Source organism: Sinohyriopsis cumingii, chromosome 15, assembly GCF_028554795.1.
Source record: "Sinohyriopsis cumingii isolate HCF-2022 chromosome 15, ASM2855479v2, whole genome shotgun sequence".
Taxonomy (NCBI): domain Eukaryota; kingdom Metazoa; phylum Mollusca; class Bivalvia; order Unionida; family Unionidae; genus Sinohyriopsis; species Sinohyriopsis cumingii.
Window position 1 is genome coordinate 66,933,701 of NC_142975.1, and position 72,089 is coordinate 67,005,789.

Genomic DNA, 72,089 nt, shown 5'->3' on the forward strand with positions numbered 1-72,089 from the left:
TCCACAAGTTGCTCTTATATTTACATAATATAATTCGTGTTAGAGAAAAATAATTGATAAGTAATCTTTCCCTGAAGTGGACGCTGCACTATTAATTTCTCATGTATCTTTTCTGTCTAAGTAAGAAAAGGAGCAGTTTTTGTTTCCATGTTTACCTGTTATAAAAACATGCAACAGAAAGTAATCGATTACTTCTAAGTTTATTTATAAAATATTTCCAAAAACAGTTTGATTGCCATTTGAATGCATTACATGGTGAAATAATTGATGATATATTTCAATCAGGTAGTTTTGTATCTTTTTGAACATTGATTAAAAACGTTTCTGCTTCATTTTTTCAGACTGTGAAAGGTCATTCTATGCAACATGTTGCCGCATAGGGTGCTGGGTTATCTCGTGACAATTAGTACAGACCGATATTGCTTCAAAGACTTTAATTTTATATGTGGATGTGACGAAATGATGGCTATAATGTAAGTGAATTAAAATTTTATATTAAATCACATTATAACTTAAGGAAATAAAGGACTCAATGAACATACATGTACTTCTTTTAATATTTAATTTACTTCTTCCTTTTAACGAGGACAATGTGCGTTTCTTAAAAACATTTTTGATGTTAGAGCACACTTACCCCGATGCTATCAAACATTTCTGGGGATATCAGTTACTGCATCACTTCCACTAACAGATTGTCTTAATTTTACAATTTTATGATTATTCATATTTAGAGGACGTAACATTTCCGATCTTTGGGGTTATAGGTCAACCCCACGGTGAACCTATTCATCCAATTCGTTACTAACAGTTCATTTCTTCTTGCATATTTAGAGGTATCCAATTTTATATCGCCTGCATCAGTCAATGTACAAGAAAGTGTGAAACTAATATATAATATAATTACTTATTATAGAGTAAAACAGAGGTTCAAAAAGAAAAGACAAAATATTTGTACAAAGAGTTATGACAATTTCCCAAAAGATCACAATTTGAAATTATGTGCCACATAAGGTGGTAATTATAATATGTAATTATCACGTTTAGAGATTACAAAATCAGAAAAAAATAGTGAAATCGATATTCAATATAATAATGATAAATTACACAAACATGATGCCTGTTTTTTTACGAGGAAAGGCAGTATTTTAAATTAATTAATATAAAATTATGGTTATATTTTATTCTATATTAACTTATATTCTTGTATGACATTTTTGTTGTAATAAATTTGATTTCAATAGCAATTTTAAAGAATGGTACTAACAGCTGCCTCGCTTGGCGCTCAGCATTAAGAGGTTAGTGTTAGGACTGGTTGGCCTGGTGTCAGGATAATGTGACTCGGTGGGATATGATGCTACATGTCTGCGGCATGATGCCCCAGTGCTAACATCACTATAAATTGCCACACTGCAGACATCGTAGCGATATGACTGGAAAATTGTTAAAGCTACGTTAAAAATCCAAATCACAAACACAAACACACACATTCTTATAATTATCAGGTCAATTAATTCTTTAGCATGAGTATGACCATGATAAGGTGCACAGTTTATGCATACGTTAAACACATAATTGTATATAAGGTTTGTGGCACAGTTTCCTTCTAAATCATCATCTTGAACGTGTTATAATAAATATTTTTTCTGGTAAAGGCTTTTTTTCAATGAAACATGTTCCAGGTCTAATGTGTGTGAATGTACAGGTTTGGATGATCAAGTTTTCAAAGATATCCATAAGTACATGAAATTTAGCTAATGAAATAAACGAAACAGTTAGATACACTAATCGATGTACTATGTCATAAATATCATAAGAAAGCGAGTGGGTAAAATTGAAAAACGAAATACAGCTTACTAGAGAAGTAGTGATTGTGTAAAACAAATGAGATTAACACGGTATTAAATGGAGAAAATTATTTTTTGTTAGCATAATTAGTTTTGTGAATGGCTAGAACACCTCACTTGCAGCATGATCTCACATTAAATGTTATAATAAAATATAAAATGGGGCTCTCAATTATTGATGATAGTTTTACATTTAACAAATGATTCGTTTTCAAGTTATTGTCTACTGAATTTTCCAATCATAACGGAGACTTTTGTAATTTGATAAATCTAGAGCATTGAAAAAATTTAAACATTTTTGCCAAGTACTTTTCTTTTTTATGTCTTCTTACGAATGAAGATGCAAATTTGGCCAGATCTTGATTCCAACATAATGGTACTTTTCAGTTTCATAATATGGAATAAATACGTCAAATTTCTTTTTCTCTTTCTGTCCCTCTAACTGCCCTAATATATTTATCTTCACTGATTTAATACACAGTTAAGGAGATGTCATACTCTAGTTCTAATATTTTTTTACTGATGAATAATGCTATGAGGCATTTGTCACCTAACCTATCTATATTTTGATGGTCTGTACATATTATGACTCCGTTAAGTTTTGCACTGATTCACCAAAATAGAAGAAGACAAAAACGCGCCACCTGTATTTTTTTAGATGCAAGCGTTTATATTTATCACCCACGTGGACGAATAATTATGGTAGTTTTGATTTATCAACTGATACCTATGTGCATCATTGAATATTCAATCCTGTCAAACATACACCTCATGCCTTCGCTTATTTCCCATCCAAATTTACCATTTAAAATGTTGTTGTTGCAGGGTTTAACGCCATTATTCAGCACACGATAGGCTATACATGACGGCCAGTATTAATGGTGGAGGAAGAACCCGGCAAAAACCCCGGAAAGAACCACCGACCCACGAGAAGCTACTGGCAAGCTTTCTCACGTACCCACATTAGCCGAATCCGAGACTCGAACCCACGGAGACAGAGGTGAGATGGCAGTGATCCGTAACGGAGAGCGCTTTAGACCACTCGGCCATTCGGGGCCCCCCATTTAAAATGTAGAATGAACATTCACTTACATCACACATTTCACCACTGCTCATTATGTTCAAAGATCTGGTAATATTGTGAAATTATTTGCATTCAACCTTCTCTCTTTTTTGTTGCTGTTGCAGGGTTTAACGCCATTTTTCAGCACAATATAGGCTATACATGGCAACCAGTATAAATAGTGAAGGAAGAACCGGCGAAAACCCCAGAAAGAACCACTGACTCACGAGAAGCTACTGGCAAGCTTTCTCACATACCCACATTGGCCAAACTCGAGACTCGAACCCACGCAGACAGGCGAGATGGCAGTGATCCATAATGGTGAGCACTTTAGACCACTAGCCCCCCCCCCCCACCTCTTTTTAGCATTGTTCTCTTCATAAGCCTGCTAGCTAAGTGTAGCTGAATCCTTGCAGAACAAAACGGGTGTATTTTCAGAATTATGACTTTCCTACCACCTCTGAATTGTATGAAAACTAGATGGATGAATGGACTGATAGATTACTATGTGGTTTCTTGAAAGCACTAAATGAAAGTGTGTACGTGTGTGTGAGATTTGTAATGATTTTTTTTAGTCATATCACTTTGATGTCGGCAGTGTGGCATCTTATAGTGATGTCTAGCACTGGGGCATTACGCCACAGACACATAGCATGATGTTCCACCCAGTCACATTATTCTGACACCAGGCCAACCAGTCCTAACACTAACCTCTAAAATGCTGAGTGCCTAGCGAGACAGCTGTCAGTACAATTTTTATAAGTCTTTGGTATGATTTGGCCTGGGTTCAAACCCGTGGATTCCCTCATCTGAGGCAGACGCTCTAACCGCTAGGCCACCGAAGCGGTCACTAAATGAAAGACGAAATGAATATACATACAAGCAGTGTAAATCTGGTGGTGTTTAGATTTACGACTTTGTACAAGATGTAAAAGAGGGAGAAGACAGAGAGAGTATGAGAGAACGGATTAAAAAACGAATGACAACACACAGCTCTGGGAAAAAATCTTTTTTTAAATAAAGGTTGATATCTCCTGCAAAACATTTGTATGTCAATTATCAGATTCTCAAATAACACGATCATATGCTACTAACGCGCTAGATTCCAATTTCCTGCGATTGTTCCATCTATGATCAGCACTCTTACATTGTATTGTTTTATCAGCCACTAATGGGCCATAAATACATGGCATTTATACAGTGAACTAAGTGGAATATCAAGCCCACCCCCCAGCATAATTTGGGGACTCCTTCCAATATAAAGTTGCTTGATGGGAATTTTGGGCAGGGGTTGCTTGGCAGTAGCTATGCTACTATTTTTGAAAAACTTCCTTTATAATGTAACAATCAACCAAAATACAGTCAATTTGACCTTCCTTTTGGATATCAAGGTTAAGTCAATTTGACCTTCCTTTTGGATATCAAGGTTCAGTCAATTTGACCTTCCTTTTGAATATCAAGGTTAAGTCCATTTTAGAAAAAGTCATTCATTTGTAGTCAATGTAAAAATCACAAAGCAATCCAAGACCAAGAAAACTGTATATCAAATATAACCAAATAAACAAAAATTCATCAAAGAGACTGACAGTGGTTGAAAAGAACTTGAAGGAATCCAAATCAATGTCTTACCTCCATTTTTTGTCATCTGCCAAGTATTTAAACCACACACTATATATTCTTGAGAATCTCCAAGTTTTTTTTACCTAGTTTTTTCTTCTTCTTTTACTATATATATTAGTCAATGTAACAGATGATCAGAAAAATATCCATGCTTTATTCATTTAAGCATTTTCACATCATCTTTATGGATGCTACTCATGTGAATACATCATTCCTTTAAAATATTTTTGTAAATAAACAACTTGAAGTCACTGTAGTATTAATTATGTCATTTTTTTTACGGCAAGATATTAACAAATTCCCTACATCTATATAAAAGAATTGTACACAAAATTAAATTTGTAGTGTTGAAATGTCATAAAGGTACATCAATGCATTGATACAGTTTAAAATGTGATCCATACAAATTAAAACAAAAAAAAAATTATTTAATCATTACGATATGAAAATGTATTAGTGTGTTGATACAATGTATTATTGTGTTTATACAATGTATTAGTGTGTTGATACAATGTATCAATAATCATGTTTTAATTTGTATAAAGTATTAGTTTGAGCTATTATGGTCTGGATGTACAGTACTTAGTTTCTTTTCTTCAATTAGAGATTCATTATTAGTTAATACATTATAATGAATACTGTTTCTACAGTCAATGAATAATGCATATTAAATCTACTACAGTCTTGGGTATTGGATTTTACTGTAACTCAATATTAAGTCAAACAACAACTGTCCAAATTCACCTGGTGAACTTGATTTCTGTCCATGTAATTGGTTACCCACATAACCGATAAATTTATCTTTAAAAGAAAAACGTAAAATGTGTGATTCCATTGGTCCATGTGATCTGAATATTTGTAGAGATGGCATCAATACATAGTATCGGTCAGGGCCCCCAAGTGGCCAAGTGGTCTAAAGTGCTCACCGTTACAGATAACTGCCATCTCACCTCTGTCTGTGTGGGTTCGAGTCTCGGGTTCAACCTATGTGGGTATGTGAGAAAGCTTGCCAGTAGCTTCTTGTGGTTCGGTGGTTCTTTCCAGGGTTTTTCCGGATTCTTCCTCCACCATTAATACTGGCCGCCATGTATAGCCTATTTTGTGCTGAAAAATGGTGTTAAACCCCACAACAACAACAACATAGTATCAAACAGGTCATGTAGGTATTCTGTACAGTCTTTCAGTAAGGAGTGTCGTTGTTTAGAATTTTGATTTCACACACCTTTAAATGGCAAGTTTACTTTTATCCTCATGCGACCAAATTCCTCAAAAAGTCAATATACACATGCCTCGCAAAATACATACCACAAATTCAATGATACAGTACAGGACACTTTTGATCAAGATCAGCCTACAGGTATGACCCAGTAAGAAACGGGTTGAATATCATGCATTATGATGCCACAATGAAAGCCACCTGTGTTTAAATTAATAAAAACCCATTTTATTTGTTATGACTAGAACTGCCATCCTCTTTTTCTTGACTAAGTTTACTTCCTGGCCACCATTATAAACTGTCCATAGCAATTAATCATTTTCACCTGGAAGTTTATTGATGACAGTTAAGGTATTGTGTGCTCAACAATGAGGCTTGAACACACTTTTGGTTAAACTATATTAGGATTCAATTTTAGAGCAATTAATATTTTAATTTAAGATGAGTAAATACACCTGCATGACAAAGCAACAGGCACCTTCATTAATGCTCTTGTCTCAAATTGTCAACATTCATTCTCAATACAACAGCAACAGTCCAATTAGACATAATTTTCATTTCAATTTCAAGCATCTTACTACAGGAACTGAAAAGGTTTACTACTGTTGTGTATCCTTGGGAAAAATACTTTGCCCCAACTGCCTTGATAATAATTAGCCTACTTGTGTTGCTGTGCTATAAAACACCAAAACAATGTAAGCCAATCATGTTCAGCAACAAGTACCAATTCAACACAATAATAGCCAATAATTCATGCACAATAATTCGTCACAAATTTCATCGTTATAATTACTGAAAGATATGTTAATAAAAGAACAAATAATGTAATTTATAATGTGTTCATAATTATGGTATGTTTTCAACAAATACCAATAATAATAAATGACATGTATATACAAAATATATCAAACGTAAATGCTTCTAAACATCACAAAAACATCTGCACAAATAACTTTACAAATCTTAAAAACAAAAGTTGGTACTCTTTTCTGGGAACAGTGGTGTATATTCACAAAATTATACATGTACTTTGTTCGGACTTGGCAGAGAGTGTGTGTGTGTGTGTGATCTGAATTTTTAATGTAGTTTTAAAATTTTTTTAGTCATATCGCTACGATGTCTACAGTGTGACAGTTTATAGTGATGTCTAGCACTGGGGCATCATGCTGCAGACATGTAGCATGATGTCCCACCCAGTCACATTATCCTGACACCAGGCCAAATAGTCCTAACATTAACCTCTTAATGCTGAGGAAGCTGTTAGTACCATTTTTATAAGTCTTTGGCATGACTCAGCCAGGGATCAAACACACAACATCTCACATCCGAGGCAGATGCTCTAACCATTAGGCCACCAGAGCAGTGAGTTGGCCGAGAGAACAAGTCTGATATGGCATAAGTATATATCTGAACAAGTCAGATATGGCATAGGGATTTGTCAAAACAAGTCTAATATGGCATAGAGATTTATCAGAACAAGTTTTGGTATGGCATAGGGATACACAGACCTGTTTACTATTACAGTTTCAACATACTATTGGTTCTGGAGAACAAAGAGAAAAACAATCTTAGAAAGAGTTCTATAAGCATGTAAGATATTGATTTTGTTAAAATTAGACTTTCTTTACTTTTTGAAGTTAGATAATTTTATCAGTGAATTAGTATTTAGTAAAAACAATCCCATCATGAATGTGATGCTTGTAAGCATTGTTTTGAAAATTGCATGCTTGGGTTGGTGTGTGTCATTATTGACAGAGGACTAAATTTACTGACCGATTAGTTTGAGTATTACTGACTTGCCTCAGATGCAGTAAACAGGTCTGGATACATCAGAACAAGTCTGATACAGCATAGGGATACATCAGAACAAGTCTAATATGGCATAGGGATACATCAGAACAAGCTTTGTAATGGCATATTGATACACCAGAACAGGTCTGATATGGAAAAGGGATTATATGTCAGAACAAGTCTGATATGGCACAGAGATATGTCAGGCTGAGGTGCATTAATGTACCATATCGAGCAAGTGCTTTCTGAGGAAAACGTATCCCACTTGAGCCAATGATGTTGTAGTCAGACTGGTTTTGGGTTCTCTCTGTTCAAATTTCTAGAATATTCCATCTCATGTGACCTATGACTTCAGATGAGGAGACTCTAATCCCATGAGAGATAAGCAGATTTTGTATTATGGCTATTAAAAAATCATTTTAAAAGCAAAAAAGAATCATATTGATTGTAAAATTTACAGTTAAACAGTATAATTTTTCTTCAACTGCATAAACCATTGGGTCTATCACTCATTTATCAACTGAAAACAATTCAGTGCAATACAGAGGTCCAGGATGACCTTCATTACATCCGAGTAAAAAAACTATCTGGAATTAAATGAAAACTCACTTCAACATGGGTCAAGTGATGTGTAAAAAACATGCTCTCTTGTTCAGTGACTCAAAATTTGTACAATCCAAGGAGTTCATATAATTTGTGTTCATATAATATAATTTGTGTGTACAGCAAACTTCACCTTGAATGGCAATACTGTATTTACTTGCTTGTAAGATGAGAACAACTGCAAACTGTACAGATTCGGATCTGCCTTATCATAATGTGATGGCAGATCTGGGTCCATGTAGATTGTCAGTAGTTATCAACAGAAAAAAACACACAGACCCTCATCTACATGAACATTATGCAACAGCAGATTAGGGTCTAAGTTGTTTGAAGTTGGACTTAACTTATAAGCAAGTACATAGAGCAACAGCATTTTCTAGTGGTTATGGTTATGTGATAAACTGAATCAAACCATTTGTGATCATTTTGTGAAACTCATTGAATAATACCAATCTTTTTCTCTGAAATCCTTACAAAAACAGAATTATTGAAGGGGTTTCAGATAATTCATTTGAAATAAGCACAAACAAAAGATTCTCTGTGTAAGAAACTTATAAACAAAATGTATCTGGTGATCTGGATGCTCTTTGAATGTCCTTACAAAATGTATCTAGTGATCTGGATACTCTCTGAATGTCCTTACAAAATGTATCTAGTGATCTGGATACTCTTTGAATGTCCTCACAAAATGTATCTAGTGATCTGGATACTCTTTGAATGTCCTTACAAAATGTATCTAGTGATCTGGATACTCTTTGAATGTCCTTACAAAATGTATCTAGTGATCTCGATGCTCTCTGAATGTCCTTAAGCACTGTTACTTCCTTTTATGTATCCATTAGAATCCGTCATGAGCAAGGTCTCCTTGGACTGGTTAGATTTTTCCTCTTGAATTTTCGTATACACATAGAACAGCACACCAATAATTACCAGTCCATTTCCAAGCCACCAGAGAAATGTTTTGCTTTCCTGGTAGATCAAAACAGCAATAAGTGTCTGTGTAACTGATTTGGCATTAATACTTATATGGTGTGTTACTGGAGATGTATATTTTATCTGCATTGCACTGACCCAACCAATGGAAAGACTAAGTATTCCTGTAAAGGTTAGCAGTAACCAAAATTTGGGCTGGAAAGCAATGTCGGAGCTAAAAACAGACTGTACTTGTCCTGAACTGACTACAAGAGGAAGGAATATTAACACACTATTTAAGTTATTGAAATATGCTAATTTCAATGATTCTCCTTCTAATAGAGTTTCCACCTTCTTGAAATAAATACCACAAACTGCAGCCATAAAACTAGCAAGCACACCATATATAATTCCGAACACGCTCAAAGTTCCTGAGACATCTTCTTGGTCTATGCCTAACACAAAACCAGCTATTATAATTAGGCAAGCTATCCCAGCCTGGCATGAAATTTTCTTCCGAAGCATACACGCAGACATTAGTATTGTAAATATAATTGTTATAGACCTTGCCACTTGGTAAAATGCTACATTTATATGTTTCAACATAAGATTGTTAAAAACCAGGCTTAAGACAAAGGAAAATGATAACATGAGCATATCACTTGATAGCAGGAGACTGAAGTCGATTGTTGGTACCCTAATTCCAAGAGTTGTTTGTTTTGATATTGCTCTAAGAAAGAGAATAAAAGCAACAGCACACATTGACTGGTACCAAGATGAGAATATTGTCAGGTCATTGTGCCCGAATGCTCCACTCAAAATGTGTTTGTTTAAGAAAACCAGTGATATTGATACCATCCAATAAAGGCCAATTACTCCCGCTATAATGCCATATGCGGTTCGCTGACTGGATGAATAATGAGTCATTTTCACTGAAAGTAAAAAAATAAAAGGATAAAATTCAGTTTTGATAAAAAGACTTCGATTTTATATTTTTTTTAATGTAAAGACATAGCAAAGAAAGCAGAAGTAATTCCAAATTGAAGGCATACCAGCTACAGGGGCCCAGAGCAGCCGAGTGGTCTAAAGTGCTCACCGTTCTGGATCAATGCCATCTCACCTCTGTTTGCATGGGTACGAATCTCAGGCCCGGCTAACATGGGTATGTGAGAAAGCCTGCCAGTAGCTTCTCGTGGGTTGATGGTTCTTCCCAGGGTTCTTCCTCCACCAGTTATACTGGCCACTATGTATAGCCTATCTTGTGCTGAAAAATGGCGTTAAACACTACAACAACAACAACATAACAGCTACATAAACATTGTTATCATCAACATGCATAGAGGAAGACATATTTACCAAAAATGGATGTACTAAATTTCTGTTCATAATAAATCAAGTACTGATACTATTATTTCATATTCTATTTTCCACCTATTTATAATAGACATGATTCTATAAGAAGCCAAATTTATTGCTCCCATATCATTTGTTACTGAATGATGCCCACGATTTTACACGTGAAAAATGACCTCTGCATTGTCTTTTATTACATTTTAAGGTTATTGGATGTTGTTGTTGTCCTGTGTTTAACATTTTTTAGCACATGATAGGTTATTTATAGCGGCTAGTATAACTGGTGGAGAAATAACCTGGGAAAACACCAGTAAGAACCATCGACCCATGGAAAGCTACTGGCAAGCTTTCTCACATACCACATTGGCCAAGTCTGAGACACAAATCCACATGGATAGAGTGAGATGAGAGTGATCAGTAAAGGTGAGCACTTTAGACCATTTGGTCACCCTAGGCCCCATGATTATTGGTATTATACTTGGTCACTTATGATGACCATGAAGTATATTACCGTTTCATCATTGGCAAGTAAATCTCTCAGTTACTCTCAGGTACGATACATTCACAATACATGTGCATGTACAGTTATTGGCCTTCGAGAAAAGCCTTCTTTGTACAGAGCACCCGTCAACAAAAGAAAAATAGTGTTCTATACCTAGATAGTTCTTTATATATCTAGGTTTCACAACAAATAATTTAGATCTTCTACTATTACACAACTGTCTATCAGTGTGAAACAAGAGTCCCTGTTGGGGACTGACATCAATAAAGAAAGAGAAATAGGAAATCTCTTTGGTTTTTTAACAATGTTGCCACAATATTAGACTATACACTAGCAATGCTATTAAAAATTTGTACCATCAAATCGTCAGGAGGTAAAGTTTCACATTCCACTCATTCAAAATTCAAATGTTCTCAAATTTGTTAAAATCCGTTGATTGTAAGAAGTCTACAGGTCTATAGGGAATCAGTGCAAAATTCTTAAACACGGGTGCTGACTATATCGATCTAAGCATTTACCTCCGTTATGAACTATTTGATCAAAACTGGTTCTTTTCCTGACCAAGAGACATCTGTTAAAGTCATGCCTCTCTTCAAGCCCCTGATGCTCTACTTTCTGACAAGAAGTGTTGAAACCATCTCTGACCAACAAGATTTCAAATTGGCCAAAAAGACATTCTTTAGAAGACTTTTGTTGTTTTCAGGAGAATTAGTGAGAAGATTTTTTAATATTTTCAGTGTGGCAATCATAACAGATGTAACAACTTGACATCATAAGAAAAGAAGTCTTCTGGTGAAAACTTGATGTAGATATGATTTTTCTAACAAGAGTGGCACTAATAGTTTCAATGTGGCCACTGTGGTGGTAATATTGAATGTCAAATGAAACATTTTTTAGTTAAGACCAACATAACACCATAAGAAATATGTTTTTTTGTTCAGATGGAACAGCAATATCAAGGATTTTCAAAATGACAGCTGCAGAGGCCATGTTGATATCAGATTGGTACCAATTTTACTCAGGACCAACAAGACATCATAACAAGTCTTTTAGTGAAAACCCTGTCCTGATATGACCACTCTGATGATGGTATTGGATGTATGGGTGGCACCATTTTCACTTAGGACCAACTAGACATCATACAAATTCCGGTGAAAATTCCTGACTGATAAAACATTCCATTCTGGATGCCAAGATTTTCAAGACAGCTGATGTGGTGGCCATATTGTATGTTGGAGCAGCACCTCTTTAATGCAGGACCAACTAAACCATGGGATGAATGTATGTGTAAAGTTCCTTCACATGGTTCAGTAGAAGCAGTGATAACTAACTTGCACAAACTGACTAATGGATGTTGAATGCGCCTCTGGCTTTTTACCAGACTACTGATCAACGCTGTTCTTTCCTAAAGTCAAAACAACTCAAACATGTCAATTAACCTGTATCTCTATTCATTTTCATCAATACACAATTTTAAATGTTTAAAACAATCCACTTGTGACAGATGACTTTAACAAAGATTACTAATTTTTCATATTGTGAAACAGAACTAGAGAAACTTATTGTTGTAGATTAATGTTAGATTTCAGAAATGTATATTACCTGGTCATTCACAATATTCTACCATAGAAATTAGGACTGTATGGGCATTCAAACTGAACAGAAACTTGTCTATATTTTACATTTATTTGAGTCTGCATCATTTATTGTTCTTGGTGTCATTACTCTACTACTGCTAATCATTACAACTATCCAGCTGTTAGCTTTACACATGGTGTCATTACTCTACCACTGCTAATCATCACAACTATCCAGCTGTTAGCTTTACACATGATGTCATTACTCTACCACTGCTAATCATCACAACTATCCAGCTGTTAGCTTTACACATGGTGTCATTACTCTACCACTGCTAATCATCACAACTATCCAGCTGTTAGCTTTACACATGGTGTCATTACTCTACCACTGCTAATCATCACAACTATCCAGCTGTTAGCTTTACACATGATGTCATTACTCCACCACTGCTAATCATCACAACTATCCAGCTGTTAGCTTTACACATGGTGTCATTCCTCTACCACTGCTAATCATCACAACTATCCAGAGGTTAGCTTTACACATGGTGTCATTACTCTACCACTGCTAATCATCACAACTATCCAGCTGTTAGCTTTACACATGGTGTCATTCCTCTACCACTGCTAATCATCACAACTATCCAGCTGTTAGCTTTACACGTGGTACTTTTCTTTAGCCTTTCTGCCACAAGTCAATGTAAATTACAAATAACTGTGACTGGTCCAATTATTTAAATGCCATATTTCTTGAGTTAAAGTTAGCCAAATGAAGCAGTTGACACATGCACCACAGCAAGTGCCCATTTCTTCCACAGTCGATTTTCCTTTTGACAAAAAAAAAAAATGATAGTTGCAATGTTTACTAAAATTTATACACACGTACCACATGTTGTTTAATTGAAATGATTAGAAACTCGACCTCCTCCGTCTACCTGATATGCTTACTGAACAGCTGACAGCTATTCTAATATGCATAGCACACCTCACTCAACATTTTATCTCTTACTACGACTGAATTCAGAAAGATACATGTTCGTTGATTACATCTGACAATTTCTGTAATACATCTCAAGGAATGTCATGATAATGTTTCCTCCTGTTGTATATATGATGAAAATTATCCATAATGAAATCGCAATCGTACTGCCTGAACATACACACAATTTATCTTTTCTGAGATTAACAATGGCTAAGAAACTATGTACTAGCTTACAAACTTAAAACGATGTTTCTTTAAAATAAAATAGTACTAATGAAAGGTGTTGTGTTGTTAATCTTGTTTGAAGGTAAATCTTGTAATGTAAAGAACATTTTATCAACATTATTAGCAAATTACCTATTAAGATGTAACCAATTTTCCTCAATGTATGATTTTTCCTAGTGATGTGGCATTCAATCAGAAATTCACAGATGCATACTTTGAGAAAAGAATGAACAGAAAAATCAAGGGGCCCTCAGTGGCTGAGTGGTCCAAAGCGCTCACTGTTCCAGATGACTGCTATCTCACATCTGTCTGCCTGGGTTCGAGTCTTAGGCTTGGCTAATGTGGACATGTGAGAAAGCTTGCCAGTAGCTTCTCGTGGGTCAGTGGTTCTTCCTGGGATTTTCCAGGATTCTTCCTCCACCAAGTTATACTGGATGCCATGTACAGTCTATCTTGTGCTGAAAAATGGCATTAAACCCTACAACAACAACAACAACAACAATAACAGAAAAATCAAATTAAAAAATCCAATTAAGATGTGGAAATGTATACTTTCATTGTAACGTTTAGTTCCTGCATATTTGATTTTGTACACATTTACAGGCAATAAACTAAACAAACAATCTGAATGTAAAAACAGTGCAGCCTTACAAAATAACAAATATTCATGAGCCTCGTTTCTTCATGGGGCTGGTAGTATGGGGCTGGGAGTATGGACATTGTGGGGCTGGTAGTATGGACACTGATTGAATCAGAATCATTGAAATGTTGAATCAGATAATGAATACCTGTAGCTGAAACATACGGAATAGAGGTCTTTCACCAAAAGCAATCACCCAACACATACTTAGCAATGGAAATCTATCAAGGTTTTTGGCACCCTGCTTTAGAAACCCATAGGGAAAACTCATGACCAAATGTTTGTCTAGAAAAACTGCCAACAAAATTCCATTATAATTTTGAATATGATCATTTTTTAATGAATATTTTTTGGTTGCCTAACTGGACTGGACACATTGAGAAAAATGGTTGCCCATCTTTAATTTTTAGTTGTCCCTGGCTCCGGGACAATGGACTCTTCTATCCGTATAGAGTTATGGATCCACATCATTATTAGCAAAGATTTCATGAAAATATGTTTGTCTACAGTAGGCCTTGTCAAACAAGTTTTGAGCAAAAATCTTTCTGCTAGTTGGGTGTGAGATTAAATTTAAGATCACAATTGTTATCGTGTTATCGAAGCCTCTCCAGCAAGAACTAAGTCTATAAGCACCTGCTTGGTAATTTTAAAATTTTTTGCATCAATTGTTTTTACATATTTGGATCTCACCAGTGATAAGCCTTTACCGCTGTAATTTCTATTTTTATTTTGTATTAATCTGTAATGAGCTTGTAGAGTTTTACTTATTTACACTCACTGTTAGACATTGGGTGGATGTAAAATCAGATGAGCAAAGAAAAAGACCCTGAAAAAATATTTGTCATGCAAATATTTTATTTACACAATTGCTCCATCCTTTAATGAAAATAACAATTTATATATGGATGAATGAATAATGTACCTCAGTGTATGGATTTTCATCTGACATGGTGCAGTCAGTGCAAGGATCTTGCCCAATACTGTGTAATGCTACCATAGCCAGAAGTTAAGTGCAAAAATGAAACGAAGTCAGCAAAATGTGAAAAGTAAAATGTGAAAAACAATGTCACGATGGCTTTGTTGAAGAAATGTGTATGCAGTGTATATAATCATCTACAAATAGATTTTAGCATGAACAATTTAAACACAAAACACAATGTGTGAAATATGGATCAAAGTGACCACTTCTGTGATGAGAGTGTAGCACCCATTAAGATGCATCCCTTCATCAAATTTCGTGATTCCATTTATGACGGTATGCTCACATGCTGCAAAAAACCCATGCTAAATACAAAAGCTTAATCAACCACGATGGCCACTATAACAGGTGGAGGAAGAACCCAAAGCCTGGGTAAGAACCAATGACCCACTGGTAGCTACTGGCAAGCTCTTGCACATACCCACATTGACTGAGTCCGAGACTCAGCCAATAAGGGTATATAAGAAAGCTTGCCAGTAGCATCCCATGGGTTGGTGGTTCTTACTGGGGCACCAACAGGTTCGTCCTCCACCAGTCATACTCGCTGACATGTACAGCCTATCTTGTACAAGAAATCGCATTAAATCCCACCACCCCAAAACCCAACAACAACAACTAATGTACGTTTATGGACAAGATTAGCCCCCTTTGACTCCTCCCCTGGGGGAAGGTGCTATGAAACCTATTCCAAACTGTTGCCTATTGCCTATGAAAAATGAATGGTTGAGATGCAGTGAGTGTGTATATATGTATAATATTGGTGTGGATGCCAACAAAAATGCCAGGTACTTCAATAGTTCTACTCTCACTTTATAGTGGCAAGGTAACAAGGCGTATCAATAAAGATGGTGGGACATTTGGAATGGGATGAATAAATTAATGTTCCAGCAAACAAGTCTAAATATGTTAAACATATTCATATAGTTAGTATTTTGTTCAATATATTGTGCTAGCTATGGCTGATATATTGGGTTATCACAGAATTATAGTGTGACAACCTCGAACCCCAAATTTCAAAAATGGATTTATCCATGTTTGAACTCCAATATGTAATAACATTTTGTTGCCTTTTTCATTATACACAACACACTGTAAGCCAAGTGACAGATTGCTGATATCCGCCTGTATCTACCAGTATGCTGTAAACCAAGTGACAGATTGCTGATATCCGCCTGTATCTACCAGTATGCTGTAAACCAAGTGACAGATTGCTGATATCTGCCTGTATCTACCAGTATGCTGTAAACCAAGTGACAGATTGCTGATATCCACCTGTATCTACCAATATGCTGTAAACCAAGTGACAGATTGCTGATATCTGCCTGTATCTACCAGTAACTGTTTGTCAATCATTGTTTATCTGAAACTGAAGTGGGCCAGTCACCAATCTCAATTTATGTAAACTACTAAGTACTGGTAACTATACTTATACCTCTTAGCCCTCTTCTACTCTTTCCCTACACTCAGAAAATACATGTAAGCTGTACCAACACCAACTTCCCTTACACACACAATATGATTGGCTAACCATTACCATTCAAGGTGTGGCCCAGGAAGTAATTGCTGACCCAGTTTTTCAGCAAAATATGATCCATTTCCCCATGAGTGACTCTGGCTGTCTGACTTCCCCTTCTTCATGCTTAAACTATCCATTATGTTTGATTGTTACATTTGATAAGTTTTATAACTTCAATCTTCATGCATGGTTTCTGATTATAAACCTGATATTGGTAGCCAGTTTATTTGATTCATCCCGCCGTATCTAATATTACACTACATTTTCAACTTTTTCTCAAGATAAAATCGCTTAATAATAAAACTTCAAACAGAAATTTCTATTTAATTATGTGACCTAGTCTGTTCTAACATTATTTTGAGGTGAAATGACTATTTTCAACAATAACAGGCATTCTTCGTGTCATACCTGTTTGTTCCCCCACAGTTAATTAAAGATGACTAAGGGTTATGCGCTTCAGTTCAACATCATTCTCAAATGTCCGTCTTGGCCTCTGTAATGTAAAATTGTAATTCATGAAGCATACAATTCAAATGAAATGCTCAAGCTTTTAACTTAATACAACACTGAATAATCACTTATGTACCCACTTATAAGTCAAGTTCGACAGAAAACTGCAAAGACCCAAATCTGCTTTCACATAATGCATTGACAGATCAAGGTCAATGCAGTTAATTAGGTGTAATCAGGCGAACAACACAGATCCTGATATGCCAGTGCACTATGCAACTGCACATCAAGGTCTATATTGTTTGGAGTTGGACTTCACCAGCAAGTGAATATATATGGTAGAAATGCACCCATGTACTTTTCTTGTGGTGCAAAAATTGATACGCTATTAAGATAAATTGCATTTGTTTGGTTTGTTTGAGTATAGAAATTTTAGACATTGTTAAATTTAGAGGTAAACAATACTGTCAAAATCTCCGGCACTACAATGAGTTATCCTTTAGTTCACTGCTACTAGAAAGATGAGAATTTACTTGCAGATAAAACAATATTTGGCTCTTGTGTAATTGTTGCATATTATATCCCTCTTGCAGTCACACTTGTACCATGTGGTTTCAAGTTCTTGATTTAAAACATGTGAAAATATGAGCCTTAACTGCACCTGAAGTTTCATTGGTAAAGGAATGAAATTTTTTTTGTCAGGATCCAGAAATATACCACAAAAATGGTCATTTTTTGGCATTATGCAGTTTCACCAGAAAATTCTCATTTTTCATCAATGTATTAGTCTATGATGAAAGCAGATCTTAAAAATTGTTTGCATCTGAAAGGAAAATTTATTTTAAAAAAGTTTGATACAAGAATAAAAAAAGTGAAAATTCAAAGGAAATATGAAATGAAGAATGAGAGGTGTACTTTCTTTTGATTGTTCAAACTCTAATATACACTTTTGTCATATATACAGATCTGTGGAAAAAATTATTTCATTTAATTGGCTTCCTTGGATACTTATTTTTGATTGTATGTATAAAGAAAACCATCATTTTTATCACAGAAAACATAAAAAAGGTCAGTGATTTTATCATTTCATTAAAAAGGGATTTAGAAAATTCTGTAGTGTCCATATCCAATTTTTTTGTTTACTTTTCGGATACTGACAACTCTGATATTACTTTTACATATAAGTGTCAGGACCAAGGATGGAATAACCTTTTTGAAAAAATGCTCAACATTTTCAATTCATTAGTTAAAACCTGGTTACAGACACTAAAAAATGTATTACCAGCACAAACCTCACAAGTTATTATTTTCTGATGTATTAGGATATTTGGAAACATTTGATGGCATCGTTATTAGATCATCTTAATCTTAACTCATTCGGCCCCAAAGGTTTTTGTCATTTTTGCCTGAAATGCGCACAGGAAAGACATTTGGGGGGCTATTTCTGAATACATTGTAAAACATTGGCTTTCAAGATTTTCAATGAGACTAAAGCCTAGTTGTATTAGAAACATCATTTTCCATTGGTTATTTTGCTTGTACATGAGCAGAAGGGTAAAAGATGGATTGTTTTGGGTTTTTTTTGTTTGTTTTTTTGCTTAATGGACCCATCATTTTCATATGGAGACACGCTCTTTATTCCAAATGCCCACCTTATCCTAGCTTTTGCAAAGGTTCACCCATCTGTGTGCAGTTCAGACCAGTCTGCCTTAGATCTGAGGCCAAAAGGTCTAAAATCCGGACACAAAATCACATTCCAACCACAAGCGAATTTTGGGTGAAAAAAAAAACGGGTCCAAAAAATGAGTTTTTTCTCTCTGTATTTTGTAGTGCAACTAGAACTTCCAGATTATTTGGTATCATTTTAGAGCTATATCTGTCTGCTTTTTTGTAATACCACCCACGTTGATGTATCTTAAATGACCTTGATGCTGCCGAGATCGGAAATAGGATATCATCCTCATCACGCCCAAAGGCGGGATTGGGGCTGAATGAGTTAAACACTTCCATGAGACGGGATGATGTAACATGTCATAATGCAATTCTGCATCATAAAATATATTCATAATAAAAATAAGAATAATCACTCCCTGCATTCATAAACAAATGGGTTTCAAGGACCCTAACTTTTGTTATGACATTCTAATTAGAAGGAAGAGATGCTAAATGATGGAACAAGAAGACAAAACAGTTTCTGACTGTAGTAATGGTACGTATGTACATATTCAACATGTAAACTAATTTCTGTAGAGTCCGTAACTGAAACTAGACTTATGTCATTATAGTATCTGTTATGGTCATTTCTGGGGAAAAAATAAAAATCACGTACCTGAAGTATATCCCTATATAAAATGTTTATGTAATTAGCCCATTTAGTATGTTTTGGCCATAAAATTTTACCCAAATTTGTAATAAAGACCAATTCTCTTGTTATCTACCATCTATGACTTGAAAAGATGGCTCTCAGACATCCATACAGTTATAAATGTACGTGTATTAAACAAACAGTAAGAAAATGATTTGATGACCTCTAAACTACACTGAAAATTGGTACTATTACAGTAAAACCTGTCTTGAGAGACCACCTTTTATACCACCTTTTTTTTTAGAGACCAGGATCTCCATGGACAGATTTATTGATTATATAGTGTTATGACCTGTTATGAATGACCACCTGTCTTGAGAGCCCATTTAATCTTTTAGCTTAATGGGGTAGTCTTTGAAGAAAAGTTCAACTCTATGATGATGAGAGAAGGTTATGAACACTACATAAAATCATTTCTTTATTCAACTCATAAACCTAATTTTACAGAAAATGAGATTAAAATACATTTAATGATCTCTTCTCTGCTTGCTTAAACAAAAATTCCAATTTAATGTGATTTTTAACATTTTTATAAGTTTATAAAAATGGAATATTAACAACCATCATTGTATTGTTCAGTTTTAATCAATGTATATTTTATAATACATACCTATTAAATTAATATGCATTATAAAAACAAGTTTAGTGATACTCAACATCGCCTGAAAATGATGATAAATCTAAACAGAAACCAGGAGTGTTTGTAATAGTATGTCTGAAGTCATCTAAGCAAAGTCCAGCCTATATTATTTTTGAGGCAGAAATGCTAAGTGTTGGTGACTGAATTTCAACTGTGCTACATGAAAAAAGCAGGAAACATTTTTGTCTGGCCAGAATTTGATCAAGAAGATATTTCAGGTGAAGCAATAAAGCAGCTTGTTTCAACATAAAAACAACCAGAACTTGTCAATGAAAGAGGGCATTTAAAGTTGAATGTCACAGAACTGAATAATGTTTAGGCAGAACAAGTGAAATTGCATGGACAGGTTTATTTCAAATGGTGTATTTCTAGTAAATTCATGCACTCTAGAAAATATTAAGAAAATAATTTCTTTGTTTCATCCAGGTAGTGAGTTTCCTTGCTGACCACAAGTCCACTGCACTGGACACTTATAACATATAAATTTTAGCATATATTGAGATATATGATTCAAATGTAGTGTCCATAACCTTCAGACAGTACCATTAATAGCCCTGTATAATTCTACAAAACTCCCATTAACCATGTTTAAAAACTATAAGTTGGAGTTCATTATTAATTTTTGCACAAGCATATAATGTTCAGCTGAAAATTTCATGCAAGTTTGTCAGAATATGGTTTGATTTATTTTTGAATTTAAGCAGAACTGGTCAAGAGAAATGCTTTTGGTAAAAGAGCTGTAGCTGTATTATTCACTTTTTCCAGTCAATATATGCCACTTAACAAAGAAGTGAAGCAGAAACTTCTGATACATTGCTCCAATGAAATAAATTTTTATTGTACTTAACAAATGAGTGTACATCAAGTTTCCACAACCCTTTTCTATGTACTTAGTTAATCAATTGATATTTATTTATTTAAGTTCTACATCTGTTATTTTACATAAATAATACAAGTTCTAACCTTTTCTTTTATTTATGTATATGTTATATGCACCCTGAAGTGTCTGTAAACTCTTCCACTTGATGTAAAACTAATGTAAACAATGTATTTATAGTCAACTGTTCAACAAAACATGAAAAATGTATAGGTCCAAGATGATGAACTTCACGAAAAAATTATTTGCACAGAAATTCAGACCAAGTCAAATCTGAACTGGGTGAGAAACTTTTGGGTGAAATGCCATGTCTTAGCTACTCGCTTTAACAGTAATTATACCTTCTATTTATAATGAAGACTTGATGTGGTAATTGTACCTTACTTTCACAATGAAGACTTGATTTAGTAATTGTACCTTACTTTCACAATGAAGACTTGATGTAGTAATTGTACGTTACTATCACAATGAAGATTTGATGTAGTAATTGTACCTTACTTTCACAATAGTGACTTGATGTAGTAATTGTACCTTACTTTCACAATGAAGACTTGATTTAGTAATTGTACCTTACTTTCACAATAGTGACTTGATGTAGTAATTGCACCTTACTTTCACAATTGTGACTTGATGTAGTAATTGTACCTTACTTTCACAATGAAGACTTGATGTAGTAATTGTACCTTACTTTGGCAATAGTGACTTGATGTAGTAATTGTACTTTACTTTCACAATGAAGACTTGATTTAGTTGTTGTTGTTGTTGTTCTAGGGTTTAACGCCATTTTTCAGCACAAGATAGGCTATACATGGCAGCCAGTATAACTGGTGGAGGAAGAACCCTGGAAAACCTAGGGAAGAACCACTGACCCACGAGAAGCTACTGGTAGGCTTTCCCACGTACCCACATTAGCCAAGCCTTGGACTCGAACCCACGCAGACAGCGGTGAGATGGCAGTGATCCGGAACGGTGAGTGCTTTAGACCACTCGGCCACTCGGGGCCCCACTTGATTTAGTAATTGTACCTTACTTTCACAATAGTGACTTGATGTAGTAATTGCACCTTACTTTCACAACGAAGACTTGATTTAGTAATTGTACCTTACTTTCACAATGAAGACTTGATGTAGTTAGTATCTGTACCTTAATTTCACAATGTTAACTTGATGTGGCACTTGTACATTTCAATATTTAGTTGACAATAAAAATAATTGTATATTGGTAGTAAATGTCAACAAAAGAAACCAAGCATTCAACTCTGATATTCATCAACTGATTTTTAAACAAAAAATTTCTTTTTTGGAGTATTTTATTTAACACCTTTACCATTTTCATTATTTGTACGAGATCAATGATAAACCATTTAAGACAAGTTGTCTTATTGGTTGATATCCACAGTATTTACCAATAATTATTTTATGGCCAGAGAACCAGTCTACTGGTGTGGTTTGTATGTCAATCTAATTTATAAACTATTTTTTATTTTTAATATATTAATGTTAAGTTCTATGGGAACTTCATCAGTAGTACAATCCCTCTCTGGTAACAGTCACATAAAGGTTCTGTAAGATACCTTGGGGAGAGTTAATTCTTGAATTTGGGGACACAGAGAAATGTTTCCAACTATGCGAAAATGACATTTTTCATAAAAATATCCTGGTAGAAAATATCTCCAAACAAGAGTCCCTCAAAAGGACTGATGTACTACTGGGAGAAAATAAATTCCAGGAATTCAAGAAAAGACCATATCTTCCTTTTAACTGCCAAGTGTAGAAACCATTGATTATAATCTTCAGCAAGAAGATTTTCAAATTAGCTGCTGTGGTGAACATACTGGATGTCAGATTGGCAGCATTTTCATTCAGGACCAAGTAGACATCATTAGAAGTCTTTTGGTGAAAAATGCATATCAATATATTGACCATCCATTCCGAGGGAGTAGCAACAGCTGCTGTGTTAGCCTTACTGAATGTATCATTCAAGATTATCAAGGCATCATAAGAAGTCTAATGGGGAATAAGGCCAACCAGACATAATAAGTCTTCTGATAAAGCTGGCCATCCATCTAGAAGAAGTAGCAATAAAAGTTTCCAGATGGCCATTTTGGCAGCCATATTGGAGGTCAGATTGGTACCATTTTCATCTAGGATAAACTAGACATTATAAAAAGTCTTTTACACAAAAAAGAACATGTTGAGATACTGTCCATTCAGGAAGAGTAGCAATAACAAAATTCTCAAGATGGCAGCAGTGACAATCAAAATGGATGTATAAAGCAGCACCATTCTGATTTAGAACCAACTAGATATCATAAGTCTTCTGGTGAAAACCAGATATCATCAAGACTATTTGTTCAGATGGAGTAGAGACATCAAGATTTTCAAGATGGCTGCTGAGGTGGCCAAATTAGACATCAGAACAGCACTATTTTCATTTAGCACCAACTAGACATCATAAGAAGTCCTTTAGTGAAAACCCGATGTTGACATGACCATCCATTCAGGAGGAGTAGTGATAACTTGGTTTTAAAGATGGTCACTGTTGGAGCCATACTGGATTTACCATTTTCATTTAGGACCAACCAGAAAATGGAAGGATAGCAGTCTGTGTACATAATGGTTTCAGAATAATGAGAACATCATGACTGAGATGAAAGAGGGATAAGTCTGTGTATGCAATGGTTTCTGACAAGCAAGAACACCATAACCGGGATGAAAACTGAAGGACAACCATCCCTGTACACAATGGTCTATGATTGGTGAGAGCATCCTACTTGGATGAAAATTGATGGATAAGTCTGTGTAGGATGAAAATTGATAGACAACAGTCTGTGTATATAATGGTCTCTGACTAGTGAGAGCATCCTGACCAGGATGAAAATGATGGATAAAATCATAACAGTCTGTGTATACAATGGTCTCTGACTAGTGAGAGCATCCTGACTAGGGTGAAAACTGATGGATAACAGCCTGTGTAGGATGAAAATTGATGGATAACAGTCTGTGTATACAATGGTCTCTGACTAGTGAGAGCATCCTGACTTGGATGAAAATTGATGGATAAGTCTGTGTATACAATGGTCTCTGACTAGTGAGAGCATCCTGACTAGGATGAAAATTGAACATTTTCTTTCATTCATTTTTTTTATATCTCACTTAGATTAAAGGGGCAGAAATTATGACTCAGCTGATTAAACTAGATTGATTATAAGTCTCCTCAAGATGTCTGTGAGTTCAGTCAGGAAAAAAAGAATTTAAAATCAAAAGCACATATCTTTATAATTTACATTTACTTTAAAGATGCAAATATCCTGTAGAACACTGTCACCAATATTTAAAGAAATGCATTATTATGTTACAGTGATATTTGAAGGAGCTCTTAAATTAACCATCTCTTTATGGACATGTACCTGCATTTTATTTCTCTGATAAAAGCAAACTATCAATGTCACAACTGCACTCATGCAACACACAGTATCATACAGTCTGTCTGCCATAATTCACTAAATGATGATGTAGAAAACTAATATCAAATTCCACTTTATATCAATATAAAGCTGCATACATATTTTCTTGAAATCAATAATTAGTGGATTAGTCTGTGGAAACAAAGTGAGTGGGTTGAGGAATCTTAGACCATAATTACACTAATTGATGATGTAAATCAAACACTGAAGAAATAAACTCCGCCAAGGTGTCATCAACACAAAGCTGTATAACAAATTGATTGAAATGTGACAGGAATTATGAAGTAAATGTGCTAGGAATTATGGGAGTAAATGTGCTAGGAATTACGGGAGTCAATGATACAGGAATTAGGGGAGTAAATGTACTAGAAATTAAGGGAGTAAATGTGATTAGAATTAGGGAAGTCAGTTTGAGTGGAATTAGTCAGGTAAATGTGCTAGGAATTAGGGGAGTCAGTTTGATAGGAATTAGGGGAGTAAATGTTATATAAATTAGGAGTAAATGTGATAGGAATTAAGAAAGTAGCTGTACAGAAATGAATGCATGTGAGTAAGAATCAAGACCATAACTCTGCTAAGAAAGTATTGGACTGGATGCTGAACATGCAACTCAACAAAGTGGACAATCAACCTGCAGAAGTCTCATCAATATAATGCAACCTATTAAATTAAGAAATCCGAAATTATTATCCAGAGACAAAAGTGGCTAAGTCTGACAATCTCAATCTGTAATTCTCATAAATAAGTAAGAATAATGACAATTCAACTCAACTAGGAATTCATCAATATCAACCTGCATAGCAGAATTTTTATTTACAATCCAACAATAATAAATAGAATCACTGTGCAAAAATTAAAGTGAATGGGTCCAAAAACAAGGAGCTATTATCTCTGATGAGGAACACTTAAGACCACTCATAATAAAATGCCAGGAGGTATCATCAAGAAATGAAAGTGGGTGGTTCTGATAATTAGCGGGTTTAACACATTAACTCCTAGAGGTTTTTGTTGTTTTCGCCTGAAATTCGAGTAGGAAACACATTTTGAAAGCTATTTCTGAATACATCCGAAAACACCAACTTCCAGGTGATCTTCCAATAACATACTGCCTAGTTGTGTTAGAAACAATGTTTTTCATTGGCTATTTGGCTCGTGCATGAGCAGAAGGGTAAAGTTGGAGTTCTTTTTTTCCTTCTTTTTTTTGTGATAAACGGACCCATTATTTTTGTATCAAGACCACCCTTTATTCCAAATGCCCATCTTATCCTACTTTTTGCAAAGTTTTATCTGTCTGTTTGCAGTTCATACCGGTTTGCCTTAGATCTGAGACCAAAAAGTCTAAGATCCGGACACAAAATCAGGTTCCAACCACGAGCGAATTTTGGGTAGAAAAAAATCGGGTCCAAAAATTGAGGGTTTTTCCTCTCTATGTTGGAGTGCAACTACAAATTCCAGATTATTTGGTATGATTGTAGAGCTACATCTGTCTACCTTTCTATAATACCATCCACTTGAATGTATCATGCATGACCATGACGCTACAGAGCTTGGCAGTAAGCTACTACCTCCTGCCATGTTAACTCATCGCCTGGGGTTAATGTGTTGAGACCTGTAATGGCAAACACAGAAATCATTTCATGTATTATAAAACAGCATACCAAATTTGATTGAAAGGCAGCAATAATTAGCAGTGGTTTTACGCAAAAACATGTCAGTATCAAGTTGAATCATACTTAGCTAAGGTCTTGTCAGTGTCAAGTTGAATCAGACTTGGCTAAGGTCTTGTCAAAATCAAGTTGAATCAGACTTGGCTAAGCTCTTGTCAATATCAAGTTGAATCAGACTTGGCTAAGGTCATGTCAATATCACATTAAATCAGACTTGGCTAAGCTCTTGTCAATATCAAGTTGAATCAGACTTGGCTAAGGTCATGTCAATATCAAGTTGAATCAGACTTTGCTGTCATGTCAGTATCAAGTTAAATCAGACTTGGCTAAGCTCTTGTCAATATCAAGTTGAATCAGACTTGGCTAAGCTCTTGTCAATATCACGTTAAATCAGACTTGGCTAAGCTCTTGTCAATATCACGTTAAATCAGACTTGGCTAAGCTCTTGTCAATATCACGTTAAATCAGACTTGGCTTAGCTCTTGTCAATATCACGTTAAATCAGACTTGGCTAAGCTCTTGTCAATATCAAGTTGAATCAGACTTGGCTAATGTCATGTCAATATCAAGTTGAATCAGACTTGGCTAAGGTCATGTCAGTATCAAGTTGAATCAGACTTAGCTAGAATGACCAATTCAGACAGGTTTAACTGTATACTATGATATACCATTTTTATGGGGTACCAATTTTGTGGATGTTCCTTCCCTGATGAATCAATTTACATATAAATGAAAATGCCATTTTAACCATAAACACAAAAAATGACATCCATTAAAAGAACTTGATAAATGGTGAACAATTTGCAGATGTAAGTATAACTAAATCACCTTCCCCACCTCCCACCCCTACATGATGAAGATTAATTTATAGCAAGAAAAAAAGCACACAACTTGTGTAAAGAGAGCAGAGTACAATGACCTGTCGACATGTATACCTGATGATGATAGTACTCAATTTCACTGTAAAATGTCAACATGCATACCTGATGATGATAGTACTCAATTTCACAGTAAACTGTCAACATGCATACCTGATAATGATAGTACTCAATTTCACTGTAAACTGCAAGACAAACTGTATAAATACTAATGAGATTTAAAAAGGGTAATAACACAAAAACCATGGAGCAAATTTATTGATATACAGATGTTCAGGTTATGACCATAATATTTACCAAATTTCTTGCTACATTTGGCTAATAAATGGCAATACCAAATCCACTAACAAAATCAATTCATACACTTCTGTTAGTCAAAGAAGGCAATAATTATATAAACAATGATTTGTTGATATGCATATCTTTGCACTACTGTTAAATAAAAAAAAATGGCAACGACTAAAAAAAATTGTTCAAGCAAAGTGATTGGTTAATATCTTCAGGTCATGACCATAATATTTACAGAGTTCCATGGCAATCCTTCAAAAACTGCAACAATACTGTAACTAATGATATTATATATGACACACCACCACAAGACAAAAAACAGCAATAACTCCAACCAAACTGCTGAAGCACAGTGATTTGTCAATCTGGGCACCTTCTGGTGATCACAAAAAATATTTCCAGAGTTTCACTGCAATCCAGAACTAACTCCGATAACAAGTGCTGGCCAGACACCTAGATGACGCTAAGATTTACAATATACATTAGCGGAGATACAACAAATGCTAAAGAGGTGGGAGATTATGAATTCACAATATACAAACACTATCATAACCTGTCTGTCAGTTTTCTTTTTTCTATTTATGTTTGTGTGACTTTCCTTAATGCAGATGTTCAGAAAACCTATATAAAACATATAACATTAAGTAATAAAACATATAACATTAAGTAATAAAACATAACATTAAGTAATAAAACATAACATTAAGTAATAAAACATATAACATTAAGTAAAACATATAACATTAAGTAATAAAACATATAACATTAAGTAATAAAACATATAACATTAACTATTTGACAAAATAATGACTAAAAGTCACACAAATGATGTGAAACAAGAAAATATCACAAACATGTGCCAATACAAAATAACCAATTATAAAAGTTCCATACCGGTATTTATTTATCTCCTTCCAATGAAGATTTGAGTCTAATGGAACCAATCAGAAAGAAAAAAGAAGCACTGACTGATCTGCCAATTCATTATTTGATGGCATATCAGGGTATATGTAAACTATAGTGGGATCACACCTGTATGCAAGTGTATACAGCGTACCGAAAAAATATACAAAGGATAGATCTAACAGGCCAGTCTCTTCTCAGAAAATTGTTGGAACAAGATGTTACATGCCAACTACAAACATCTCACAATGTTAATCTGTATGAAAATCCAAGTTTACAACCTCATTTCTTTTCCCTCAGACTGACAGGCTGGCCTTATTTGGTTGACTACTGGAACACTTCGGGTAATCCCTGCTACAAGTGTCAGATCACAAGCATATACACCCTCTTACATGCTTTGGACAAGGTTGATTGCACCTTCACCAGTAAGAACAGGTCTTACTTCCCTAATAAAACCTTCAGCCTACTTTAAAGTGATATATAAAAGTACTAATTCAAATGTGTTTTGTGTTGCAGTTGACCATTTTAGTAGATAATGGACATGCTATTACCATTATTTCCAGATTGTAAATAATAAATAATAACATACCCAGTTCATATCCCCCAAGTTTTCATACACCATTAAAACAAAAAAATACAATAACTTCTTTTGTTATAAGGAAACTATCATTCAAACTGAAGGAGAGGCTTTGGTTGTTGTTGTTGTTGTTATATGGTTTAACGCCATTTTTCAGCACTCGATAAGCTATACATGGCGGCCAGTATTAATGGTGGATGAAGAACCGGGAAAATCCCCGGAAAGAACCACTGACCCTTGAGAAGCTACTGGCAAGCTTTCTCACATACCCACATTGGTCGAATCCGAGACTCAAACCCATTCAGACAGAGGTGAGATGGCAGTGATTCGTAATGAGGAGTGCTTTAGACCACTCGGCCACTCACGGCCCCTCTTTCTGAGGTAAAGATTTCCTTAACAAAACAGGAAATAAGAAATATTTTGGTTCAGTATTTGGTAGAAAAGAATGTTTTGGAAAAAAGTACTTTGGTTTTGATCCGTAAGTCTGTATCAGACTCTAACACAAGAATGAAGGAATTAGAATTAAAATACAAAACGGAATTGGAGTTGAGGAAGCTGGAACTTCAGAAAGATAAAGAAAAAAAAAACAAATGCAAATGCAGTTGCAATTTGAAAAAGAACAAGAACGAATAAAATTGGAGTTACAAAAAGAACAAATAAAGTTGCAATATAAGAAAGAGGAGAGAGAGAAAGAGGCAATAAAAAGAGGAGGAAAAACAGATGCAAATGCAGTCAGATAAGGAAGAGAGAGAGAAAGAAAAACAAATGCAGTTATAAAAAGAACAAATGCATTTAGAAGCGTAAGAAAGAGAGACAGAGAATATCAATGTAGAAAGAAAGAAATGGAACTGGCAAGTGAAAAGTACATTCATACTTCAAATTCAAATTTAAGTTTTGACCTTGCAAAGAATATTAGATTAGTGCCATCTTTCAGAGAAAAAGAAATAGACAAGTACTTTACTCTTTTGAAAAAGTTGCTGAAAGTCTGAAATGGCCAAGGCAGCATTGGACTCAGTTATTACAATGTGTACTCACTGGTAAGGCTAGTGATATCTACAATTCACTGTTAGTTCACCAAAGTGGTAACTATGATGTGGTTAAAGAATGCATCCTAAGGGGTTATGAGTTAGTCCCTGAAGCTTATTGGCAAAAATTCAGAAACTATAGAAAAGAAGCTGGACAAACTCATGTCGAATTTACTAGAGAAAAAGAGCAGTTATTTGATAGATGGTGTTTAGCCAAGAATGTTGAACGAGATTATTAAAGTCTCAAACAACTTGGCATATGCATTATTGTACATGAAGATTTCAAAAACTGTGTCCATAGTGACATTAAGTCTTATCTTGACGAGCATCAGATTAAAACCTTCGAAAATGCTGCTCGTGCTGCTGATGAGTATTCTTTAACTCATAAAGTTCCTTTTGTAAATAAGACTTCTACTCAACAGTCTTCTGGCAGAAAAGTATTTCAGCCTAATATGAGCCCTTCTAAAACTCAATCTGGCATAACTTCTAAAAAATCAAACTTCAGAGAAGCTTGATTCAAGATCCTTGTCTCTTCCTACGTGTACCTATTGCAAGAGAAAAGACATGTTATTTCTGATTGCTACAAATTAAAAAATAGGCATCAGAATCAAGACAGACCTATTCCAAATGCTCTTATTTCTAAGAGGTCATGGTCACGGTCATGTATTAAAAGCAATACACTTGTCAGGTCTAATAAACCCCAGTCTGATCTGATTATGGAGAATTATGAACCATTCATATTGAAGAGTTCTATATTAGTTTTGGGTGATTCAGCCAATACTATCCCTATTAAAATTTTAAGGGACACAGGAGATTTTTATTGTCAGGTACTTAGCCTTTTTCTGAGAAGTCTTCTTCTAATGAGAGTGTTCTTATTCAGGAAATAGATTGTGGCTTTGTTAATGTTTCTCTCCATTGTGTAAATTTGTCATCAGACTTAGCTCAGGATCCGTGACAGTCAGAACAGTCTCTGTTTTACCCACTGAGGGTATTCATTTATTACTAGACAACGACCTAGCTGGAAACAAGGCTGTGGTTAATCCACTTGTAATTGACAAGCCTTGCTTGATCAGAAAGTCGACCCAATTGAAAAAGAATTCCCTGATGTATTTACAGCTTGTGCAGTTACCAGAGCTATGGCAAAGAAAGCTCTTGAGAATGATGTTGATAAGGAAAGTATTCCCTTAACTGACACATGTATTGGTCAAGCTTATGATGAAGTCACGTTCACTCCTTGTTTGGATCATTCAGAAGGTATTCATCAATGCGATCCTCTTTTAACAACTCATTCTATTTATTATAATCATGGTGATAAGCAACAATCACTTGTCATTGAACAGGGAAAAGATCCTGAGATCTCCTGTTTGTTTCAGAAGGCCATTACTGAAGCTACTGAAGTTCCTGTCTGTTATTTCATTAAAATGGAATTCTTATGAGAAAATGGAGACCTCCTGAGGTACCTGCTGATGATGAATGGTTAGTGAACTATCAAACTGTAGTTCCAAAACCTTACAGACAGGAAATACTTAGTCTGGTCCATGAAACTCCATTGGCTGGTCATTTAGAGATCAATAAAACTTATCACAAGATCTTAACTCACTTCTATTGGCCAAAAATTAAAAGTGATGTTGGTAAATACTGTAGGTTTTATCATACCTGTCAAATGGTGGGAAAACCAAATCAGAAAATTCCCAAGGCTCATCTACAACCTATTTCTGCCTCTGACGAACCATTTAGTAGAATTATGGTAGATTGTGTTGGTTCCTTACCTAAGACCAAGTCAGGTAACCAATACCTGTTGACCATTATGTGTGCGTCAACAAGGTTTCTAGAGGCAATTCTTTTGAGGAATATTAAATCTAAAACAATAGAAAAGGCTTTGATAAAGTTGTTTACTCAATTTGGCCTTTCCAGATCTATCCAATTGGGTCAAGTGTCAAATTTTAGTTTTGGAACATTCCAGCCTATTCTGCTTGAATTTGGCATTCAGCAACTATAATAAAGAGAACTTTTGAGTCTGGTAATAATGGAGTTCTGTCTCTCTCTCTCTCTTGCTCATTCTTCAACTTTTTCTTCAGGTTAGATATTATGGCCCGTACAAGGTTAAGAAGACAATGAATGAGTTAAATTATAATATTAGTGCTCCTGGGATCTAAATAAATTATAGGAGTACCAGAATATTGTAAGAGACAGCCAGGTTAAAGATGCAATTAATTTAGTTTTACCTGTCCCACTCAGTGAAGATTTAAGTGAAGGAATATCATCGGATTCTATTGATATTGGAGTGACAAATCTTCAGAATTCAGAAACTATGAAGAATCTGGACCAGAAACTTTCACAGTTGCAAGAGTAAGATATAAAAAAAACGTAAACAGTTATTATTTGAATATGAGCACTTATTTCCAGATGTTCCAACAAGGACAAGCAAAATTTTCCATGACAATGAAATTGTACATTCCAAACCTGTCAAACAACAACCGTACATGATGAACCCTTTCACAGAGGAATACTTCAAAAAAAGAAATTCAATATTTTCTGGAGAATGATTTTATAGAGCCCAGTAAAAGTGACTGAAGTTCACCATGCATACTTGTTCCAAAACCAGATAAACCTTTCTGTATGTGTACTGATTATAGGAAGGTGAATAATGTGACAAAAACAGATTCATTCCCATTACCAAGAATCGATGACTGTATTGATAAGATTGGGAATGTCAAGTATGTCACCAAATTTGACCTTCTGAAAGGATTTTGGCAAATTTCACTAATGGAAAGAGCAAAGGAAGTTTCGACATTCATAACTCATGGACTTATAAATATAAAGTAATGCTGTTTGGGATGAAAGTGTCACCAAGAACATTTCAATGTCTCATGAATAGGATTACCTCTGCTCTAGACAGTTGTGGTGCTTACATCGATGATGTCATCACCTACAATGACACCTGGAAAGAACACTTAGAAACAATTTGGAAATTCTTTGATAGACTCACAGACGCATGGCATGCTTGACGGTTATCTAAAAGTGAGTTCTGCTGCGCTAGGGTAACTTTTCTAGGACACATCATGGGACATGGACAAGTTAAACCTATAGATGCTAAGGTCAAGGCTATCTCTGAATTTCGCATGCCTGTTAATAAAAAGCAACTGATGCAATTTTTGGGTATGGCCGGATACTATCGAAAATTTTGTTCCAATTTTTCTATAACTGCTGAACCTCTGACAATATTATTGAGTAAGAAAAGAAAAAAAAAAAAACAAGTTGAAAGCCATACTTAAAAGCATGCCAGTTCTTACAGCTCCAAATTTCAGCCAATCTTTTAAACTGTCTGTTGATGCAAGTGATGTTGTGGTTGGAGTAGTTTTGATTCAAGAAGATGAAAATAGTATTGATCATCCAGTGTACTATTAGAAATTATTCAACAATCGAGAAGGAATGTTTGGCTTTGATATTGGCACAGCAACATTTTGAAGTTTACCTAAGTTCAGCTCCTTCTTCAATTATTATATTTAGTGACCAAAACCCACTTACTTTCATCGGCAAGATGAAAAATAAAAATCAAAGACTATTAAGGTAGAGTCTGTTATTACAGGAATATAATCTTGACATTAGGCACATCAAGGGAAAAGATAATTTTATAGCAGACACACTTTCCCCGTGTATAACAATGTATCATTTCATGTACACTGTGTAACTTATATGAGTTCTTTTTAACCACATGTATAATTAATCAGTGGTAAAAAGAAAGCTTTAGGTATAAAGCTTTCTTTTTCTTTATGGGGGAAAGTGTTTTGTATATTTGATTTAATTATATCTGATTTAATATATATTTATTTCAATTCAATTGTTTGTCAGTATCTTTTTAAAATTATTTTTTATTACATGATATTGTAATGTAAATTATTCACTAGAGATGATACTTTTTTTTCAGAAAATAATTTGACCTTGACTGTTAGTTTATAAAAACTAGGTGTTGATCTAAATCCTGACCATGTTTCAAAATGTGTAGCAACCTCGTAAACAAGTTCTATTTTTAAATAATTTTAAAATTATTGGTTGTTGTCAAAGTCATGATGGGACTTCATGTTTAATATGTAAACAATTTTTTATATTTTTTATTTCTTAGATCATCATCCTGCTGCCATTATTGCAAGGTAACAGGACTTCCAAGCACTATCTCTCTGATAAGAGGGAACTGTGGAGTAGTGGTATCCTCATCCTGCAACTCCTCACGAAGAGTAGTGGGACTGCCCCTATTAGCAGGCTTTTTAGCAGAATGGGAAACATCTCTCATCCTTCCTATAGGGGTATTCATATTCTGCAACTGCTTATAGGGATGGCTAAGATGTTTCATGGTTCTAGATATAAGTACAGAGGTGCCCAAAAACTAAGTATAACAGTTAGGTATAGCAGGTACCCAAAACCAACTTGTTTATGAGCTAAACACAAAAACAAAATCTAACAGGCAGTAAAGTCTGTAATAATGGTTAAAGTGACCTTTTTTGGCAAGGATGTGGTACTAAAAGAGATGCAGTGAGGATGTATAGCACATTTTTCTATGCCTGTTTTGGGGCCAAAATTCATCCCATTCCCTGGGCCAAAATTCATCCCATTCCCTGGGCCAAAATATTTCCATTTTTCCCAACTTAAGTGCCAAAAATGTCCAATCAAAACCTTTTAAAAATAGTGCCTGTAAATATACTGATATCACGGGGAACAAACTGCTACCATGACTAAAAAAGGATATAAAAAATAAAAGGAAACAAGGCCGCTAAATTATTTAAATGCGTAAAAATATAAGTTAACATGTTTAAAACAACATTCTAAATTTTGCAATTTACCTTTTAATGCATATATATATATATATATATATATATATATATATATATATATATATATATATATATATATGCAGAAACTATTATGATATTGTGTTATCACTGACTCAGCAATTATGGACAGCAACAAATGCATTATACTTCATATATGATGACAGCTGCACACACACACACACACACACACAATATACCATGTATACTCACTTTTAAGTCTAGTCCATCAAATACTTACAGATATGGATACACGCAGTTTGCTAAGAGTAATAAGTAAAACCAAAAATGTATCCCTTTATCTGCCAATGCATTATGCTACAGCAGATCATGGTATATGTCACTGGCAGTTGGAGTTAACTTATAAGCAACTTATAAGCAAGTATATATGGTATACTACAGCATAATTTTTAAGTAATCATAGTTCTCCCTTGAACCAAGGCTTGGTAAAAAGCTTGTCCCCATTGTTAAAAATGTGAAAAGATTTTTATCTAAGTAACTTCGTTTCTCACACTAAACCTAATCCACTCCCCTTCCGAAGGTATTTACAATACCGATCTCTGAGCTTAACACATAAAGGAGCAGTAGTGGCTAAGTGGTTGGGATGCCAGACTCAAGATAGAATACATGACTGAATCCCAAAATGACCTACTTGTGTTGCTGTGCTGTAAATCACCAAACTTCATCATATTAGAAATAACATACAATCATGAAAAGACAAATGCTTACATGATAAACATGGTAAAATATATATTTGTTTAAATATCAAGTCAAACTGCAATGTGCAAAGATCCGGAGCTGCTTTCACATAATGCGCTGGTAGGTCTGGATCTATGCAGTAATCTACAGATATTATACTTGTGGAAATTATACATGATCAAATCACACCGCTAACCAAAATGGTTCCTCCCATGTGCTTGAAAAATCAACCTCAATTTCTACAGCATACTATCTTTAGCAGTTATAAGTAAAACTAATTTTGCCAGACTAGACAATAGCAGCTTCAGAAAATGCAATGAATTAATTACAAAATATATACAAAGTGAACAAAAGTATCAACTTTTTTTTACAATTTATCTTTCAAGTCCAGGAAGTGAGTATTTTTGAGAGGTGCACATCAGAAAAAAGTCCAAGCTGTATACTCTAAAACAAAGTACACCCATCAATCATACATCATCATCATCATCATCAGTTCCGTAGGCTGGAAGATTATTGGGGCACCGCACAAGACCTAACAACCAGCTTTCTCCATTCCTCTCGATTTTCCATCTTTCTCAGTGAGTCACTCAAGAGTCAAGCCTGTCCACTCTCGAATGTTATCTTCCCACCTCTTTCTTTGCCTGCCTCTCTTTCTTCTTCCTCGTATGATTGTCTTGGTGATCGTGAGACATACCCATACCACTGCAATTTCCGTTTTTTCACTATGAACAGGAGGCCACTGTGAGGCCCAATGGCTTGTCTTATCCTTTGCCGTATTTCTTCATTGGTGATATGGTCTTTGTATGTGATGCTGAGGATCTTTTGGAAACATCTCTGTAGCCTGTATCATTTTCTCCGCTGTTATGGTCCATGGTTTGCAGGCACAGAGAAATATGGAGATCACCAATGAGTGCATCAGTCTGACTTTTGAGCTGAGTGAGATGTTCTTGTCCTTCCAGATGGGCTTCAGTTTTGTCTGTGCAATCCTGGAGAGTATTTCAGGCTTCAATACTTCATCTGTTACAGTTGTCCCCAAATACTCGAAGCTGTGGACTGTTTCTAGTTTTGTACCTTGGACCCTGCTGTCAGTGCTGATGCCTTTGATGTTGTTGGTCATCATTTTGGTCTTCTCTGCACTAATTTCCATGCCACAGGCTGCAGAGGTTTTGCCAAGGCTCTCTACTAAGCTAGCTAATTCTTGCTCATTTCCTGCTAGTCCATCAATGTCATCAGCAAAGCGTAAGTTGGTGATTGTTCTGCCTCCAATGCTGACTGTCCCTGTATGCTTATCAAGCACGTCTGCCATGACTCTCTACAGAAAGATGTTGAATAGTGTGGGAGAGAGCAGACAGCCTTGTCTGACTCTGACTGTCATTTGAACCAGTCCCCTATGCTGCCGTTGAAGTATACTGCACTGGTGGCCTTGTCACAGAGGTGCTCTGTTACTGTGATGAGGTTGGCATTGATGTTGTATGGTCTCATGGTCGCCCACAAGGCTGCATGCCCTATCCTGTCAAATGCCTTCTTGAAATCCACGAAGACATGGTACAGATATTGCTGGTGTTGGATGTACTTATCACACAATATCCTGAGGTTGAAGATCTGCTCTGTTGTTCTGCACCCTACTCTGAACCATGCCTGCTCCTCGGCAATAATCTTTTCAGCCTGTGGTTTTAGTCTGTTAAGCAATATCCTTAACATGACTTTGCTTGGATTGCTTATAAGACTGACTGTACGTTGGTTTTGACACTGTTGCATGTTGCCTTTCTTAGGGAGGGTGATGATCAGTGGTTGGGTCCATAGCGATGGCCATACTCCTGTTTGCCAGATCCTGTTGCAGATGTTTGTGAGGGTGCTGATCATTGCTTCTCCCCCAGCTTGGATTAGTTCTGCTGGGATGTTGTCCACTCCTGCAGACTTATACTTTTTCAGTGATCTCACTGCGGCTTCTTCGCGTATGATAGGGTGGTTGTCGTTAGTTGCTGGAGGGACGTTCAGTACCTCTGGATCTATTGTGGCTTGGTGGTTGTAATGTTCTGTGCAGTACTCTGTCCATCTTTTCAGAATATCTTTTTCTTCTTTGAGGCAGTTTCCAGCTTTGTCCTGTAAGGAGGTAACCTGCCATTGTTTTGTGCTTGTTAGAACATGGACCAGTTGGTACGCTTTCCTGCTGTTGTTCCTTTTCAAATTTCCATCAATCTCTTTGGACATTTCTTCTATCCAGTTCTCTTTTGCTTTCTCAAGCTTTTCTTGACTTCCCGGTTGACTGCCTTGTACTGCTCTGCCCCTTTTTTATTGTTCTTTGTCTTCTTCAGTTCCCTCCTCTTGTCACACAGGTTTAGAACCTAAGCTATGATCCAGGGTTTCCTGACTGGGTGATGTCTACTGAGGATATCACTGGCTGTTTCGGTCATTGCTGTATTGACGGTGGTAATCAACATGTCCATGTCAGTATTGTCAGCATTGAGGATAGTGAGTGGTGCAAATTTCCAATCAGTCATTGCCTGAAAGGTTTTTGCTACTTTGGTATCCTTCAGTTTCTCAATTTTCGAGATCAGATTTTATTCTTGTGTGGCTCTCTTTCTTGACCTTCTTTAGATGTAGTGTGAAGGTCGTCATCACCAGATCATGGTCACTTCCTATGTCCACTCCAGGAAAGCTTCTAGTTTTGGTGATGTTTATACTTGACTGTAGGTGCCTCTTCACCATGTTGTAGTCGATCTGTGATGGTCTCCGCTTGGATTGTGCCATATCCATCTTCTGGATACTCTGTGCTGACCGAAGGTGTTTGCCAGCATAAAGTCTTTTTAACTAGAGAATTGCAGGAGCCACAGTCTTCTCACATTTGTTGTTGTTGTTGTTGTAGGGTTTAACGCCATTTTTCAGCACAAGATAGGCTATACATGGCAGCCAGTATTAAAGGTGGAGGAAGAACCCAGGAAATCCCCGGAAAGAACCACCAACCCTCGAGAAGCTACTGGCAAGCTTTCTCACATACCCATATTGGCTGAATCCGAGACTCGAACCTACACAGACAGAGGTGAGATGGCAGTGATCCGTAACGGAGAGCGCTTTAGACCACTCGGCCACTCGGGGCCCTTCTCACATTTGTCTGTGCATTACAGAAGCACCCAAATGTCAAACACCAATAAATCAAAATTATTAAAAGTTCTTAAATTATTAAAGTTCTTTTAACAATACCTAAGATATTACAAAGTCTTTTTTAAATAGCCATGATAACCAGTGAGGAAAATCTGGGAAATTCTTTTTCTTTATAACTTTAACCCTCTCAAAAAAAAAAAGGTAAAGTGCAACCTTAAAACAAATATGAAAATTTGTGGAAATATTTTTCTTACTTTCATATCATCATGTATGATGTTTTCAATAAAACTATAGTAGCATGGATGTTATGCATGAAAATAAGTAAATTATACTCATTTTGTTCTTGCTTACTTGCTTATTATATGCCTTGAGGTAGTATATTGTGTGTAATGACTTTAATAATGTGGAAATTAGAAGTCTTGGAACACAGAAGTAAAGTCAACTTAATTTTAACTGTTCTATTAAGTAAAAGTAGGTTGCTGTTGATCTAGGGTTTAACGCCATTTTTCAGCACAAGATAGGCTATACATGGCGGCCAGTATAACTGGTGGAGGAAGAACCCTGGAAAACCCAGGGAAGAACCACCGACCCACGAGAAGCTACTGGCAGGCTTTCCCACGTACCCACGCTAGCCGAGCCTTGGACTCGAACCCATGCAGACAGAGGTGAGATGGCAGTGATCCGGAACGGTGAGCGCTGTAGACCACTCGGCCACTCGGGGCCCAATTAAGTAAAAGTAAAAGAAAAATATGCTAAAAATGTTTCTTTTCAATCATTTATAATGAAATTAAGGAAAACATGCTGACAAAGCATATACACTTTCTTCCATATAGTAGTATTGGATGAATAACCTTCTGACCTTTGACTTCCATGAACCTGACTGGTTCCATCCCTGTTCAAACTGTAAAATTTATTAGTGGCATCTCAGAAATAATTGTGCTAAGTTTCATGTTCCCGTCTTGCAGCATAAACTTGGTTGTTTATGTTGAAAAAATGCAGTGTGCATTTAAAAGAGATCACTTTTCAGAAAAGGGGGGGGGGGCTTCGCTTGTGTGGGACTTTGCAATGAATGAATACTGTTCTGTGGGGGAAAAAATGAGAATTATTCTGAAGGTCTGTTTTTTTGATGCTTCTCACTTAAATGTTTCAGCTATACAACCAAAATTAAATTATACAATAATAATACATATGTGGTCCAAATATGTACTTCTGAGAGTGACTGTTGTAAGGTGAAGTTGTCTGCATTTGCAACATGTACAGCAAAGAGAATGTTGGCATACCTCTTATGTTACTTTCATGTACTGTGGCTGAAATTTCTTCTGATATTATACTTGTGGAAACTGTATAAGCACTCAGCTAACCAAAATGGCTGCTCCCTTATGCCTGAATTAGTCTACAGTAGACTATCTTTAGCAACTAGGGGCCGTCCATTTAGTATGTACGAATGTTGTTTTTTTTATACATATGCTATGCATGGGGGGGGGGGCTCTACTGATAATGTATGTACACATAGGAAATGGGGGGGGGGGGGCTTGATAATAATTTGACTAATATGTAACCTAGCGTTTGGATTTTAGGGGACACTAGACAAAATGTTACGCATCTTATTTTTTGATGCAACCAGTCATTTACCAGACCTGTCAACCATGATGAGTCTGTCTCAGTAAGGCAGTTGATTTTTTTCATATGATTGACCAGTTTTCAGTAAGGTGTAACAAAATATCAACAACTGCTATTGTAAAGCTGGAAACGTAATTAAAAGTTTGATGCATCAACGATAAACATTGTTTATTTACCACTATAAACATTGTTTATTTACCACTAGTACAGTTGCACAAACTCTAGTTCCAAACCACATGTAGCTGAATGGCTTGTTGCCATCTCACAACTTGACGTAATTCTTGGTAATTCTTTTCCATTTCACATGATGAAGGAAATCATATTTCCTGCCTCGAGACATACTCAAATTGGCACACGATGTCCAGTAAATGTAATTGTGTCCTTTCCAGCTTTTATTTACAAGAATCTGAATACTCCTTTTTACTCTTCTGTATTGATTATTAACACTTTTCAAGAGGCTTATTTTTCCTTTCGTCTCAAACATGCATCGCTTTCTGGACGCTGTTTTTAACAATTCTATAATCAACAGTTTGATCATGCAGACGCTTCACATGAACAAATAGGTGCAGTTTAAAGCGTCTGGGTGCTGCTGTACAGTTAGTCTGGTTCCCTGACTAATTTCACTAATTCTAAGATGAAACCCAGATCCAAATAAAACATGGATGAACCAACTATCCTGATTTTTTGACAAAGATCATTTTCACGTAGTTTTTGCTAGTATGTTGTCAGTCAGTATTTTATGGGCAATTTTTGTAAGACTTATGGCAAAACTGTAAGAATTGGCAGGTCTGATTTAATGTCAATGGACTATCTGTTTTATTAAACATGTTAAAATTTTTAATCCTTGATCATTTCTGCATGGATTAAATATAGGTTGTTCTACAGAATTGGGGGGGGGGGTGCATCAAGTGTATGTACACATGGGTGGGTGGGTAAAAAAGTATGCATGTGTACAGGGAGGGGGGAGGGGTCAAGTTTTGCCAGATTTCTGCATACATACTAAATATTGCCCCTTACCGAAAATTGGGACATTAATTCATTTGTGAATTTTACAAGCGTGTAAAGGCATAAGGAGCCTTTTACTAGACACGATACTAGCTGCTTCTGCAAGTGCAATGAATGAATAATAAAATATATAATAAGTTTTAAAAAAAGAGTTATTGGCCCTTTTTTAATACAATTTACCATTGAAATCCAGGAAGTGAATATGACCAATATGAGCTAGCAGGTTTTTTAATAGGCATGCATCTGAATTAAAACCAAGCTGTATACTCTATAACCCAAAGTACACCCATCAATCATACACACAAACTATACACATCTGAAGCAAAGCCAAGCTGTATACCCTACAACCCAATGTACACCTATCAATCATACACACAAACTCTATACACATCTGAAGTAAAGCCAAGCTGTACACCCTATAACCCAAAGTACACCCATCAATCATACACACCTGAAGTAAAGCCAAGCTGTATACTCTATAACCCAAAGTACACCCTATGGAAAATACGAACTGTAAAGCACCACATGGACAGTGTCAGACTTGTAAACAATGTATCACAGGTTTGATATCTGCACATGCCAGCCTGGCTTGTCTATCTTGGTATGTCCTTACTAATTTCTTCCCAGCACGATACAGCCAATAATGTGTTCAAAGTGCCATTAAAACCCACAAATAATACCAATCAAATTTTTTGTGCTCTGATTCAGTTTGACTAGACCAGTTTTTCAGGTGAAGTGTCTTTCATTAACCATTGATTAAGTTCTTATCTACATCTCTGCCACAGATCACATACAAATACACCAGCTCTTCTCACTGATCACACACAAATACACCAGCTCTTCTCACAGATCACATACAAATACACCAGCTCTTCTCACAGATCACATACAAATACACCAGCTCTTCTCACAGATCACACACAAATACACCAGCTCTTCTCACAGATCACATACAAATACACCAGCTCTTCTCACAGATCACACACAAATACACCAGCTCTTCTCACAGATCACATACAAATACACCAGCTCTTCTCACAGATCACATACAAATACACCAGCTCTTCTCACAGATCACATACAAATACACCAGCTCTTCTCATAAACATACTTGTAAAGCATTTATGAGTTGTCTTGAGACAGTCCAGATTTGTCTGAAAATTGTAGAAGCTGTAACATGTCTTTTCTAAAAATTACAACGGAAAATTAAAAAAAGGTACCTGAACAGTATGCTGATGAATAAATCGTACAAACATTAAATTAGGAAAGATTGAAGGTTCAGTGGGTAATGATTCCAATTTTGACCTACCAGCCCAGGAAGGATACTGTGAGGAAAATGCACTTTAAATTCAATTTTTGTTTTCTTTTCTTTAATTTTATATTAAAAGCTGGATTACCAAATGAAACTTCACTTGCTGCACATGATAAATTGAGCAAGGGAACCATCGTCCTCTGAAGTTAAAAGTCCTATACATGTAGCAATGTGAAAATGTTCTGCAATCATGAAAAGGATAATGCTCACAGTAAAGTATATTTTACAAAATTAAAATTGAATTTTTGGAGAAATTTTAGCAAGTTCTTGTGATCATTCTGTACATGATTTTTAAACATGATAATTTAGTACATTATTTTTTGTACCATGTACCCATTCTGATTTGAGTAAAGAATGAATACTGATTCTACTGATTATGTTTTTGTTTAACTATTTAATCTGCTAATCAGTATGGAAGAAAAGAACAATCATCTAGACTGGTTTGTAGCAAGGGCTGTATTGAAACCATGCTACAGTCATGGTTACTGCAACCATGCCTGAAATATCCAAACAATAATGTTTGGAATAGACTTACACTTCAAAATGCACTTGTGGTTTCTAGAATGGGGGACAATAACTTTCATAAAAGTATCAATATTTATTTTCCAGTCCACTTTTTCTGATTTTGGATGTGTTGTACAAACTCTGCTGAAGTAGGCAAAATCAGATTAGAGTGGAGATCAACTTATAACAGGCACAAATATCTATTTTTGGATGACTGTTCAAATTCCAGGTTCTCCTGTAAATCTTGGATTTCATGTTAGGAAGAGTTATCATAAGAAACATAAATTTGCCACTTTCAAGATGGTGTAAGCGGTACTTAGTTTAGTAAATTGAAATGTCATCAGAACATCATAATGTGTGCATTGGAGCTATTATGTCAGCATTCTGATTTTAATCAGATCTGGGAGGCAGATTTTGGTACAAAATTTTAATCAACCATTTTTGGAATGACCACTGCTTTGGGTCATCAAAATGTTTACAATCATGTTTAAAGGGCAGCATTCCACCCCAAAGGCTAGGAACACATGCCCACCACCCACCAAATTTGACGGAGATACTAGTGATGAGCCAGAAAAATAGGAAACCAAACAATGTGCATGCCCAGTGCAAATACAGAATGTTCTGACATGGTTCCAGGAGAAATGGATTCAGATTCCCACTATTAGGCTTGAACTTTTTCGTTCTTTGTAAAAATAACAGTATATATGCTGTACAAAACAACAAAATTTTCATTCCTGGTGTAAGTTTGGCTACTAGTGGAAATTTTAAGTTGGAACATAGATTGTTGTATTCAGACTGTGCACAGCTATTTTCTACCAAACAGTGTTTTATACAAGCAGAAAAGAGTCTCCACTGCAGATCAAAGCAATAAATGAAAGAAGAAAAAAACAGATGGTGATAACAGAATAGATAAAAACAAGCTGCAAGCAGTTACAATATTTCTCTCATGATAAGAACAGTGAGTCATCTAAATGAGCAAATCTTACATATGATGTGTGCAATAAAGCATGAAGAGTTTGCATAGCAAATCACAGCAATTTCTGGAAAAACAGTCATGCATGATGGTGATAACTTAACAGAATAATCAAGCTTCAATCAGTTACTGCAGCTGATGTAGAACTTCCATCTCAGTCAATTACCTACTGGTGTTTTCATGTGTTCAAATAAAAAGTATAGTCACACTTTCCTTTTTAGATATCATACAGGCATACCACATATCTAGTTAAGCTTGCAGTTTTTACATGAAACAGCCACACATGGACAAATTTTTGACTGACAAATTGATTGACAAAATTTTGACTGACAAATTGATTGACAAATTTATAGATGTGTATTCTCCAGGTCTAATATCAGAAGATTTTATCTACTGACTGAGAACAGCTGTACAGTCTTTTTGGATATATAATTTCTTCAAGCACATCAATTATGACAGAGTTCCTCCTAAACTGCTTAAAATAAAGACTTCAATCCTTGCTTTGGTTTGGCTTGGGGTTTTACAGCACTGCATGACATAAAGGTTACATCATGCCCAGGCAAGCAAATTACACACAATGGTAACTGATCCACCCTGATCTTATGGTGGGAATCAAACCTGCATGCTTCTAACCTGGAGTCCAATGCCTTAACTTGAGCCACTAAGATTTCTTTGACACGGAATAAGATTGGGAGTGGGGACAATTCTGTATAAAATGTGTGGTAATTTCAGGTATTTTAGGGCCAAAAAAAGTGTTTCCGGTTGGCCAAACATCCCTGTTGCTCACTGCTGAACCTAGTGCTCAGAAACTCTGATAGCCCGATGCACAGGGCCCCTCTAACTTTGGATTGGGCTCATCCTGTATTCCAAGTGAGGTGCCTGTTGAGCTTTGTTGAAAAAAATTAATTAATTTGCCTGAGGAAACTTTGATCATGCTGATGAAATGCGTAAATGTATTTTCAAAATACTGACCTACCTGCCATAAAACAGAAATTTTAATTAAATCACTATACTACGTGAAATTGAGATCTGATTTTAATCAAACTGAGGCATGGCGTGTCATGGTAAAAATATGATTTTGTACTCCCAAATCCCCTGACAGTCATGTTTCCACGAAACACAATTTTCAGTAATTTTCAACAAAAAACCAAAACCAAACAAACAAAACAAAACACCGCTTTCAGTATATTCCCATTACATGTATAAATGGTAAACCATCATGATTGGAGCTGATATAAAACTATTCCTTGGGCAGTTTAAATAGCAGCAATTAAAGGCAAAGAGATCAGGTATAAACCACCACTTCTCATAATACATGTACTTCACTGGCTGACAATAACTAGTGAGATGTGTTTGAAGGCTGCAGTGGGTGAGACCACTGTACCAATTTACATAGGTAGGATCAGGAGGTGGAGCAACCCATTACAGGTAAATCAAAGAGATGCTAGACGGGTGTACAAGAACGAAAATTGTTAAATATTATTGCCTTGAATGAATGTTTAAGCCACATGCATTATATTTATAATAAGTTTGTGAACAGCAGCAACATTTCTTTAAAGTTGGATTTTACTGCATATATAAAATATATATAGAATGCAAAGCATGATGATTTCATTTCTTGGAATATTGTTCAAGTGTAATTCATTTTTGAAGCCAATTTTGGAAGCAATTAGCTATCAGTGAAGCCCAACAAAGATAAATTCCAGAACTCTTGGTTGATGGAGTTTTATTTTGTGTAACAAGCTATTAATTCTTTGCACATACTGCAAAACAATACATCATCATACGTCAACTCAGTTATAACCAGGACAGGATTCATTCAGAGAATCCAACAGAGTAATTTGAACACCAGGACCTTCTAGTCCCTGGTGGATATTGAATGACATTAATGACACTTGCATTACCTTCAAATCCCTTGGAACCCTATTGAATTTATATCTGAATTGTAGCTATTGTAACATTGTGTGACAACATTAAAAAAAAAGGAAATTTTGGGCATGTGGTAACTGAAGTCTGGGCTTGTGAAATTTCATTCAGGGCTTTTGAGTTTATTTAAGTCACCAGCCCTAGGCCTGTCCCTAAAAACATTTTTCTTTGAGCACAGCCCTAGCACACACACCCCTATGGTTAAAAAACAATTACTTTAAATATAAATAATTTGTTACATGTTTAGGCTCTTACAAAACTTAACAAGAAAAGAGTGAAGACAACAAGCTTTGTAAAATTTAACAAATAATTTATTTCCCTGAAAAAACAAGGTAAAAATGAGAAAAAGAACTTATGGTTTTATGAATCAAATCCAAAAATAATCCAAGAATTAAAACCAAAAATTAAAAAATAGAAGTCCTAGTAATAAAAAGTCCTAATGAAACTTAGTTTGAATCGTGATGAAATCCAAAATGGAAGGTGATGACATATGCTGTGGTCAGCGTCGTATTGATGTGTCAACAGTTCTTTGTTGAATCACAGAAAATCTTATTCCAGTGATTTAAATCAGTGTAAATTGATAACTGTCCTTGTCCAAGATTTAATTTTGAGCTCAAGTATTTCCAGGGAAAAATAATCTCTTGGAATTAGCCCAAAAATAGTCATAACGTGAAACACTACTTCTCAAGTGTTAAGGCACTAATGACTATTCTTTATCAAAACATCAATAATAAATCTAGCTACAATGCAGAACAGATGTCCAGATGTAGGTAAGTCCTCTGGGAGTTTGTAACAATTGCTGCATGTTATTTGTCAAGTACTCCAAGTATGGCCTCGATTTCACTTTATGAATCTTACTCTTTGAAAGATTTACTACAACTCTTATTGGTTCTGAATCAAGGTCAGGAACTAGGTCAGCATTAGATACAAAGTTTATATTATTAGTTGTTTATTAAAAAAACAGGTCAAACAGAACGGAAATGAATTTCTGGACAATATCAAATCCAGCAAATAAAGTTACATTAAAATAGCATGTAATGAAATAAAAAAATCTAAAATTTATAAACAAACAATTAAATTAAATCAAATATACATAACAAATGTTTAAAAAAAAAACAATAAACAAATTTAAAAACCAACCTGCCTACCATAATTTAAAACCAGTGCAATAGGAATCATATTTTTTCTGCCTAACTGTTGTGCAACTCCTCCTACATCTTTCAAGAGAGATTTCAAACCTTGGAATATTTTTTGGCAGAGGGCTTATAATGTGCACAATGATTTTAATATTATACAACAGCCCTTGGGAGTAGGGATATAAGGGTGCAGATTGTTTTACATAAATTTAAAGCTTGAAAACATTTGTTACACAACACTTGTTCCCATGCTTGTAGCTGTTATCATCTCCCACCATGTAAGCACGAGTGTCCCTACCTACCTCCAAACTATTTCACCAAGATAAGGATCCAAAGTCCAAAACAGTTCCATACATCTGTTTTTGTGTTGCATTATGCATTGGTACCTTAATGGCCATAAAGTGCCAATTAGAAGTAAAAGCCCTGTGTACCAATTAAATCTCAGATGGCAGTGTAGAAGATGCATGATGTTACTTATGTACTCAACCATTCAAGTACCCACATCCAAAATAGGCAGATAACATTATTGCTGCTCTTTCTTCAAAAGCTTGAGGATGAAAACTCACCAATGATGTTAAAAATTTATCTTAGAAATGGTGTGTAATGACCAACCCATATGTCAACATATCAGTTGGGTCTTTGAAAAGGCTCTTTAGTCCTACTATGGGGCATACAGTTTTGACCCAAGAGAGAAAGCTTAGTACTGAGACCACCAGTATGTATGTATGTGTGTGTGTGTGTGTGTGTATGTATGTATGTATGTATATATGTATGCAGTATGTATGATGTATGTATGTATGCATGCATTCATGCATGTGTGCATGCATCAGAGGTCTCGCTAGGATTTTAAAACTAGGAGTCCAGGACTCCCATTTTGGTAAAAATAGGAGTCCCACCATCAAAAGCTGCAGTCCCGTCTATCCTACAGAATCAACACAGACCTGAGTGCATCTATTTTTAGATGGAGAGGTTTTCATAACGTAATCACTCACTTTAATATAGCTTCTTTACAATAGTCCATTGACAGGATTGCAAATTTATGGTTTATTTATTTGTCTATGTCCTTGTAGTAATTTTAGGCAATGGTTACTAGTATGTGATTTGCTGTTTTTTCCCCGTATTTTTTGCAAATATGTGTCAAGTCGGAAAACAGATTAGACCTTAAAGCGCATCTCGCGAATTCCACAACATAGCATTGTCCCATACGTTTCTGACGTACATAATTTGCATTTTAAAGTTAAATCTTTAATAAAATAATACTTTGGCTTTGCTTTCAATGATTTGTATATTTTTCTGAACATATATGCCCGATGATTTACAAAAACAGACAATCTAATAAACTGTTACATCCCAGACTTAGCGAAGTCTGACATTATTTCCCATTAGGACTACTGGTTCACTTACAGTTTCAAACTAATTTAATGACGAAATAGTGTACAAGAGGCAGCTAATATATATCCAGATCACTGATTCTGATCTTAAAACACATGTTTGTATATTTTGTCATCAAAAGATATCATGCAGGAAATTAATAGTTGCTAGCTTACTCAAAGAAGGGTTAATGGTCAATCAGCTATCAAAACATATGCTTGTGAATGGGCAAGAGTTTGTTTGTCAACGTAATTGATATCAAAACTAGGCCTAGCTACTGATGTCTTGATGAATACATTTTGCTACAACACTAGAACTAATCGGGCTAAAGCGAGGGCCATTTTTTTTTAAAGTATGGTCAGTCAATGTACTTCTTCAATAGCTCTTGTTCGTCCATCAGAGTGATATTGAATTTTGTCAATCCAACTAAGGACATATTCCAAATACTAAGCTAGGCATCACACACTTTCTTACACTTAGCTACTGTCCTATCCGAACCATCAATTCGAGCACTCTTCAGAATCTCATTACAATCTTCGTTAAGTTTGCCATTTAACCCCAAAATACTTATCCAAATTTACGAATGGCATTTTGTCAAAGTCTTAACATGTCTTGATTCTCATGCACTACTTATTCCGATACATTCGAAAAATGAACACAATAACAAAAGCTAAAGTTGTTTATTTGATGTACTTTTATAAATGACCACATGTACATCTCTGGGTCGTTTTGACTCTGAATTCAATCATTGTAAATATCAGTACATTTCCCACCCGGCTGCCAGTCAAAGTCTTTGAACTTACCGCCCAGCTATTGTATCATGTTCTTTTTGATGTATGTACATCAAGGGGTCTTTTAGTCATTGAATTCTGTCATTGTAAATATCAGCACAGCTAACTGATCAACACATTTTCCCACAAAGCAGGTGGCTGAAGCAGGACTGGCAAGTCTTTGAATTTTGCCGCACACCTATTATATGCATATGGAGGACTCCCGCCTCAGTGAGTTTCTGCGTCCCAGATGAAAAATTGGTGTCCAAATATGCGTAATTAAGCATTTCCAAGATCTCTGATGTATGTATGTATGTATGTATGTATGTCATCATCAAACTTCCCAATGACAATTATTGCCCTCAATGGTCTTTTACAATGTTGTCTATGTACTAAACTTTGAGTGGAATCATCACAATATTGAATAATACGAAATTGTGACATCATAGCGCATGACATTTAGTCCAGATTGTACAGTATGACACCTTTAGGTTCACTTCGTCCAAAAATGTCTACATACTTTAACATTGATTTTGCCCTATGCAATTCTCGGTGTGTCTAAGGAATGTGGATGTATCAGAATCCAGATTAAGTCAATACTTGCCACCTGAAGGTATGCAGAATTAAATTCTATAAAATGACACCCCAATGATATCCCAAATTTTTGGTGTCTCTGTCTCAGATGGCAGTGTAGAAGTTGCATGATGTTACTTATGCACTCAACCATGCAAGTAGTACCCACATCCAAAAAAGGCAGATAACATTAAAACCGGTGCTGAATGCCTACATGACCTGTATGACTTTTACTATACAAAAAGTGAATGCGAAAAATTATCATGATAAAGTCTTGTGTCATAGGTTATAGTACAAGTCACACAGGTCCACATTGCCTTGGATGATCATGGTTACCACAGTAAAACAAAACATAGAGATCGATATTTTCGTCGACAAGTTTTGTGGTTACAGTTATGGTGCAGATCATTAAATAATCAGGAACTGAATAGACTTTGGTTAACTAAAATTACTGTACCTTGTTAAATTTTAAAAGAGCAATTTATATTTCATTTAAAATGAGTAAATGAGCATACATGACCCATGTGACTTGTACTATAAATGTTGTAATTACCTCTTACCTTACAAACAGTTATAGCAATTGTACATGATGCAGAAACTTGCGTGAGATTTGTCGACTTCGCTTTAAACATAAACTTTTGATAAAATTGTGTACCGCTAACCGCCTGAGGAAACAAAAAACTAAGTCATTAAACGCTTATAAGATTAAGTAGATACTCAAGTGTCTTCGAGATATATTAATTTGTTCATGATGTAAGCGACTTTTAGTCACTTAAGTCATTGAAAAATCGCTAAGCAGTCTGATCCTTATACGTGCAAAGAATGAAAAACAAAAGTAAATCAGACCAACAAAAAAATTAAAAAATTGGTGACAGACTGGTACTAACAAATTCTAGTTTATTTTCCTCTCATATAAAATTATGTTGCAAGCACAAGTCTGAAACACTCAGTCATTCGGAATGAGTCAGTTGTACAGCACTGGGCTCTGTGGTTCAGCTTTCAGAAAGAAATTAGCCCGGAGAAAGTGTGCATAAGGTACATGAAACTGATGACTGCATGCCAAGTCCACATAAACGTGGGGATATACCCATTATGTAATAGAGCAGATTTTGTAGGAAAAAAAGTACAGTGAAATATCAGATTCAACTTTTATAATTTATGCAGACAAAAGTAACTTATAATTCTTTTGTTATTTATAGTAAATATGACTGGCATTTTCTTGAGAAAAGTTAATCGATATTTATTAATGCACAATACATTTGCCAATTAAATAAAATAGAATTGTCACATTCATCTGTTGTAAACAAAGTTATGTGGGGGTTGTTATTTATTTTATTTTTAAAGAAAGATAACAGCATTTGATCAGTTGTTGGTCCATTTCATAGAGCCATTTAACAAGTGTCGTCGATTGCCTTTTTTCCATGTCCTATGTAGAAAGAAATGGATCTACGACCCTTGGGAAGCGGATATCTGATGAGATTTTCATATCGTATCTTGTCCATGGATCTTACCCCGAAACCTCTCCGCAATTTCGACGGCATACGCTACCAATCTTCTCATCATCATCATCATCATCATCATCATCAATAAGAAGAACAACAATAGTAACAATGAACTCAGAATGGTAGGTTGTATGATGGTCGAACCAGAGCACATTTTTTTTTAACAATGTATTCATGCATGTTGCTTCTCTTTCTGTCAAATACCATCCTACGTTGGCCAGGCTGTGTTATCGTACCTGATTATAGTTATGATACATGTTCTTTTTTAAAATGACAATAATAATTTTGTTTATGTATACAAATTCATCATTTTATATCAGCTGAATGGCGACTGTTTCTTAAAATCATTTTAAACTTAACACAATGTTTTTTCTTTTCTTCAGATAGATACTAGATGACAAACCATTCCTTGCCGTGAAGGGACGCAGCTTATGCTTTACACAATATTGAATTCAAAACCTATCTTTACAAATGCTCACTCTCGAAATCTTGTATAACTATAATGACGCAAACAATGGCCTCTGTACCAAAACATCCAAGGCGAAATCAGCTGTCTTAATTTATTTAGTTTTTTATCCTATTTTCTCTACATTTTTTATGCACGGTCCTCAAATAATTGAAGGTCAGCGGAAAACATACTTGTCTTGAGGGTGATAGCTGCAAGTGATTTACAGATACAGAGTTTCACTATTCACAGATTACACGATATAGATCTTAAAAATGGAATCCTTCTCTTTGACACTTCGTCACTCAGAGTGTCACAACACTGCCAAAATGACTGAATGGAAAAAGAGTTTATCGTTACTGCCGCAAAGATGCAAATTCGTTATATTGGCCAATGTACGAAAAAATGGTAGGAAAAATATATGTTCATAAATAGGTAGGTAGGTCGGTTGATCAGTAGGTTGGCATGACTACTTTCATACTTAATCAATCCCTAAATGCTTTGAATATTTTGGAATGTTTTTATTGAAACAACAACAAAAAATTCCAACTTAAATTCAAACATACGAGAGTAAAAATGGATTATATCAGGAAGCGTGAATCGAAACAGCAACAGACTACTGTATGCACATACCGCGACAACCAAATGTATGTTTAACATCAATATTTTCAAACGATTCATTTGTTTTTAATGCATTTCGTCGTGAAATGTACACTCATTTCAATAATTGTTTTTAGCGCATTTCATTGTGAAATGTACACTCATTTCAATAATTGTTTAACATTTAAACTTTTCATTCAGGATTTCGATTGCTCACCGACATCAGTGACATGTATAAAAGAAACAGAGTTGTGAAGTTAGTATTTTTGGCAAATAAACTGATCGAATATTGAAAAGTTTCATCAAATTAAAGAATATTCAAATTTAAATAAAATTAAAGAATATTCAAATTTAAATAAAATTACAGAAATTAAAAGTTTTAATACAATGACGGAATATTTAAAATTAAATCAAATTATATAATATTCAAATTTAAATTAACAGTTACACAATACTAGAGGTTATTTAGAAGTGACATATTTTTTAAAGATTGTTTATTTTATATTTAATTTTAAACATACTAAACTGGGAAAACATAGTGATGTATGCGAACCCTATCCAACCGCACTCAATTAATTTTCCGTTCCTGTTCAGACGACGGCAAACCACGTCACTAAATCGGACGCCCCATGCAGCTGAATTATGGGTAACCATTTATTGAGCTGAACCACAGAGCCCAATACCACTTCCTCAGCGTCCGCCATTTTGTAGGCTATCGAAGGGTGGAGGGTAGTAGTCATTTCGATAATCTGATAATTTCGAGCTTGTCTTTGGAATAAGACAACAATCATGTCAAAACGTGAAGAGCTAGTAACATGGGCAAAGCTTGCCGAACAGGCAGAACGCTTTGATGATATGGCTGCAGCGATGAAAGAGGTTACTGAACTGTCGGCCAAGGATGAAAAGAATAAGGAACTGTCGACGGAGGAGAGAAATCTACTATCAGTAGCATACAAAAATGTGGTTGGTGCAAGGCGATCATCTTGGAGAATGATATCAATGATAGAATCCAAGACTGAAAAGAATGAGTTAAAAGCTATTCAAGCTAAAAAATTCCGAGCCAATATAGAGGCTGAGCTGGATAAGATCTGCAACGAGGTTCTAAACCTGCTTGATCATTACCTTCTCCCTGGTGTTACCAATGATGAGAGTAAAGTCTTCTACTTGAAGATGAAGGGCGATTACTACAGGTATAGATCTGAATATTCCTCGGAGGTGGTGAAGAAAGATGTGACCGAAAAAGCACAAGCGGCATATACAGATGCGTTTGATCTGGCCAAAGCCAAGATGGCTCCCACCCATCCAAATCGTTTGGGATTAGCACTGAATTTCTCCGTGTTCTATTATGAAATTCTCAATGCACCAGATAGAGCCTGTCATTTGGCTAAGGAGGCTTTTGATGATGCAATTGCAGAATTGGACAATTTAGATCAAGATTCCTACAAAGACAGTACACTGATAATGCAGTTGCTTCGCGATAACCTCACCCTCTGGACCTCCGATGCACAACAGGAGCAGGAGCAGGAAAGCCAAGACAACTGAGCTACTTTTAGATCTTATTAGTGATATGAAGTGAACAAATTGTTCAAAATCTTGACACATTTGTGTCCTTTTAGTGCATCAAATATTATATTTCTTGCTACAAAATTCCTCATTTCTGTCGTATGAAATTAAAATGTATACAGCATGCATGCAGTATAGTGATCTAATGCGCCATTTCACGATCCAATTGTGTTGTGAGTTTGTATCATTACATGTGCATATACCAAGAGTAGATCACAATGTTTCCTGTATCATGAGATTATTGTGCTCAAAGACATGTAATGAAATATTTCGGTTGCAAAATTTGCCATACATAATTGCTGTTAATTTGCTCTTTTGCTCGAGAACTTTAGCAAGAATATTGTGTTTTCTGAAGAAATATGTACTGTAAAAGTTCCCATTTCATTTTGTGAGGATAGTTCTAATGTTTAGTATTCTTGTGCGCGGTATTTTATTTCTAGATTACAGGCTTTTCCATATTGGTACAATATTGCATGAATATTCCACTCGTTTTAAGTAACGCAAATTATCTTTTTTATGTTCAATACATTTAAATATTAATAAATGAAGACTTGCAATGTACACAAGTGTTCAAAAGTACTTATTTGATTTAATGAATCAGTAATTAACTCATAATTTATGTACCTCATTGCAGATAGCTACTCTGCAGTTGTGGAAATTAGTTTATGCATGTCCTAACACTTGCAAGCTTAGTAGAATTTGTTGGTTGATGAACTCGCATTTCACCATGATATTTTTAACAGGGGAATGATCACATTTCTTTTAGTTCAGCTGATTCAGTTCCGTTTGTCTGACGTTAATAGAAAGCAAGATGTGGATATAGTTACTAATTGACGTCAGCTGTATCAGCATTTAGATTATATATTTTTTGGCAAATTTAGACGTGTACACCATCCAATATCTGTTTAATACTACCATCACCTGTTGTGGCCAATTCTTCAAGACTAATTTACCATTTTACAGGAGCAAGTTATAATAATTTTTGCTCATTTCTTAAAGCACACATACTTCTATGTGTCCTTGGAGAAAGAATATTATGATGGAGTATTTTTAATTTGTCCCCAACTGAAATTCAGACCCAGGTCTGTGGGTTATGGCACCAATTGCCTTTTCTGCACACAACCACCCAATGATCTCTAACCTGTCTGATGGTCTTAATTTCCATAAAGGATATGATTGTCATTTTATTGCACAATTTTGTGGGGGCCATTTTATTCAAGTTGTGAAAACTGCATTAAGAGAAAATGTTTTATCAGTGTTCAGAGATATTACATGTTAGTGAGTTTAAATGGACATGTGACGGGCACATAAGTTTGTTTGCGAGACATGGGTTGCAAAGTTGGTACTTGGCAGGACATTATATTCTTAACGCAAGGGTCATGGGTTAGATACCTATCCATGCAAGTCTCTATCCATTGGGAATGGAACTTGGCTCCCACTCAGACTACATGATATTAAAGTGCTGAGAATGCTAATAAAACTATTCATTTTTTTTCACATTTTTGCAAAATTGGAATTATAGTAGCTAACATAATAGTAAATACTGTAAAATATGAACAAGGTTTTAATGAGAACTGTTGGGTATTCAGACAAGAGAAGCAGACTTCCCATGCCTGAAATGAATACACAAAATTTATTTCCCCAGGTGTGGCTAGTGACAATATCGTTGAAAAACGTCTAGAATGGGTTTGATAATTTGCAGGTGTGTAATTTAGTGTTGTTCAGCAGTGATTGCACATTGCCTTTTTGAATGTTTTAAATCCCCAGGTGGCTAATTGAAGTAAGGCACTTGCCTTTATATATCACTTGCATCTCACCTTGGTCAGTGTGGGTTTGCACAAAAGATTGCCAGTAGCTTCTGAAAGTTGCTTGTTCTTCCTGCACCTAATAAACAGGTGCCAATATATGACCTATCGTGTGCTAAAATGGCTTTAGGCCCAAAAATAACATAACCATCCCCACCAATATATACGCCGTCTCTTGGACTAAAGGTATTGTAAAAGTATAAGATAACGTAGCATCAACCTAGCAACAATTCCATCAATGTTGAAGTGTTTCACTTTCTGGGCAAGAAACAAGTGTAATGAAACATCACCAAAGATGACAAATATTTTTCAGTATTTACTACAAAAGATTGCTCATCTATGAGTAATTGTTGGCATATGTACTGACTTTCTTAAGTCTCTACAATTAAGCTTTAAAGCCATTGCAGTGAATGTAAAAAGTGCACTGGCCCAAACTAAAAATGTTCAGTATCCTAATGGTAAGCTTGGCATAGTATTTTCTCATAATAACCCTACTTTTAACCAATTATATGTTGTTAAAAATGAAAAAAGCATTGTAATTTTCTTATTTATACCCTCATAAAATAATATATCTTGGAATTAACAAGTTTTTCTGATGTCCACATTTCATAATGTATTCATTACATAATCCATCTTCAAACTGCAAAATCAGGATGTGTCAAACTTCTTTACATTGACAATATTATGTGGCTGCTGGCTTGACAGTCAGTTCGAACAAACAGGACTTGGTTTGCTTTGATAACTATCATGTTTCTTCAGAGGTTAAAGCTCAGATTACATTTTGCTAGAGTACATGCAGTTTACATTTTATAACCACCTTTTCATACTCTGTTTTATGTAACTTGAAGAAACACAGCTGCTGCATTTTGTATGCATTTCACAAGCCTGGTTATTACATAAATTTTGAATTTCTGTTCTTTTACAAGTAGTGGGGGTTCATTAACTGTTGATTTGTTTCACCTTGTCGTACCTCAGACATTTAGATTATTTCAACCATTTGGGTTTAAAAGAACACCATCGTCTGGTTCATAGATGCTTGCTTATATTGTGATTCATGTAACATGGATGAGGGCCTTTTGCCAGGTCTTGCCCTCTTGAAATATGGAAAATTCTGTTTAAACTTGATTTCTAGTACAGGCGGTATTGATGAGTCTTAGCATTACATATATCCAGATCAAAATTAAAAATTCAAAACAGAAAATGAAGCTCTTCAGTGTAAGCAGATTACCTGTATATGTGCAATTGCATGTTTAAACATATTTTTCTAATGCCATTTTTGGGGGTGAACATGTATCTTTTAAAAAATCAGAATTATAGTCATAATTTTTGCCACCCGATACCAGGGGACTGATTCATTTTAATTCAGTAACAATACCTATACAATAATTCAGTTCCGATGTGTTTTAGTTGCCTCTGCCGAAAAGTGATAATATAACAATCAGAGCAGGGCAGAATACAACAGTATTATTTGGGCTACATACTTGGCACTTTGGATATGGTCAAAAGACAATAGATTTTGGACAGTATTTTAATTTGCATCTACATTGTTTTCTTTATCTGTGTTCAGATATTTACTGGCCTAGTGGATCTGTGAACTTTTAAATTTTGTCAGTCTTGAGTAAAATAAACTGCACAGACCAATTGAACAAAGACCCTGACCTATAGATGTATTATGCAATGGCAGATCAGGATCCATATTGTTTGCAGTTGCTGATTTTTCTGTGCCTGTTTTGTATCACAAATTTTGACCCCATTCCCAATGCCAAAACCTGTCATAGTTTTGTTTTAATAAAAGCATATTACGCATTGTAAATTATAAAAGATGTTTATGTATATTGACTTTGGGAGAGAAATTACTTTAAATGTGTGTAGCAAGTAATCTAAAGTGTCATTAACATGGACTGTTCAGTTTTTTAAATGTTTAAAAACATTTCTTTTGTTCGTTTTTTGTGTGCAAATTAACTGTTTTCTTATCAAAATACCACAATGCTTGGACCACAGGCCCATTTTGAAAAGGATTGAGAAGAAAAAAATCTGATGAAATTATTAACTTGTCATGCTGCATTTTTTTGTGTTCAGATCCATAGATAACTAAATGATTGTCTTTTTTATGCAGCTGTGACCTAAAGATTGATAGGTCTGTTTTGGGTGAAGCCAGCACAACATTCATTTCTGTCACCTGCAAAACATTGTCAGAACCTGGGTATCAGATTGCTTAATATGGTGTTGGCATTGACATCAGCCCTGTTTGTCTTGCACTGTTGCATGTACATTCCTGAAACTTCATTGTGGCAGATAATTTACATCAGTCAAAATGAGGTCACCGTGACCTGTCTTCATGCTTGACTTAATTGGGTTTTGGAATATACTTCTTATGTGCAAATGGGATAGTATTCTGCAGAAATCTTTTATTTCAGTGTTAGTATTTTATCTTGTAGTTTGTTTAGCATATGACCATCGTGAAAGTTTGTATTCTTGATCTGTTCATTTTTCTAACTTTACATGCCTGTTGTATCATTTACAATTCTGCAGTAAATGCAGCTTAGTTAAATGCATGTAACTAGTCTGTTAACTTTTCCTTCAAAAATTTGTTTTAGGAAATGAGTAATTAATGAGACACTTGCCATCAAATGCTGTTTGTGTAGCCTTATCAAAATGCCTTTTTCGTATAACTGCGTGGAATTTTGATTGTTTTTTTTTTTTAATTTGTTATTATATTAGTGCTTTCATATGCCACTTGCATGTGGTTTGAGATGATTTTCATTCAATAAAAGCGCTGTTCTGTTTTATCTGATTGGAAATTGTCACTTTGAGACAGAACTATGAATGCATCACACATACAGAACAACTTTTTATCCATGTTGGTCACTTTGATCTTGTTTTAGGTCAAATTTATACAGATATAGTTCTCCATTACATCACTTCTGTCATGATTGAAAAGTCTTTATTTTTCTAATATGTCGTATGACCAGGACAGATCTAAAGATTTGTTCATGGCACTTCATATGCCCACACTGCATGTAAACTGGGAAGAAAAGCAAAATTTGACAAGATTGACAGACAACAAGGATTCCATTGAACATGTACATGTCCCTATCACATTTTTATTGGGTTAAAAAATATATAGTGATAAAATGGCTGGTCTATTTCAAACCTGAAAGAAAAGGACTATGAGAAATTATATAAGAGGAGGCCCATGGATAATCTGGTCGTTAATGCAAGATTTTCATCACATTGGCAAAGCATGGGCACAGTAGTGTAATTTTACTTTACAGCAGGACCAGTCCAGTGCTTGAGTGGTTAGAGTGTCTGCCTCGGATGAAGGAGGTTGCATTTACGAACCCCAACTGAGTCATACCAAAGACGTATTAGAAAAATGGTACTAACAGCTGCCTCACTAGGCGCTCAGCATTAAGCAGTTAGTGTTAGGACTGGTCGGCCTGGTGTAGGGATAATGTGACTGGGTGGACATGATGTTCCAGTGCTAGTCTTCACTACAAACTGCTACACTGCAAACATCATAACAATATGACTGGGAAATTGTTAAAGCTGCGTTAAAATTCAAATCTTGCGCGCGCACACACACACACACATGCACTTTCCAGCAGTAGTGTTTGGTTTTTATATATCATTTTGTTATACTTCTTTAACAGTTTCATGCATAGTTATGATACTGTCATCATTAAATTTATTTTGTTTAGGATAAGAACCAAAATGCCAAACTTTTGCTGCACAGAACCTTGTTAGCAGTTTTTTGATTGAATGTCATGAAAACGAACATTCATATGTTGACAAATAACAGGAGATTTTTGGCTTGGATAGATAAATTCCTCTCATTTGTATAAAATAATGTCTACTAATAGTTACTTAATATAGTTTGTATTTCTATTAATAGACTTTTTATAACTTTAACTCTGTTGGGCATTTTTGCTTCGACAAATTAAAGCTTTGTTAGGGGACGTAACTCCTATTATAATCCTAAGAGTAAATGCTTATGCTTGTAGTGGTGATCTCACTTGGTTTTGACAGCTTGTGTAGAGTCATTACAATAAAAAAGGCTTATCAAGGTTTTTTGCTAAATTAGTTTAACCTTTAAAATTATTTTTTAAAACATTTTAGAAGAAAAGACTTGGTGATTACATATTTAGATTACACATTTTTAGGGAGAAATTGGTATTGCATATGATCATAATTGGAACATGGGAATCTTAATTTCAGTCGGTGTTGATCCTTTTGAACCAGTCACCAGCATTATCATTACTTTGAGAGTTATCGCCCTTTCTGACTTGCAGCTGAATGTGGTGAATGATAAGCTCTCATTTTCAATGGATTACCAAGAAACTTAATGGCAGCTATTGGCATACATTTGAGGTATTATCTGAAGGATTGAAATTGTGAATTGTATGCTATATCTCAGTTATTTACAAAAGAAGGATCAACGAAGAAGTTGTGAATGCATTAATCTATTTCCATTGACACTTTCTCATTCAGTTCAGTCATCAGACCAGTCTTAGAATAGCTGATGTGGTCTGGATAGATTGTGATTATTTTTTGGCAAAGCCATATCCGTTGAACAAAATGTATGACTTCTCTGCATATTACTATGCTGACATACATCTGAGGCCTTTTTTTTAATCTTGCAGATATAACATTGTGGTCAGAAATTATACTTGTATCATTAATATCTAGGGCAAGTTCGATAATGAGCATGATCTCTGCATACTAATGAGGTGAACATGCGGCTGATTGGCAGAGCTTGTCAGCACTATGAAGGCTATCTTCAGTTTTGACCAAACTAGGAAGATCTTTAATCAGAATTTTGGTTAAGCTCGTTAATGAGCTAAATGCAGATATTAATCGCATGATCTTACATCTGATTGGCTAAGCTTGTTGCCATTCTGGAAGTAATTGTGATCCAGTTTTGGTCAGACTCGAGATGAGTGATCTCGATGCATATTAATGAGGTAATATTTCCAAATCATATTAATGAGGTAATCTTTGATACTAATCTTGATCCGATCTAGATCAGACTTCAGATAAAGGCCTACATGATTAAGATTTTGCACGAGTTCAATAATGCGTGGGATTCGCACAGTATAATGCGATGGTCTTGTATGTGAATGTTTGTGTGTTTCCGCACTCAACACTTCTGATCGAGCATTTAAACGACTGGGCTTGTCAATGCTTAAGCAGCACTACTACTTATATTTTGATAAAACAAGGTAAATGGGCATATATCATGTTTTTTTTTTTTTCAAACATTTTGCAGTGCATGATGGGCTTTACTTGTGACCAATATATTTGGTGGAGGAATAGCTCCGAGAAGAACCACCAAACCCATAGAAAGTTATTGGCTAACTTTCTTAAATACCCATGTTGGTTCAGTCAAGGCTCGAACACGCACAGGTAGGTGAGATGTCAATGATATGTAAACACGAGTTCCATAGATCACTCAGCCATCCAGGGTTCTGGCACATGCTGCAAGTTTTTTGTTTTATTCTGAGCAAGATTTATGCAAATTAATGAAGGGATCTAGAATATGATCAGCTGAGATTCCTACTTGAAAGATTTTCAGACTCGATTTTAATTAGACTTCATAAATAGGCTGAAAAGTTGGATGTTTGGCTGCAGTTATTTATCACTTTAGAGACTAGTTTATTTATATATGATTTTGGTCACCGACTTTGTAAATGGACTATAATATCAAGGTCTTGGTTGAGTGATTTGGAGTGAAATTTATGCATATCAGTAATGCTATATCTTCCATCTGATTGGCTGGGCATGCCAACTTGTTAAAAAGCTGTGTATTATTAGGATGATGGTTGAGTACGACCAAGATTGGTACACACTGATGTAATTTTTACATGATTGGCTAAGCTTTTTAATACTCTATTGACCAAATTCCAAGTTGGATCTTTTTCCACCATGGTATCTGAGCAGGTTAAAAATATTAAAAACTTTCCTTTTAAATCGTGTTATTTAAATTGTATGATAGGCATTTATTCAATGATAAAAATAACACATCAAAACTGATTTAGAGCATTGTGTGCACATATTTTGAAATGGTTGGATATGCCGTTTTAATGAAAATAAAGTGGCCTTTGCAGTCTATTGAAAACGGACAAATACTTGGCATTAGCTTTGTTATTAGCTCTGTTAGTCATATACTAGAAGAGCTTCTAGTATGGTCTGTTTTCCATCTGTTGGCACAAGTTTGTTTGCCATGAAACTTAACAAGCATTCATCTCGTGATTTATTTGACTTAGCTGAAAATGGTGCTGCTCCCACATGCCCCGGTCATCTTGAAATTTATATCGCTACAACTCCTGAATTGATGGTCTCATCAATGTAGGATTTCATGAAAAGACTTGAAACCTATTATTAGTATGTCTTTATTATTATGTCTAGTTGGCCTTAAATGAAGATGGTGCGAATCTGATTCGATATGACTGACACAGCAGCCATTTTGAAATGCATGTTTTCACTACTCCTGAATGGATGGTTGTATTAACATGGCCTTTTCACCAAATTCTTATGTCGTCTACTTGGTCGTAAATGAAGATGGTACCGATTTGGTGTACATTTGTAGCCATCTTGAAATTCTCGCTATCGCTACTGCTTCTAAATGTATGGCCATATCAATGTGACATTTTCACCAGGAGACTTGTTAAAGTGTCTATTTGGTATTGAGTGAAAAATGTGCCTATATGATGTCCATTATGGCTGATATGGCAGCCATTTTGAAAACCGTTATTGCTAATCCTGTATTGATTGTTCCTTACTAAAATTAATGGTGCGACTGACAGTCCAATATGGCAGCCATCTCAAAAATCTTGCTGCAACCAATCCAAAACAGAAAGTTATACTGATGTGTGATTTTCATCAAAAGACTTTAAATGAATATAGTGCAGATATGAAATCCAATATGGCCATTACATAGCATTCATTCTGAAAATCTTGTTAACGCTACTTTTTTTTGAATGGATAGTTGTATTAAGTTAAGGTTTTAACTTGGAAGACTTCTTATGGTGTCTACTTGGTCCTGTATGAAAATGGTACTGATCTGGGGTTTAATATGGCTGCTAAATAGTTATGTCTTAGAAAGTTACGACGAAAAAGCATATATGTTAATTCAAAGACAGAATTGTATGGTTGTGTTTAAATCTTTGGTATGGTCTGTACAGTTTAAATTTGCTTTGTTAAAGCTTGTGCACTCGGCAGAAAATGTATTTAGATTTAACATGATGTCGGGTATGAGCTTATTGAATGAAAGATGTTGTTGTTGTTCTAGGGTTTAACGCCATTTTTCAGCACAAGATAGGCTATGCATGGCGGCCAGTATAACTGGTGGAGGAAGAACCCTAGAAAACCCAGGGAAGAACCACCGACCCACGAGAAGCTACTGGCAGGCTTTCCCACGTACCCACGCTAGGCGAGCCATGAACTCGAACCCACGCAGTCAGAGGTGAGATGGCAGTGATCCGGAACGGTGAGCGCTTTAGACCACTCGGCCACTCGGGGCCCCTTGAATGAAAGATGAAGAAATGCATACAAAAGAACAGTTGGAATGTATTGGAAAGTTGCGACGGAAAAGCATCTTAGGTTATTCAATGACGGAATTTAATGCTTGTGTTAATATCTTGGATATATTCTTTGAAATTTGCTTTATTAAAGCCTGTGCACTCAGCAGGTAATTCATTTAGCTTTTAAAGGATACTCTATACGACTTAATTGAATGGAAGATGATGAAATGCATTCAGCTGTGACGATTCAAAGACAAAGTTTATGCTCATTTTGAAACCTTGGATATGATCATGAAAATTAAAATTTGTTGTCTTAAAGCTTGTACACTCGGCAGATAATCTCTCAACTTTAGAATGGTACCAAATAAGGTTTCAATGCAAGATGAAGAAATGCATTAATAAAATATGGGCAACGGAGATATTACCAGCCGGTTTGATTATCGATGTCATACCCACCCTTGGGACTCCGTACTCCCGTAGTATTATCCTTGTATCACAATACCTAAAAGAAAAGATGCAAATGATAATACCATTTTAATTTTCGTGTTAGGTATCAATATATTCGAAGATATCTCTGAACGATCAGATCAAACTGAATTTCGAAAGGCAATATAGTCCCGCTAGTGCTGGAGCTTAATCACGCGATGTACCGAGATCTTCTAATAACGAAAGACTTGGTGGGTTATTTTCTGTTTATAGCCGCAACAGAAAAGCTCCACCCAGTTATATCCATTATTTTAGTTTTAAAGTGTGTGTGTGTGTGTGTGTAAATTTATCATGGCTCGAAATTCTTTGGAATAGATCTTTCACCTAATTTCAAAACAAATATATTTATAAAAATAGCCGATCCGTTCTACTGATAGAATTAGTCATCATACGATCGAGTGGACAATCGAAGTCGTTGCCTTGCACAATTGCATAACCTGCTTAATTCTGGTTCCCTCCAGTTTCACTGTAGTTGATCTCTGTCCTCTTGCCCTTTCCTTCCTTTTTCTTTCTTCTATCTAACCTTCCTTCTGCTTCGCCACCCTTCGGTCCTCTTTCTTTGTGTGGGTAGGTGGTTATGTAAGCATGTAGATACACAGCTAATTGATTGTGTCAGTGCGTAGGATACGTCGGAAGAGCTATTTTCCCCTTTAAAATAAACAAAAAGAGACCTAAATTTTCCGTCGGCTATCCTACTGGGAATAGATCATTCCTTCCCTTCTCGTTATCAGATCTTACTATCGGCATTCAAAATATACCAAAGGCCTTTTAGTCGGGTCAAGCATGGCAGACCAAAACAATCCTAGTTTCATAAAATTAATGTACTTCCTAATGACTATAACGGTTCCACTCTCGTCTCAATTAAACAAATGAATGAATGAAGTTCATTTCAGTTCGTAATTACGCTATTTCAACGAATACACACATTCATGTGTTTATCATACGTGAAATCCTTTAAGATCGGTGAATTCAAACGGATTCACGTAACTCGTATCAGTAAATGTTATGCATGAATTCTTACAATACCCAACTCCTATACAAACAAGACGACAAATTCAAACAATTCGTCAACTTATATAAAGGTTATACATAAATTCTTAGAATACCCAATTCCTATACAAACAAGACGACAAATTCGAACAATTCGACAATCTTATATAAAGAAGATTATTGTACGAATTCCTATATTTATAAACTCGACACAGTTATACTCGTATCAAGAGAATTGATTTACGAATTTAAACAAACTGAATTCATGTACATATCAAATAATTCAAGCAAAACATTATATTGGCATAAACGAATTTCAGGGAATTCTGACGCACATAGCTGGTGCTTTCAATGTTTCCTCGCTCTTACCCCAAAATTGTGACCGTTGAACTTTCCGACCTCCGGTCCCTTGGACAAATGTTTTACGAGAGAGAATATCTTTCAAATTCCTCACGGAGTCTACGTACGTTTACTCTTGCAGCAAAGCTTAGACTAATTAGATTTCTGATGAGGCGATATTTAATACTAGGAAATTTAGTGTGGGGAAACACGCCCCTTATTTAGTGTAACCAATCATGATTAAATATATTTACCGCCTTTAATAACTAGGCGCCTCGGCCAATGTGGGTATGTGAGAAAGCTTGCCATTAAATTCTCGAGGGTCGGTGGTTCTTTCCGGGAATTTCCCAGGTTCTTCCTCCACCATTAATACTGGCCGCCATGTATAGCCTGTCGTGTGCTGAAAAATGGCGTTAAACCCTACAACAACAACATAACTAAGAGCCAAATCTGGGGTCAGTTTGACCTTCTACGTTGCGACTAACGATTTATTAAAATTTTCAATTTTTGACAGTTCCACTATGAAATCGAAGTTTAACAGTGTCCCTAATAGTCCATCTGGCTGCTATATAAACAAAAGTGTAATTAGCCTCACTACCGTCCCCGACCAGACATTTAGAAATTCTTGCAGTATATCGATTTAACAAGCACCTTTCTCCATAAATCTAATTAATTGATCTCTGGTCTCACTAATGTGTTCTTCGTAGATCTTCGTAGATAGACAGAAATTTGCCCCCTCACAATGTACTACACCATTATCACAAATGTAGGTCACTGTGGACTATATTTCACGCCTAACTGAATTTGTATAGATTTCTGTTATCATACTCCTAAAGATTTGTCACTTGGGTTAAGGGGAAATGGACTGTTTTACTTTCGAGACGGGTTATTTGTTCTGTTTTTGTTTGCCTTTTCTTTTGTTTGTTTGTTGTTGTTTTAAAAAATACTTTTTCTAGATAATGAATCAGACCGGAATTTTTTTCAAGCAATTTGAGAAAACTTGAGTTATTTTGTCTTCAAAAAAAAGACCAATCCAAGAACACACACGCATCCATTCCGATCGTTGCTTGCATTTTTATTTTCTACTTCATTAAACATATGAACACACTTATTTTTTTTTTTTACATGTGCGAGATAATGTATGTATGTATGTGTGTGTGTGTGTGTGTGTGTGTGTGTGTGTGTGTGTGAAGAGAGAGAGAGAGAGAGAGGAGATTAATGGAACTTAATGAGCTAACATTAGCTTTGTCTAAAGACGATACATGGTGACATGTTTGGTGAACAAATTTCCTGTGTTAGTTATATTGGTCAGGTCATCTGGTTAAGAAAACTATGCCTTGCGTGTATGCCATGCGTGACAAGATGTTTGTGTAGACAATTAGCGACAGACTGGACACGGTAAGATCTACTTAGAACTCATGTCCTAAAGTTTCCTTTGTTCCAGAGAGAGAGAGAGAGATTTCCTTTTTCATCGCACTATCTAACAAATAGTTCTAATTACCAAAACCAAATAAAATAAAATAAAAATACGATTGCGAAGCAACATCTCCATAATGGCTATTTCTTTATTCTTCTATATAACCTGCCAATCAACCGTCACCCCCCCCCATAACATGTATCAGTCAATGTACAAATTAGCTACCATGATTACACCGCGCTATAAAATAAAACGCTCGAAGTTCGTCTGAAAAATATTTGTTTTTACGTACAATGTTAATTTTTTGTCTTCAAAAGCTTGAACACGTCATAAACGAAGTATTAAAATCAGAAGAGAAGACGAAAATGCGCTTTTGTTCATCATTGTAAATTTTCTCTCTTTGTTTTGTCCAGACTCCATACTTTTGTACGTACAATAACAATAATAGACTCGAGAAAAAAAAGTGTCATACTTACCCGCACGGATAGCCAAAACTTTCCTTGTATTTCTAAACAAAAATTCCCTATTGTATATACCGTTTCCACACCAGCATCCCTAACTAAACCTGCTTCATGTTCTACTTTTACCAGGGATTTGGTTCATGCCATTTCTTTTCTTCTTAACAATGCAGAGAACTAGATCTTTTCCATAAATATTTTATGAAGTTTTCTTCCATTTTTATTCTTGTTGTTTTGAGTAGTAGTTTCAAGTGATCTCCGCTTGCACATTATTCCGAAGAAAACATAGCCTCTCTCTCTCTCTCTCTCTCTCTCAGGCACACACACACACACAATTTGTACTAATATTTGGAGTAAATTTTGTCGTAGCAATCAAGTTAAAGCAAGGGTTATCTACACATTTGATGCACATGATTAGATATGTAATACACGTCTCTGATATGGTGTGTGTGTGTGTGTGTGTGTGTGTGTGTGTGAGAGAGAGAGAGAGAGAGAGAGAGAGAGAGATTGAAAGAGGGATGAAGTTGAGATTTATAGATCCCTAGACAGTGAATCACTCCGTAAGACAAGGCAACGCCGCGGTGTGGCTGATCATGTTGCACACTGGGGTGCCGTTAGGATTGTCTTCTTTCCGTACCAATAAACTAATCGTAATTGCAATTACTGAGGCACCTGTTTATTTTGGTATATTATGACCACTAAAAAGTAATACCTACATTAAGGCTGTCACTTCTATTTAAAAGTTACCTTAAAACAATGTCGGCTGCTTTAAATGACAGCAAATTTATTTTTTGTAGGTCATTTATTCGCAGCGGTTGGTGCGTACAAATCGCAGCGGTTGGTGTCTACAAATCGTAGCGGGTGATTATAATTGACAGATTTGTTCAATAGATGCGATTTTCAGCAACACGCACAGACCCAGATGTGCCAGCGCTTTGAGTTTTTCAATATGGTCATGTAACGTTGGTCGTATCGAGTGCTCTATGCATGAGGATCAATACGGTATATATGGCTGGAGGAAATTCCTAGGATGCTTTCGACAAGTCGTAGGTATTTGATGTGTGTGAAAATAAATAACAGTGTAATGCTTTGTCTCTTGGATCTAGTCACATAAGCCACAATGACTGTGCTTAGTTGAAAATTTGACCTTGAAACAGAAATGTACATATCTGGATCAAATCATGCTCGCTTATTTGGCGTCTCAAGAAGACGAGAGAATGATGTTATGTCACAAACAAGTCAGGATCAGCGTATCGTACAATTCCGCTCTAGTAAAACAAATATTAATAGCCAGGGTTGTAGTGTACAGTCAAATGGAGGCAATCTTTGAAAGCAATTTATTACTGATAAGAGTTACTTCCCTTACACAGAATTCTCCCGTTATTCTCCATAACGGCAGCATATTCCGTACCTAACAAAGGCGGATTATGGGTGGATCGGTATATTCATTTTTGAAGTAGCATTTTTTGTTCTTCGAATTATGAATTTTTTTTGGTTTATTCTAAAAATGTTTTTAAAATGAAAATAACATTGTCATTATTTTGAAAACAATTTTATTATTGTGAAATGGACGCAATTTTTGGTCACTTTAAACGTTTTTCTTTTTATAAAGAATTTAAAAAAGACATAGGTAATACAATTAAAACAAGTTTTGAAATAAATAGATTTTCGTTATGTCATGTTTCTTTAATTTTTTCTTAACTTTGAATGATCTGCTTATTTCCGGTTGGCAAAATATGTTTTTTTTTTTCTCTTCTTTTGGCGGCACGAATAATCCGCCGTATTTGAACCCCAGTGTGTATTGTTTCTTTCAGGTTAATGATAAATGGCATCACATTTGAATCATACCATGTACCTCAGTCCATGTTATTCACACTTTGAAATGTGTGGTACAGTATATCTAGGATGCCATTATTAAGGCTCATGTAAAATACAGTATATCCAGGATGCCATTATTAGGGATAATGTAAAATACAGTATATCTAGGATGCCATTATTAGGGCTAATGTAAGATACAGTATATCTAGGATGTCATCATTAGGGCTCATGTAAGATACAGTATATCTAGGATGCCATCATTAGGGTTCGTGTAAAATACAGTATATCTTGGATGCCATTATTAGGACTCATGTAAGACACATTATATCTAGGATGCCATCATTAGGGCTCATGTAAGATACAGTATATCTAGGATGCCATTATTTGGGATCATGTATGGTACAGTAGATCCAGGATGCTATCATTAGGCTGAACGTGACGTACAGTAAATTTATGATGCCATCATTAGGGTTTATGTGGGGTACAGTATATCTAGGATGCCATAATTAGGGCTTATGCGAGGTACAGTAAATATAGGATGCCATCACTAGGGCTCGTGTGAGCAACAGTATATCCATGATGCCACCATTATGGCTAAATATGTGGTGCAGTATATCTATGATGCCATCATTAGGGCACTTGTGAGGTACTGTATATCCTGGCCAGTATAATTACCTCACTAACCTATCTCTCGTCTTTGCTACGCCCATGTGACTACCAAGTAGACTCTCATGTGCTAGCCTAAGCACTTCTTCTATCTTGGATCGATCGAGGTACAATTACTTGCTTATACCTCTCGGATCCCTTCCGGGTGTATCGATACAACATACCCCGTCTCATCACGAACTCTAGCTCACCGTCGGGCAAGTTCCGCACGGACTCCTTCTTTGCACATCCGCGTATCCTGTTATGGGTAGAATCTTCCTCTTGAAGTCTCCTTAATTCACCAGGTAACAAATTGTCTATGGGCGAAGTCGAGGGGTACTGCGGCTTTGACCCTGACCTTCGCTTCATAGACCTAGTTTCTATGGACCCCACTTGTACAGGTGTACACGTCATAGGATCAGGTTTTGGCAACACATACCTACATCCCAAAATTACGTCGTGCGACAATCCGGAAAAGCACGCTGCTTGAATTCGTCCTTTCACATACGACGAATCAAGGTCGATGTAGACAACTGGGATATAATCTTTAGTCCTATTAACAAATTGGAATTCTAATGTCTCACCTGTATAATCTGCAGATTTGACAAATTTGCTATCCACCAAGGCTGAATAACTACATCCAGTGTCATACAACACGGTAGCCTTCTCTCCATTTACCGTAGCTGTTGCTGTGTTAGACCATTCTACTGGTTTACACCTACCAGTGCCTGATGTCACTGCATTTATCGTGGGACGATATTTCCTGCAGTTTTTGAGAATATGGCTAGGTTTTTTGCAGCCGTATCATACCACTTAGCTTTCTTAGTAGGGATACCGTTATCTACCCCTTGTGTCATTCCTGGGCCACGGAACTGATCACGGTTGGGATTATCAGCCCCTGGCTTCCCACCATTTTGACCATTCCGCTTATGAAATGTTAAACCATTAGCCCTTCTAAAGTCAGTGGCGCTGGGTCGATCCCTGCCACCCTAGGTGGTTGGACGGGAGTCTCAGATCGCTCAGCCATCACACTGATATCTTCTAAGGTAGAGAAATCACGCTCCGCTAAGAATACGATCAGGTCTTTCCGTATATCTTTATAAGCGAGCGCGGTACCTGTTATTTTAATCCATTTATCGAAAAGCACGCGTACGCGAGTATAAAATTATGCGTGTGTCTCCGTTCTTCGCTTTGACAACTCTCTGAAACGTTTGCGAAATGTTTCAGCCGACAGCTCGTAGTGCCTTAACAGAGCTTTCTCGAGAGCGTCGTAATCGTCTACTTCAGTCGATGCCATATTATGATAGACATCCTTGGCAGCTCCTTGCAAAAATGCAGAGATATTAATGGCCCACTGGTCTTTGGGTATATGATGGATTAAAGCTAACTTCTCAAACTGAGTTAAAAAGTTAACGATGATTTCGTCTGTGTCGTTAAACATTGGCATTGTTATCTGCATGATGCGTCTATCCTCAGATCTTTTGCTTGTGGGTCCTAAATGTTCATTCAGTTCTTCACCCCTCCTAGATTCCGCTTCGATCCTTAGTCTCTCCATGGCTAATGTATGTTCTCTCTCTCCGACCCTTTCTGGCTAACTCGATTCTTTCTCTCACCTCAGCTTGTCTGTTCTTTTCTTCCGCATGTTGTTCTCTGTATTCTCCGAGACTCAGCTCTACAAATTCCGCTAATTCGGTCCCTTCATAACCTAATTCATCTCTACCAAGATTTATTAAACTCTCTGACCAACTGCCTATCAGATGCCATTCTAGTATTCTTGGATTATTTTGGGATTTAAATCGCAGTACCGTAAGTTTTTTTTCTTCTCATTTTCACTTTGTATTCAAGGGGAAAAAAATATTTGTTAAATTTTGCTAAGCTTGTTGTCTTTCACTCTTGTCTGTTACTTATTTTAAGAGCATAGACTCGTAACAAACTTCTGTTTAGCTTTTGAATTTATTTGTTCAATATTGTCTCTTAAAATCCGCTTTAGCTTTCTTAAATGTTCATCTACATGTGCTTTTTATATAATGTTCCAATATAACTGTATTCAGCTGTATTCGTTGCTGATCCGTTTCTTTGTCTGTTTCTTAATGCGTTTGACTTCTTATTTCATACGTTTTATCACCAACGCAGTAACTACAGCACCATCTACATAGTTTCGTTATTCTCTTATTTTGGAGGAGTAAATAATCTTCGCTCTGCAGGTGCAAGTTCTCCACTTTAAATGCTTTCTAAGTGATAATCTATTTTAGTCTCGTCATCTCTAACTTGCTGTTCCAACGGTTAATTTGAGTTAATTGTTTGCATATATATTTCATCAGGAACTCTTATTGGCTGTCTTTGATGACACATTATAAGTGGTTTGAATTACTCATTTGTGTCTACCAAACAATAATACTTTGCAAAAGAAGAGTCTGCCAATGAAGCAAATAAGACGGCAACCAGCCCAACCAAGTTATCACTCAGTGATAGACGTTACGGAACATCTTTATCGTAACACAACATAAATACAGTTCTGTCATAATGAATCAGTGTGAGATTATTAAGCTTTTAGCGGTCTATTTACTGCCAAGATAAGGCGTTTAAACAAAAGGTACCGAGGAGGCAATGTGGTAGCAATAACTATGAGAGAAAAGATAGCTGAAAATTTGCAAGAAAACCAAAGAAATAAAAGTTTTAACGAGTTTGGTTTATCCATTTGATTACAAGGTCATAGAGA

The 72,089-nt window shown here is 35.7% G+C and overlaps 2 pseudogenes across 5 annotated transcripts; one reads left to right on the forward strand and one right to left on the reverse strand.

The window, feature by feature from the left end:
• Positions 1-891: 891 nt before the first annotated feature.
• On the reverse strand, positions 892-50,555 carry LOC149781981 (GDP-fucose transporter 1 pseudogene; annotated as a pseudogene). 5 transcript variants are annotated; one of them, XR_016414840.1, is made up of 5 exons: positions 50,340-50,555; positions 26,116-26,233; positions 17,235-17,319; positions 4,350-9,981; positions 892-4,314 (listed from the first exon to the last, which is right to left on the reverse strand). The product of XR_016414840.1 is annotated as a GDP-fucose transporter 1 pseudogene, transcript variant X5 (transcript). The 5 variants fall into 5 exon arrangements; XR_016414836.1 differs by having other exon boundaries at positions 892-9,981; XR_016414837.1 differs by lacking the exon at positions 50,340-50,555 and adding an exon at positions 28,642-28,718 and having other exon boundaries at positions 892-9,981.
• Positions 50,556-52,992: 2,437 nt separating this feature from the next.
• On the forward strand, positions 52,993-58,481 carry LOC149781982 (14-3-3 protein zeta pseudogene; annotated as a pseudogene).
• The last annotated feature ends 13,608 nt before the right edge of the window (positions 58,482-72,089 follow it).